Source organism: Xiphias gladius, chromosome 10, assembly GCF_016859285.1.
Source record: "Xiphias gladius isolate SHS-SW01 ecotype Sanya breed wild chromosome 10, ASM1685928v1, whole genome shotgun sequence".
NCBI lineage: Eukaryota > Metazoa > Chordata > Actinopteri > Istiophoriformes > Xiphiidae > Xiphias > Xiphias gladius.
This window is the reverse complement of record NC_053409.1, coordinates 5,561,890-5,633,978: the sequence shown is the minus strand read 5'-3', so window position 1 is coordinate 5,633,978 and position 72,089 is coordinate 5,561,890. Positions and strand designations below refer to the sequence as shown.

Sequence of the window (72,089 nt, the reverse complement as noted above, 5' to 3'; positions counted from 1 at the left end):
TGCTCTGTGGTAGACAGTATCCAGCACGAGTAAGCATAGAGAAGATGTGTGCATGTATATAACATTGCCATAATCCAGAAAAGACATAAAGTTGGCAGCAACGAGTCTCCTTTTTTACTAATTGCCAAATGTGAGGTGTAAAAGAGAGAGATTCATCTGTTACGAAATCTAGATATCTGTAAGGAACCAGAGGCAATGACATGCTTGTTAAAACATCAAGCATTTCGCCTAATCAGAGATTTTATGTGAGTCCTTAATAATGCATATAATAATTCACATTTTATTTCTAGCTAAGGATTTAATAGTCTTCCAAAATTTTCAAGGGATTGTTGAGACAGCTTTTGCTTTTCTAATTGTAACTGTTCATGCATTGCGTAGTTGCCTGAAAAGCAGCCAGTCTGAATTAAGTCTTGTTCTCCTGGCTTTTGCCTATGCCACATTGCACTCATGAAGTAAGACGGATAAATCTGGAGTGAACCATGTGTTGTTTCAGCTTTTAACTCTGTACTTTCTGAGGGGAGCATGCTTGTCAACAATTTCAGTAAAACGATTATAGAACACATTCCAGGCATTTTCAACGTCAGCAATAAGATTAATTTTTTTCCCAATTAAAGTAAAACAGGTCATGAACAAAACCTTGCTCCCTAAAATGTTTCATGTCTCGCTTAATAATGATGAGTGGCTTGGTTTTGGGAATTTTTTGTATTTCCAACTGTGGCAGCTTTCACTTGTGTTATTTGCAAATACAGAAGCAGTTTTCTATTTATGAGGAACATTCGTTAGGATTAGACAAATAAGAGATGATTTTTCAGGGTATTTCAGATTAGGTCTAGGGGGGCTAACAAAAATCTGAAATAGATTCAGCGAGTCACAATAAGATTTAAAATCATCTGATACTGGTTGTAGCCAGTTGCAGTTTAGATCGCCAATAATGACTATTTCTTTAAAATTCAATCCCGATGGGGGGAGCATTAAAGAGGGTAGAGCACCATTGACAGCTGAAGGTGTCCTATAGCTACCAGTGACATTGATATGGAGAGATCAAGATCAAGAGCTAAAAATTGCTTACTTACTGATCTATAGAGAAGCACATTCACATGAAACTTATTTTTGATAAAGATTGCAACACCCAAGTCCCTTTAGGCCGGTTGGTCCTATATACAATATAACCATCCATGCTAATTTCCTTGTTCAGAACAGATTTGCTTAGCCGAGTTTCAGATAAATAAGTTACATCAGCATCACTTGAGTTTGCCCAAATACGACTCATTCAAATGAATGAAACCAAGACCATTCCTTGATTTGAAATCGGAAGGAACGTTAAAACAAGTAGCAGAATAAGGGCTGCACATTCCCAGAAATCAGCAGCAGTCTTAGTATTTACTTATATTACAAAATCGCAAAGTCCGCTTTTAGAAATGGTAAAACTGTATGTAGAGCCATGACACTGATCAGAAGGACTAAGGACTCACAGAGTCAGAGGAGAAGAGCAGGGGCAGGGGTAATGAATTGACACCCGGTGCACAGCCAGATGTGCACATTCCCCAGCATGTAGCACTGCACGGGAGTTGTTGGTTCCGTGAAGGCTTCCACCAGTGCTTCACAAAACTAACAATCTCTCTCTAAAGTAGAGAGCAATGACATTGTACATTTAATTCCCTTGAATCGGGGTGCTGAAGGAAACATACTGATTGGCATGTGGAGGGGAGCAAGTATAATAATGGAATCCAGGTCACCACCGTAGTAATCCAATCTGAGTTTTTTGTCCACTTCAGTTGGATGATGATGTTGCATGACGTCTCATGTAAACAGCAAATCAAACCCAGTGAAGCAATGCTGTGGATAAATGAATTGAAATCAGGATCAGCCAGGGTCTAGAATAATAGGAATACAATTGAAAGCAACAGTATCAGAGCCAAATAAGAGGCACTTTCCTTTGTCATTAGAAGTTTGGGCCCATCAAGATCAACCAGCATGTCGGCAGTCCAGCTCTAAGAGGTGAACATGCTCCATGGGCAAAGCTGACGGAGCAATCCATGTCCTCCAGAATTGGCAAGAATGTAAGCCAGACTTCACATATGCTCCAAGTACACAGTGTGATGGACAGGTTCACTCATTTAAACTGGGATTGTATGATAATGTGTTATTTCTGGAGACGCAGCTAGGCCCAGCATGTTTCCTGCACACAGGACGAGCCAGTCTCAGCCTGTACCAGAATGACTATCATTTTATTTACAGGTCAGCAAGGTAGTTTAAACCGAAACTGGTTTGAAATGGTGATATTATCCAAACAACTCACAGAACTGACCAGTATTTTTCAGAAACAAGGGATATCAATCAGTCCACACTACAGCAGTCACACTGACATACAGTCACACCGAGATGTGCTGCCATCTCTGCTCAAGACAAAAAGAGTTTGTAATCTCTTTCCACATAAACAACAGGTGACCATCTTGCATCAAATTTAGATGAGTAGCTAGCTCGTAGGTCGTTAGATACCTACAGAGTTTACATAATTAAATGTGAATATCTTTTAGTTTTGTCAAGTGTACCACTAATGAAATGTTTGAAAAAATAATCTGCGAGGGCATCGCATCAATTTTTGTCAAGTAGCTGGCTGGTGGCTCAGTGGTTGTCGAGTGTAAACAACAGAGAACATAGATGTCGGAATCTTCCAATAAACTTTAAAGCATTTAAATGATTTTTAAGGAAAATTTCTGAAGTGGGACCTCCAGGATCTGGGGCTTGAAATAGCTTGCCCTGTCATTCTGCGACCTTAACTTTACATTAGCTCAAACAGCTACAGTGCTGTCAGCAGTGCTGATAGAGCTGTCAGCAGTATCAGTCGTCATTCAGATATCAAAACATATCTGACATTACTTAGTGCTTATTATCATAAGTAGTCAACTATGTAGGTGTTACCATTCAATATATTGCCAGTATTATATTTGAATATTATCGAGTAATGTCATATACTACTAGCATAATATCTGTCGTATAGGTAACAAGTATTCTGTCGAGTGAACTTGCTAGACTTTTCTCTGACTGACTGGAACCAAAACTATAGAACCCTGAGTAGGACCTGAAGACGCTCAAATCTAATTGTTACATTCTGAGTTTGAATCCGTTGTGTGTCTTCTTCCTTCACTGCCTATTAGATTTCTCCTCACACTGAACTGACTAATGCAACATACTGTAAATGCACACAATCTTTAAATGGCCAACCCCCCCCCCATTGATATTAATATGTAATCCAATATAAAAATTATAAGTATAAACTGACATGCAATAGGATATTAGACAGATTTGAAGAGTGACAAAACCATGCTAAAGGAGCTCCTTTGTTTAGCTTTCTCTGTCCATTACATGAGATAAAGCACTCAATCAGAGCTGCCATTTCTGGAATTAAGCTTTGATATGTGACATACTGTACTAGCTTTCACATAATGGAAATGCTCTTGGATAAATGTCTTTCAGACTGATGATAAGCCTTTTCTTGCTTTCTCAGTGGCTCTATTCCTTTAATTTTATTTAGGACAATTAAGACACAGAACAAATGTGAGCAGATGGTTAAATTACTCAGTTTCTGCTATTGTTTTAGAAAATGTCCACAGTGAAAGCCTAAAATAGCTCTCTTAATTTGTTTCAAAAACATTTTTCCCCAATTCTGTAGGTACCAGTGACAGTTATATATTCAATACAGAATCCAATATTCAGCGGATATTTAGCTGAGCTCTTCTTCATTAAGAAAATATAATTTTCATCACAGCTTTCTTTTTACATTTTCTGATATTTTGTGTTATGTAGTAGTGTATCGTATAATATATGTGGGGAGAGGAGCGTTAATGTTGCCCTATTGTGGCTGGAATGTTTGGACAGCATTTGAATGAACATTTCAATGAACAAAATAAAAAAGTTCAGATTAAAAAAGTTCATATCTTCAACCAAGAGCTGAACTTTAGAGGCACGGTAGACTTGAGAAAGTTGATAAAGTAGACACTGTGTGGCCCCAGGACAAAAATATGTTGTTAGGTCCCTAGTGATCCCCCATCCTTGGTACACTGTCTATCTAGCATGTCATCTCTAAATTCCCGAGTATTAAGACCAAGAAACCAGTAATCCTATGATGGGGTATTACTTCACCCCCAGTTTTCTTTGTCAATTGGTTTGAGGGAATTTGATCAGACAAAACTTTATAAACATACTGTGCACCGATCAACCACCACATTAAAACCACTCACCAGTTTTAATGTGGTGGCTGAATGGTGTATATATATATATATATATACTGTATATACCTATGTATACATACAGTATATATAGAGAGAGATATATAAACACTATATATATATATATATATACAGATAGATAGATAGAGAGATAGTTTTTAGTTAGTATTTAGTTATGCCCCCACTGTGGAACGAACTTCCTACTTAAGTCAGGACAGCAGAGTCATTGCCGATCTTTCACGACAGGCTGAAAACCCACCTTTTGGGATTGCATCTCACTACCCCAATATACAGTAGCACTCGCTTTGATCTGATATCGTTTTTCTTTTTTAAAACATTTGCACCATAGCTCTCCTGCTGTTTATTTGGGAGGGCTGCTTTTCCGATTCTCAAAGACATCTAGCTCTTGTTCCTTTTGAACTGAATGCCTTTAATATAAGATGCTTTGGACAACAGCTGCCAGATGAATGTAATTTAATGCAATGTAACTATGCATGACCTGCCTTAGTTAACATTGTATTTAAGAGGTGCAAATCCCAAAATATATGACAACAGATTTAAACACAGTGAACCTGTTTTCTGGGGGGGGCTGGGGGGCTGGGTCCCCAGGACAGTACCCCGCTTTGCCCATTTGATAATCCAGCCTTGATTTTGTTTAAAAGCCATGTTTATATTCCCTTGGCACAACAAAGTTACAAAGTGCTTTAAAACGAACACATAAAACATGACAATAAACAGGCAGGCAAGAGGAGTAAAATGTTAAAACAGTGAAAGATTTAAAACCATAAATAAAAAAACAAGGATAAAATGTAAAAACAAGGGGTTCCTAAGGCAGATCATTACATTGCCAAATAGCCTTAGCAGCAAACACTGGGTCCCCTTTAGTCTGAGTGTGAGGTGGAACCAGTCCGGAGGTTCCTGCTTTAGGATCTCAAGCTGTGCACGAAGGGGACAGTAGTTAAGTGTTTTCACATGAAGTTTTTTGAGCACATAATGCATGGTGCCTTTAAGTCTGCAATCTCTGTCTGACAGAATAAGCCACTATTGATATTATAAGTACAAATTGTATATTTTGATTATATATTTTGTACATATTGTATATTTTTATTTGATTTGATTTAACCTTAACTTATTTTGCATATGCGCGAGAGTAAATAACAAACATGTCAGATTATTACATTCCCAATGAATTCTAAGTTTCTCATTTAAAAATTTTTAGACGTTGAACCTTAAACCATTTGTGCCAAAAGCACAGATGATACTAATCTGTGAGTTTAGGCAAGGCTATACTCTCTTTCTTATTACAGTATTACAGTAGGACAACATTCACTGTAGAATCACCAGCACTGATTAGAAGGAGCAAATAGGAGAAATTATATTTTCGAGCTTTGGGATCTATTTATAGTGTCATAATAATGAACTTGAACAAAAAGCCCCACTGAATCGGAAAACTGTGGGACAGATTAAGAGAGATCAATGTATTTAAAATTGCATCCTGGAAGTACATTTCCAGAAAATAAACCTGTCTTGCTGAAATAAGCTTGTGTTTACTGATAACAATGCTTTATGGAACAGCCCTCTGGTCGCAGGTTTATCACTTTCACTTAAAAATGTTGACAGGCCAGTTATTTTCCCTTTAAATTATCCCCTCTAACAACAGCTCGGATTATTCACCTCTAGTCACTCATGAAAATAACTTGACTTTCTCAGTCTAGTTAATTGGGACCAGTCACAGCCTGCCATGGTAGTATAGCATCAGAAAACCCAAACTCCCTCTGTTCTTTTGAGAAAATGAAGAACTGGTGAAACTTAGTGATAAATTCTGGCATTAGCACAAACCACCTCTTCTTTTGACATTGCTGTAGACCTGGAAAGTTTGAGATGTGTAATTGTAGTTCTTCCTACATAATAGCTTCCTCGTTGTTATTTTTCATCCTTTTTCAGAATTGCTGATTTCTTCTTGCACTCAGGTATCTTTGTGGCAAGAAGGGCTGTGGAACAAAAACATGTATTTTAAACTCTAACAACAACAACTCTGCGACTATGAAGCTATGGCAAAATCACAGTGAGTGCTTTTCCCTTGCGTTCTGCCATGTTCCTCTATTAGTTAACATTGGCTATATACTCCTGATCTGTTTTTCTCCATCACTACCACTTTCCCACATTGTCAAATCTCTCCATTCGCAAACCTAGCTGACCAATAGCTGACCCAAGATATTTTTGCCTGAAATCCTCAAGCCAGTCACTGGATGCCGTTCTTTAAATTTAATTGCAATTCTGTCCGTCTGTCTTTCAGACCTACTAACCCACCTTTTCCCTATCACCACCACAACATACGTAATGTCCAGGGACACTTGTCCAAAGGTTTCCATCAACCACCCGCTTGCTCTACTCCACCACCGCCACCGTTTAGACTCCAGGGGATCCTATCCTATCTATCTTCATATGGGCCTACACTTAATGAATGAATCACATCGATGAAGTCTAATCGCCAAAACTATCTCTGTTGCTTACCTCAATAAATTTTGTTTTACACTTCCATTTGATGTCTCCTTATTGAATCATTGTAAACTGGTTACACTCTGTTTGCATGTTCGATGGCTTGGTTGTCATTTTTCTACATTACTTTCCAACCAGCAAGCAACAAATAGACAAAGGTGCAATCCATTTTCATAATGTGCTATGGAACAGGGAAAATGACACTAAACTAAAAAATGGGACAGATTTTGACTTGATAGCACCAGAATAATGAATTACACAAATTTAAAAAAAAATAAATGCATTTTGCTGCGGAGCTGCTATGCAAAATAAGAATTTTAGATAAGTGCACAAAGATGTAATTTATTTTTGAATATGCTACAGCATGAGGCCATTTATCTTCAAGGATTGTGAGAAGTTGAAGTAATTGGGTGACCCTCAAATCCGAGTAATCGATTAAGTATCAAAAGATAGGGGTGTTACAACCCAGCTCTCTAGGGGAGAGGGAAGGAACAGAAAAGCAGATGGCTTATGGTATTGTTGATCATTTAGGTTTATAAATTAAAACAAAAGAGGCAAACTACAAAGGGAAAATGGCCCATGGGCGTTGCTCAGTTAAAAAAGAAATAAAACCAGAACTCCTTATAAAGTTTCATAAAGTTTCTTTTAAATGGTCATACCTATCTGGCTCTAAACAAAAGGAAAGGAAAACAAAATTTCAGCTAACCGGCCTTTCATCACTTATTATCCAAATAAAAACCCATTTAGAGCAATACCCCTGCTCTTCGTGACTCTATACAAACAGATTTTTCCGAGTTTGTGTGTCTGTAAAGTATATACCAAAACTAGACCTGGCCCAGTCCCCAGATAGTTTAACCCGTGCCTCAAAAACTGCAGAAAGTGTAGTATATATAGGAGGTTAGTAATTATCAAATAGAAATAACAATTGAGTTTAACGAGAGACACAGAGGCAAGCTGCTCACTCTTAAACACAGCTTGGCCGCGTATATGTAGTAGCCTAAGCTGTGGATGAAATTGACTTCATTTGGTTGGAGAGCTGGACTGGGCGCCCTTCCAGTCATAGTCTTCATGATGGCAGCCAGGAAACAGGCTGTGCGACATTTCATCATTAGGGCCAATCACTATAGGCCGTGCATTCTACACTGCATACATAAGCACTAGAGAAGGTTTGTCACATGGGGCAGGGAGACAGGCGGTGGCCAAGGCTGTAACAGGGCTGTTAAGCTCAATACCTAAAATGTTTATATCACCTGGAAGCCTTGTTCTGAGTGTTAATACTGGCAACAATAGGATTAATTTTAAAAAAAACAGCACTGTCTCACATAACATTCTTCATCCTTCCAAATGCAGTGTTTCTCTGCTGTTCTTGTTTGAATATGCACAGTGCTCTTCTTGTTAGTTCAGAGAATTTACATAGTAAACGTTTTTGTTTGTTGTTTGAACGTGCATATGATTAGTAATTAACAAAATACTGAATGCTACATGATTGTGTAGTTGCAGTATGTAATAAAATAAAATTAAATAAATAAATAAATAAAAAGTAATAATAAAAAGAATTATTACAGTGTTAGTCATTCTGGCCCTGGTATGACTTGGTATCAGATCAAAACCAAATTTAGTAATATCACCCACCAATATTGATAGAACCAGCAGGCTACTTGATCAATAATCAAGCTTTTAGACAGAGTGTGTATTGGTCCCAGTTCAGACTGATTTTTTTTTTTTTTTCATTCCATTTCTTTGCAAATGCTTATATTGGTAAATGTCTGAATCACGAAATGGGAATACTTAAACCATGAACTGTCAGTTAATTTATAGAACACCTGAAGGTGACTGGCCACCATGTGTAGAGGAGGATTTCCTACTATACATATTAGGCTGATGCAGTGAAAGAAAAAAAAACATCACACACCAGAAGGGACGAACTAATGTCATTCTGGCTGGTGGTCATCTCCCTCGCACCTGTCTCCCTGTCTCCCTCTCCTAGCCAGTTATATTACCTACCTGCTCCCACAACTCCACCTGCCTATATATATATATACCTCTCTGGAAGTAGTACTAGTAGTACTGCTGCAGACTCACTTATAGAAGCATCCAAATGCTTTACAAGAACTAGTCAGTGCATTCAGCACTGCGGTTGGCACCAGCACCGCTGCAGACAGCCAGAGAGGAGGATCAGAGCAGCAGAGAGGATTTAGGACCACAGCTCTCAGTGGGCCCAGTGAAAACATCCGTCGAGCTTTGAGGCTGAAGCAGTAGGCAGAAGACAACAGGAAGAAGCTAGTTTAGGTTTACTGTAGTGGGATGATGTTATTTAGCTCTTTTTTCTGCTCCAGTTTCATCAGAAATTATAATGTGCTTACTGACCAAAGTACTCCTAAGTCTTTTGTCTGTGTGAGAAGCTCAGACCTTACAGTCCGTCATTCCTGAGGAATTCTGTAAAATGATATTGCAGCAATATGTATTGCTGTATTTTTCAATTTGATTTATAGTCTTACACTAATACTTGTTGTTAATATAGAGAAAGTAGAATGTAAAAGTTAAAAACACATTCACAACACAATAAAGTGCAAATGGAAATGCAATAAAAACTAGTTACTTTACTTACTGATATTCAGTTTTCAATGTTGCTCCTGCTTTTTGTGTGTTGATTCAGTTTTATGGTATTTTTTGTGAATGTACTTTGTTGTGGTAGTGTTGTAGTGGACTGTATATGAACAGGTGTTTTTGATATTTCTTCCAAGTCACAGCTTAACAAGTTACAATTAAAAAATAACCTAAGAATCTGATTTGGCATATTATATATATAGTCATTATAATAATGACTATATATACTATTATATATGTATAATAGTTATTATCATTATATAAAATTGCTATTTTCATCAATGTATTAAAAATTCATGTATTAAAATAATGTATTTATTTCATGTATCGTTCTCTAAGATATAAAATAATCTGCTGGTTTATTTGAGAAACCAAGTCCTTTTTTTGGCTGGACCGCAACAGCAGGGCCAGCCCTAAAAACGCAAATGTCCTTCACTGATTGAGTTAGTGAGTGATGAAGTTACACCACTGGTCGGCCGGCACAGTGTTGGAGTTTCACCATTGGCCATTGCACTTTCAAAATAAATTGGTGCAAACTGTTTCTATTGCACCATCAGGGGGGTGTTTAAAGGCACTGTTGCCAATTTACCACCTTTGTATCTAGATTTACTTACTTTTCACACCCCTTCAACGACTTTTATTCACCAAAGCACCTAGTGACAAATCTAGCAACTTTTTGAACAAACATTAGCTACTTTTGCAGAAGAGAGTAGCCAGTATTTCCCTCCGCAGGCACACTTCTCTATGCATCTCATTCAATTGACTGCACGGCAGCTGAATAGACTTGAATGTGCTTCGAATTTCTACGACTAACTAATTGGAAGTGACTGCTGGTTAACATGTAATCTAATGTAGTCTAATGGCCATGTTCAGTTACTGTATAATACTTGTTTTGTTGTCTGACAAAAGAAACAGAAAAACGTGTTCATGAGAACAGCTTTATTGGGAATTCAGATGTATCAAATTAATGTATATGTGAGCACACAGAGTGGGAGTGAGGCAAACAGATAAAGGGCGGTCCAGCCACATACTAGGTTTTTCACCTAGGCCTATGCCTGTTAAGTTTGGCCGGAGGGGTGATACCTGTTTCTGTTTATTAAATTTTTGTAAAGATGTTACTCATTCTAAGTTATGTTTGGATTGTTGGTGAGTTATTGGTTACTGATATGTCCTAGGCCTGGGCTAAAAAGTTTAAAGGGCCTGTTTATATAAATTCTTTTTATCATAATTTCAGCCTTTCCTCATTACATGGAGGGTAGCGTTTCTTCTGCTAAATGAGCCAACATGTGGAAACAATAACCTTTCAGCAGCCTGCAAAAAGAGGTACTGCCAACCATCAACACTAGCAGGTCAGGTGATTTGAATTCCTTCAGAGAGTCATTGAAGCCATCCAATTACATCAGTAAGAAATCAATTTAGAGATTAAGATAGAAGGAGCAGGTGGCTGCCACCACACCCAGTTGAAAACCATAAAACAACTTCCTTGATCTTAATGAGCCACAGGAGTTTTCTATATTTATTAAGCTGTCATATGATGTCTGTGAATTGCTCCATGACATAATATCACATAGTATATTCATCTTTCTGCAAGTATTGGATCTGAGAGTCAAAATTTTAAGCACATGAATCCCATAGTTACTGGTATTGGTCAACAGCTTTTAGACAACCCTCAGATGTATTATTTAGTACAATCAATATGTGAAAACTGCATATGTTGACCCTCAAATGCTCCATAATACACGGCAAAAGTACGGTGCCCCTGAGAGCTCAACCCACTGTAATGTAATGAAACACATGCAGATAGACAAACATTGTTGCTGTCCCATCCCTTTTTAGTGTCATCCAGAAACATTTTTGTTGTAAACTGTAAACTGTGTAAACTATTTGCAGTGTTTCTGTAGCCTGATAGGTTGTGCTCTATTTACAGTTCATTTCTGTATTTGGTTGTGTGTTCTTTTTTTGGCTGTTTTATGTTTTTGGTTGTGTTGTCTGTATTTGGTTGTGTTTTCTCCCTTTGCAGAATTTTTTTTTATACTTAATGCGCATGTGTTGTCAAATTGGTGAAGATGTTTTCTGAGTTTGTTTGCGTTTCGTCTATTTGCATGTTATCTCAAGATACAGTGTGTTGATCTCTCAGGGCCACCATACAAAACACATTAAAATATTCATTTACAGTCTGCATGATGTGATCATGCAGAGTATACCTATTTTCTATTTAAAGCCAAAGTGCAGCTCCCAAGTACCTTTCACCTTGTCAGCACCTCCACCACAGAATGCTTATCAACACTGCAGAGCCCTGAATCACCCAGGTGTGACCAGCTGTGACGGACTGCTGGGCCAGGGGAGAGATGTGGAGCACAATGACCCCTGAGTGGATAATCATTGTTGTGTGAACGCTGGTGGAGCCACACCAGCTGTGACTGTGGTCCCTGAAGAGAGCGAGGGGCCGTCTCTTTCAGGGCTGTGACCTTAGTATGGTCAGTGCCAGTGCCTGGTTCTTCAAGCTCTGTGGAACACACACTGACAACTGTTTAAAGATACAGTACACACGCGCACACACAGACACACACACACACACACACACACGCACGCACACACACACACACACAAACACACACACACACACACACAGACTACACACAGGTTTGCATTGCTGTATTGCAGAGAACACTCACTGACATCATTACCTTCGACAATACATAACTGTATGTGTGACCAAGACCCTCTGTACCTCTAGCTCTGTACATAGGTCCTTTCTGTTAGCAACTTACACTAGCTTTAAAATGTTGACCTCAAACAGTTTCAATGCTTGATAGAGAATGTGAATTAAGCTACAAGATTTCCATTTTATTGTGTGACGATTCCTTTTTAATATATAATTTAATATAATATATGGAATATAATATTTTTGGCATATTATATTCTGAAAACTCATGCTTTTTTCCTTAGTAAATATCTATTTGTACTGCATTTATGGTGGCAAACTATTGTTGCTTTTCACATTCTCTTCCTACCTATTTATATACAGATGGGTGATAAATTAAGAATTATTAATTAACTTAAGTTTTTGGTCCGTTCAGGGACTGTGGAAGCCATGTCGGTATAAAAATATTGATAAGTGTAGCTTCAAATGAAAACCCTAAATAAATGAGTGCACAAACACACAAAAGACAGAGGATAACTTACAGATTTTCTGCATTATGAGGAAGGAAGGAATTAACATCATATCATACACTGTAATGTGTATAAAATATACAGTATCATCTATACAATATCATCTAACCAGTACTTGCCCTTCTGTTGTATATATATATATATATATATATATATATATATATATATATAGATATAGATATATAGATATAGATATAGATAACAAGAATACATATATCTATATATATATATATATATATATATAGATATATTTTTATAACAACCCCCCACTGTCACCACTCGCCCAACCTAATGGTGACTGCTCGGTCTAACTTGTTTAATATTTACTGGACATTTAATCAGAGTCGGCTCCAAGTTATTTGACACCATGTTAAAGAGGTCTATGGTTTGGCTGCATTTTATTAAAATGGATGAGTAGTAGTACTAGTAGTAGTAGTAGGCTAACTTGTCTGCGTTAAGATGCTCTGTCAGCTTTCGTGTTTAATGCTTGAGGCTTTGAGTGTATATTCCTAAATAGTTGCTGGTGCAGGTCAAAACCTAGTAAATGGCTGGACCGCCCTTTATCTGTTTGCCTCTCTCTTACTCTATGTGCTCAAATATACAGTATTTTAATACAGCCGAATTCCCAATAAAGCTGTTCTCATATACATGTTTGTAAATGAGGAGGACATTTTACTGCATAGGTTGGGTCCACTTGTGTTAGAGGGAAGGGTCACTAGAAGTCAAAACAAAGTTATTCTCATTGATCAACTTTTTCGTACGATGAAACATGTCTATCCTAATAAGACCAGTCTCTTCTAGTATAACAAAGCCCCTATCCACAGAGCATGAGATTTCAACCAAGCTACCAACCTGTAGAAAATTTTGCTCTGCTCCATTAATACCAGAACACCAAGTGTTGGGATATCTTTTGGAAAATGGTATTTATCCCTTCAGTAGAGTTCTACAGACTTGAGGAATCTATGACAACCAGCACTGAGGCTTTTCTGAAGGCCCATCGTGGCCCTACACCTTACTAAGACACCTTGATTTTTCATTACATTTCTCAAATATTTGTATTTAATGATATTACTTGTCTTGTTTTATCTGACATGTCTAATTACCAGGCTTACATTATAGTGGTTAGCCATATATTTGTGCTTTTACAACATTTTGTAGTAACATTGATTAGATTTTCTTTTCATTTTGGCCTGTAGCTTTAAATTTGGTGATTCCTAACTGCGAGCTATATGCTGAGAACCACCCCACCTCTGGATTAGTGAAAGGCTAATCCCCTCAAGTTACTTGCCTTATGCTAAAGTGCTAATATGCATATGAATTGACCTAGCGGAGAGCTAGAGCTTTTGTTGCCAATCCTCTTCTCACATATTTATTTGTAGTTATAAATCTGCAGATAACCTATAGATTTGGGATTACTGAAAGGTTTATTTTCATACTTTCGATATTGCTGATCCCCTATGATGATTTTTACATGCTGTACATTAAAGTGTCAGCATGTGCTCCAACAGAGCAAGCAGAGAGAGACATGGATGAACTTCTTGTCATTATTACATTATGTGTTTGGAAAATAATTTTGCATTTCTAACCCAATCCTTTCAACCTTACTGACACCAACCCAAGTGTCCCAACCTTAGAAGTTGGGAAGTAATACTTTTACTGCATTTCATCAGCTTTCTGTCCTCTTGAGAATATACAGTCCTCTGTCTTCCTTAAAAAATGCACACATATACATAAAGTTCAATGGCCTAACAGTATGCTTTCTCCAAGGCGCTTTCAATTTCAGCTGCTTCTAATAAGTATTTTCTGTATTGACAGGCTATAAGAAAAGCCATAAAAAGTTAATTCTGCCTCCAAAAAAGAAAAAAGGACTGAAAACTTTACCCTAGATCAAAATTTCACTGTGAAATTCAGGGAATAAATCCAAGAAGTTATAAGGTGTGGGTTGTTTTCTTCCGTTCAAATAATTCCTTGAAACACCAAACACGGATTCTGAGTCAGTGTGTGCTTCACCTTTGTTATTGGTAGATGCCAGTGAAGAGAGCTGAATTTACAGCTCGTCTCCCTGTAAGACAGACAGTCTTTCATGCCAATTTTGGCTGCTCCTGCAATGCCGTCGATCACAGCTCCCTCTCGCAGCAAAAAGGAACAGGATTGAAGCAGGAGCTCCTGAGAGAGACTCTTGAGAACAGTGTGGACTAAGTGAAAATTCTGTAGCACTTGGACTGAAGCTTTATATTCATGTCACACTTCTTTAAAAAAAAAAAAGACCTGGAGAGGGTTCAGGCCAGGTCACTGCCTTTAGCTGCAGAGATCACACTTCTCTTAGCAGTTTAGAAAATTTGTGCCACATGAGATTGTATTTCAGATGTACACATTTTTATTCAAGATTTAATTCAAACACACTGGAGAGTCAACTGGCACTATTGCTAGTTTTTATTTCCTAGTTGTGGGTACATCCTCATCATTTATGCCAGCTGAATATTGAGAATAAAGCAGCAATATTCAAAATATTTATATTCACAAAAGGATAAAATCAATATTTATTATATGAAAAACGTCATTTGTAGTGACCAGCCCACAGAGAATTATCACCAACTCTGGAGTTCCCAGCTTTACAAATCTTTTTAGCCTTTTAGTTCATTGGACCTCATTCACCAATATCTTCCAAAGTTTTTTGGATTATGGTTATGGTTAGGTTATGCTCAATTTCTTTATTGATGATAAAACATTCCTCAAAGCCGTAGGTTGAGCTAAGGGACCCTTCAATAATGTTGCCACTACTGTAAATAATGTGTGTAATCATTCTGCTTACATGATGCATAAAGTGAGAACTGCTCGTAGCAATCTTGCTGACATCACAGAATTGATTTGGAGTCTTGATGTATTTGATAGAGCTCAGGAAAAGGATGGCCCTTACACTCCAAATGATCTGACTGGATCCCCCTGAATTGTGTATGGAACAGCTCATACTGTGTAGAAAATGCACAGAGGGTCAAGTTAAGTCCCGTTAAATCCAGCATGGAGCCATTTTGAATATGTAATCAGTCAAGGATAAGGCAAAATTAGAAATCAACTCTGGCTACAATCTCTGAGACACTGAGACATACTGTCAAAGTCAAATTAATTTTAAAGCCTTTTTTTTATAAAGAAGCAATTAATTGCTGTCAAACTTGGACTGCAAGTCTGTTATCCGGTCCCAGGAGTGGGTCAAGAAACACATGCTCTTGCTGTTGTGGTGGCTAAGGGGGAAGTGGTACACCACATTTCATGGCAATTTTGTGCAAGACACAGCAGGCCATGATTATCCTACAAACCTAAAATGATGAAAAGATGCCCAAAGATTATAATTCAATTTGGCTGGGGTAGTCTATAGGCTCTCTAATGTTTTTGCAAGAGCAAAACATTTCTCAGCTGTTCTCTTTATACACACCTTTTCCAGTTTGCAAAGCAGCTTGCCACCTGCAGTGTGCAAACACATCCAGTGTCCTTTTAAGATGCCAATGGTGCGCTCGATGGTGGAGCGAGTAAATGTGTGCTGCTGATTGAAGGACACCTCCTGGTGAGTCTGAGGGTTGGTGAGTGGTTACATTAAACATGGGGCCAAGGCATATCTTCGATCTCCTAACAAAACAAGGAATAGAAGCCCATTGTTACTCAAAGACAAGTACCAAGGAGCCATGCATCTCCAGCAGCTCCTTGTTTGAAAACTGTTAAAATGTAGGAGTGGTGTGCACCTCCTGGGAAATGGGAGACCAAATTAAGAAGGCGGTTCTGGGAGTTGCAGATGAGTCGTACATTTATGGAGTGGTATTGCTTGAGGTTGAGATATGGGAACGGATCTAAAGAGGGTGCCTTAATGTGCATGTGCGTACAGTGGATGGTGTTGGGTAGACCAGCAATAGAATGGAATCCTCTCTTGACTGGGACCTGACCTGGGACCTGATCTTCTGCTGTATAGGGGTACAGGGTTAGACTGTCTGGTATGGCTCCAAACTATTGCAAAGCTCCACGAGGACGGCTCTTGGTAGCTGAAAGCGTCCCAAGAGGTACTCCTCACTCTCTGCAATTCAATGTACATGGTCCTGGGAGATGCATTCCCTCTGCAGGGCACAATTTGCAACATCTTGAAACAATAGTCAATCCATTGTGCAAGTAGACCTAGGGTTCAGAAATTGGCCCTCTAAATAGCATGATCAATCACTGATTATTGGATGGCATGGTTCCCAATTAACATAACTGATGTGAATTGAAGTGTTAGTGCTGTGTTTATTCATTTTAAAAGACCATAATTATCTGTAACATAATGAAAAATAATTATTAAAAAATATTATGAATAATAAAAATATTATTGTAATTTAAATCTATAATATTATATAACTGTAGAATTGAAGAAAACACAATAACCGATCATGTATACATGTCAGCACTCGAATTTGTGTAATTGTGCTCTTGAGCGTGCATAGTTTCTGTTCTTACACATTAACAAATCTCAAATAAGAAAACATTGGTGAATGTCAGAATCTCTTTGAAAACAGCGTAAGTGGGGTTTTTTGGTGAATGAGGCCCATTGTTTTTGGTTTTCCAGCCTGCAATTCCTCATCAACCTGGATGCCAGATGCAGGAAGCAGCTGTTTCTGCTCTGATATAAAAGCCTGGCTGTAATGAGGCAAAACATCATTTCTGAGGTCCTAGTTATGGTTAGGGGTAAGGTGTGAATTGAGGTTAGATTAAAGTTAGGGTTAAGCATGAATTGGTTATGGTTAGGGTTTGGGTTCGGTTGTCCACGATGAATGGAAGTCAATGCAATGTCTTAACAAGGATAGCTGCCCAACCTTTTTGTGTGTGTGTGTGTGTGTGTGTGTGTGTGTGTGTGTGTGTGTGTGTGTGTGTGTGTGTGTGTGTGTGTGTGTGTGTGTGTGTGTGTGTGTGTGTGTGTGTGTCTACACTTTTTTGTTACCTCTTTGAGACCTTTTCCAGTATTAACACTGACCTTGTTGGGACCAGTAGTCCTGGTCATAATGAGGCAAAATGTCATTTCTGAGGTCCCGGTTAACGTCAGGGGTAAAGATAAAATAGCCTTTAATATTGCGGCAAGACATATTGATTTTAATTTAAAGTTTACAACTCAGTATTCTAGTTTCTAGTCTTCTCAAACAGTGGAAATGAATGTTGTTTCCAGAAGCCTCACCACTGAACTTGGTGTGCATGCTGTGTTGGCTGCTTTAGTTTAGTCGCTCACACGTTCAATGTCAGGCTGTCTGAGCCAAAAGAGGATAGAAAAGAATTTGCTGGGCGATTCTCCCACAGTAGATCCAAGAGGGGAGTTAAGATTCACATTTCCAAATGCCAAGATGTGATTATTTTTATTGCAAATGTCAGAAGGAAAAAAGTAGGCTGCAATTTTGTACAGTTTGATGCATTAGGGTTTCAAAATAGTTTTCCCTCCTTGAAACTGATAAATATTTAATGTCAGTATAAATATGAATGTGTATACTAAGGAGTGATCTTTTCAAGCATGAATCATAGCACATACATTAGCAGGCCTGTTTTAGAACATAGAATGGGTACTTGATTTTAGTTAAATCCATAATGGTCATTTTTATAAACGTCTAACATTAAGTTTAGTACAAAAACAATGTAACAAAGGAAATCCACAGATCTTTAATTACTTGTTATTTTCTCTATGTTAAGATACAGTATGTGACATCTGCCTCAGAAAGCCTGATTAGAAACTAAAGTAGTTGATTAAGAATTAAGCCAACTTCTGAAATAAGACTTGTTTACTTTCTTTTCACTCTTGACTGCATTATCATAAAACTTGATTTTCTCTGAGTTGTCACTGTTTCTAGACAATCCCTACATTTATTCTGGGTTTTAATACCCAACGTGGACTGAATATTGATGAGCAGAAAGATTATTCTTCTCTTTGTAGTGAGAATTTTGGATCACTGGTATATTTCCTCATTATTATTGCTTGTCACTATAGATCCGCCAGAAAATAATAACCAGAAACACCCTCTTTTGGGAGTGTGGTGATTTATATATTCTGCCTAAGCAAAAACTCACACATTTAAAAGAGCATTCCACCAATTTTATACATAAATATCATTTTACCTGTCATGTAGAGCACTTGTTAGCATGTGAAAGCAGTTAAATATTGTCTTCTGTTGCTCTGGAGGAGATTTATCAATTCTGAGAAAAATAACTTTTAATACCCTCTCCCAAATCAAAAGTAGAAGAGCAAAAGTGTGAAGAATGGATTAAACATTGTGTATGTTGTAAAAGTAAAATTAGTATGAATCATTTGTTTCACTCATGTTCTACTCTACCCTATTGTCTCCTCAAAGCTTATAAATTAAGAGATGTTGTTTTTCTCTACAAGATTCTCTTCTATCTGACTCTCTGACTTTGGTGAGGAGGTTTGTTTGTCTCCTTTTGTACAATATATTTCTATACATTACTCCTCAACCCATCGACTTTCCACAATGTCTGCTTTAATGTATGCATCTAATGTTAGTATGTCTGGCTAACAAGCTACCTACAGTATTATCTTATTGTTACCTCCAAAATAGAGGGAATTTAATAGTTAATTATTTTGTGGAGTTAAAAGTGAAAAAATAAGCCCTGTTCACAACTAGCACCCCCAGTGTGTAGTAGTATTATAACACCAGGGCTATCTAGCTCTATATTGCAACGCAAAAACAATGCAGTTTCTTTATTTCCATGTCTTCTGCATGGATCATGGTCATCACACTGACTTTTTGCCTGGGAAACACAGGGCTTTAGACTCAGCCATAATTTTTGCACTGTAGAATGCATGAAGATTGAAAGCCTGAGCAGTTTTTGGAGCAATATTATATTTTTATATTTATTAGTAATACTATAGTAATATAACATTCTTAAGGCCTTTATCAAAAATGCTTTGTATCACTTGCTTGCGTTTACAACAGGCATTCTCACATTTTAAGTTCTCCTGCCTCTTGTTTAAAGCACATATCTTGTGAGCAGCAGTTTGCTGCGGTAACTATCCCCTGGGTATTTAATGTGATACAGTCTTCTCTTCTACTTTATGTGTGTGTTCTTCTGTCTCCTCCATTCACCATCCAGCATTTGAGACGATTTGGCACCTAGATCAACATTTACTTTAGCTCTCAGTTCTTTTCTTTCCCATTTATGCATTCCAAACATATCCCTTCTACTTAAAGAGAACACACAGAGGAGAAAGTGAAGGAGAGCAATGGTGCCCTGAAAGGAGGGAGGAGGGTTGACTGATGATCCATCCCTGCTACACAGTTGGTTGTCAGTGTAAAAATGGCCTCAGCCTCACATCCATTCAATCTAAACTATAGCGAACAGGCAGGAGCTGGCTCCAACTCTTAATGCCGTGCAGTTGCACATGCCTGATTTCAGTGGAATCCAAGTGACAGATGTCGACAGAAGGCATGATGCATTTTTCCCATCACATCGTCTGGGTGATATTGCACCTATATTATATTCCCCATTCTCTGCTTGAGGAAAATATGTCTTTGATTATCCAGTATTACCCATAACGCAGCAGGTACCTACCTACAGCTTTGTGAAATGTTCTCTTATATTCTTTTGAAGGCCATGACAAATAAAACCTTTGTTTTACATTCAACTATCACTTGACTCACGTGACCATCAATAAATCAAGACGTATGCAACTGAAAGTAAAGTAACAACAACTAAAAGCATTCATTTGTGAACATAGGGAAGTTATAAGCACCTGAAAACACCAGTAATTCCGTTTGTCATTACACACGACACATATACCATTGTCTCTATGGGCATCCAAATCTTCCACTGCTGCTGAATTACTGACATTCAGGTGTATTGGCAGCCAGTGCTAGTGACATCGGCACGGTGCATGCCTCATTTATTGATGTTGAATCCTCCCAGGCTCAATGCTTGTCTACAGATAAGCAGGTTTGAAAGACAGTTTTGTGACAGGAGAGACACTGGGGGGAGGCTTTTGGAGTGAAACTGAATGAGAGGGGAAAAAAGAGGGGACAATAATGAAGTGCAGGGGGCATAATGCTCATTATAAGTATAGAAATTATCTCCATGGGCATAAAAAATAGATGTATATGACAGCTAACATCCAAGGAAAGCATGTGAGTGTCTCAGAGTGTCTCACTTACTGCAGCTTAAAGTAGACAGACAGAAAACGGAGGAAATGTAATGCATGGGTATGCATGTGGAGACAGAGAGTGTACATCTGCATGTATATCTGTGATGTCTGTCCTTGTTTTGCTGTGCATTCAAGGATGTGCAGCTGTGCAAGCGTCTATTCCTGTGTACTCATCATTTGCTTGTAAATGCATAAAATGTGCTTTTGGGTCAGCCTCTGTTGATATTTTCCTCCACTTCTTCTCACCATTTGATGAAATTATTTTATAGCCATCGTAGTTCTCAAAGGGAGGACTATACGGAATAGATACCATCAGGTTGTGACACCCACCTTGGATTACCCATTGTGACTAGTGTCCTGTCTGACTGTCACTTACTAAGTCTTGACGGATCAGACTCTCCTGCATCGCTGGCATCTAGAATGAGGGATCTTGATTCCGGGTAGAAATGGTGTAGGGGGGTTGCCATAGCAACAGCTCATTCCCCGTCTCTCTGTGCAATCTGATCTTGTTTATCGAGTTCTTCTCGTCGGAGCAGCTGCATGGAAACAACTCCTCATAGCCAAAGGAACAGCATCATATCTGAATAGAAATTGGTAACAAAAGGAATAAAAATGTGGCTTCCTAAGGATCCCTGAGAAACTCTAGCCAGTGTTAATCAGCTATTCATTTGTAGAGTCTGTGTGGCCAGTGCCTATTGTGGGACCACACAGTTTCTCATGCAGTTCTTCATGGTCAAAGTAAATAACTGCTTTATTCCGTCTTTCAGTGCAGACAGAGTAATTATGTTGCCAAGCACCATTAACCCACCTCCTCTGCCTTTACTCCTTCTGTCCAATAACATAATTTGTCGATAATGAGTTTGTCATATATATATGTATATACAGCTCTGGAAAAAATTGAGAGACCACTGCAAATTTTTCTGAAATCAGCATCTCTACATGTATGACAGCCATTCCATTCCAGTGTCTGTTGAATACCAACACAAGCACACCTCATTCTACTTAATGAGGTACTGAGTAGGTGATCACCTGAAATATAATCTTATTTAACGAGGGAAAGTATAAAAAACACTGCTGTGGTCATCACTATCCTCTTGCAATAGGACCAGCTGGATGGCAAAAACAGTGCTAGTAGCACCTCAAAAGTAATTGGAATCAAAAAATAACTATTGACCATGCCAAAAGAAAAGTTTTGAGTGAGGAAAAGAAGGGTTCAATTCTGGCTTCACTGGCAGTGAGCGTCAGGTTGCTTTGTAAGATGGTGCTTCATAAGAACAAGGTCAAGCAGCAGACATTGGGGACAACAAAGCTATAGACCGGCAGAGGGTGAAAACAACTCTCCACTGACCGGGATGACCGTCAAAACTCATTCGAATGTCACTCAGCAATGTGGGATGACATCAAGTGACCTACAAAAAGAAAGACAAATGGTAGCTGGGGTGAAGTGCACGGGGAGAACGGTTCGAAACAGGCTCCTAGGGGCAGGGCTCAAGTCATGTAAGCTAGAAAAGCTGAGGTTTGCAAAAGACCATAAGGATTGGACCATAGAGGACTGGAGTACAATCATCTTCTCTGATGAGTCCAATTTTCAGCTTTGCCCAACACCTAGTCGTCTAATGGTTAGATGGAAACCTGGAGAGGCCTACAAGCCACAGTGTCTCGCACCCACTGTGAAATTTGGTGGAGGATCAGTGATGATCTGGGGGTGCTTCAGCAAGGCTGGATTCGGGCAGATGCATCTTTGCGAAGGACGCATGAATCAAGCCACGTACGAGGTTATCCTGGAAGAAAACTTGCTTCCTTCTGCTCTGACAATGTTCCCCAAATCTGAGGATTGGTTTTTCCAGCAGGACAATGCTCTATGCCACACAGCTAGGTCAATCAAGGTGTGGATGAAGGACCACCAGATCGAGACCCTGTCATGCCCAGCCCAATCTCCAGACCTCTGAACTCCATTGATAACCTCTGGAATGTGATCAAGAGGAAGATGGATGGTTGCAAGCCATCAAACAAAGCTGAGCTGTTTAGATTTTTGCACCAGGAGTGGCATAAAGTCACCCAACAACAATGTGAAAGACTGGTGGAGAGCATGCCAAGACGCATGAAAGCTGTGATTGAAAATCAGGCTTATTCCACCAGATATTGATTTCTGAACTCTTCCTTAGTTAAAACATTAGTATTGTGTGGTTTAAAAATGAATATGAAATTGTTTTCTTTGCATTATTTGAGGTCTGAAAACACTCTTCTTTTTTGTTATTTTGTCATTTTCTGCAAATAAATGGTCTAAAGGACAATATTTTTATTTGGAATTTGGGAGAAATGTTTATAGTTTATAGAATAAAACAAAAATGTTCATTTTACTCAAACAAATAACTATAAATAAAAAAATCAGAGAAACTGATAATTTTGCAGTGGTCTCTTAATTTTTTCCAGATCTGCATATAACGGTCAAAAGTTTTATGACGGTTATAATGTTCAGTGTGTTAAAGGAGTGCTGATTCAGGATTCAGCTGTATGATCATTTTGGAGGCTGCAATTTCCTTTGCATGTTGTGCTGTTGTGGAACAGTATTGAATTATACAAACCCTCATCAGTTTGAATGGGGAGGACAAAATATTAGAAACACCTATTGGTATAACACAAAGTAGTTCAACGGTACCACAGACTACATCCTCCCAAATCAGCATACAACCGAATCAACACCTCTTTAACACAAACACTGAACATTATAACCTTGAAAGTTAATGCCAACAATTCCTACAGGTGCCCCAGCTTTTGTTGATTTATTACACACCCTCTGGCTGTACAAAGGCAGTGTTGGAACAAACTGTGCTATAATAGTGAAATAATACAACCACAAAATGCAAAATTGCTGGTCAGTTTAAAATAGTCCATCTTTTCCTTTTCAACCATTCTTTTGTGCTGCTGGATTTGTGCTTTGGGTCACAGTCCTGCTGAAAGAGCTCTACTTTGGTTTCATGTCTCCATAGAACATTATTCCATAGAGACTGTCTCTTATCTATGAATCTTTCTTACAATACATTAGACATTAGTCTCGCCTTTTTCTGCCTTTTTTTCACTTGTGGCATCCTCCTTGGCTTTCGCCCATGGAGCCATACTTGGATTAGCTTGCAGTATATGGTATGGGCTGAAACCACCACTCCAGATTGCTCCAGCAGAAACCTGAAGCTCTTTATATGTCTTGCGTGGTGTTTTTTTCCACAATCAGCAGCAACCATTGCAGACTTCTCTCATTGAGTTTCTTCTTATCACCACATCCTGGAGGTGTCTTAACAGTTTTATGAATGTCAAACTTCTTGATACCATTTTGAACTGTTTAAACAGGGATTTCAAGATCTTTGGCGATTGCCTTGTAGTCTTCGGAACTGTTAAGTTTTTTGATAATGGCATTTCTGATGCTGTCAGACAGCTCTCTTGTGTTTGCCATTGTGAAAAAGAAAGTAGAAAACACCGGCCCCTTTTTAAATTCATCATAAGGGTGCCAATAATTGTGTCAAGTGTCTGTATTTTTTATTTAACTATATAAAAGTATTTTTTTTTTGGTTTTGTTCAGTAACTTTGGATATTTTATCATGTATTCTGATTATAAAAAATTGTTTAATTTTAATTTATTTCTTAAAATATTCTAAATTCTGTACTTAAAATTCAGGGGTTTCAGTAACTTCAAATGGGACTGTATGTCATCCACTTCACAATACACTATATGACCAAATGTATGAGGACAGTTGAACATTACAGCCATACTATATGCGACTGTTGAACATGTCATTCAAAAGCCTGCTGCTTTTAAAGCGATCACTCTTCGTGGAAGGGTTTTCACCAGATTTTGGGCCCCAGCTGCAGGGCTTTGGTCCCAGTCAGGCACAAGTGGTGTTCGGCACTGATGTTGGGTGATAAGGCCTGGCTTGCTGTTGGTGTTTCATTTGAATCCAGAGGTGTTCGATGGGTTTTATGTCGGGGATCTGTGCAGGCCAGACAACTTCTTTCACACCAAACTAGGAAAACCACAGGTTGTGCACTGAAGCATTCTCATGCTGAAACAGGAAAAGGCCTTCCTCAAACATTTGCCACAAAGTTGGATGCACACAAGCCTTAGAGTGGCTATAATGGATATTTTTACAGTAACAATTCCACTCTGTTCTGAGGAACTGAGACATGACCTGGGACTCAAGTTGGACCAGGTCAATTATTTATATGAATTTGTCTTTGAAGCATATAAGCAAATAATTTGACTTCCTATTACTTTACATTCATTCTTAGGACATTATTATTATTATTATTATTATTATTATTATTATTATTATTATTATTATTATTATTATTATATTTCTGAATTAAGTGACAGCACATCATGCTGCCAGTGTTGGTGTTTTCTCTCTGTTAGGTATCATCCCTCACAAGTGCATGCTGGTAGGCTCCACTAAATGGAGAGACTGATGGATTTATTGTATCATTTGATCCATACTGAGACTGAATTTTTAAATCATTCACCCCTTCATCTTTGGCAAATTCACTGAAACAGTTTGTGGAGATTTAAAACCAAAGAAGGGGAGACTTGAGAGAAAGCTTGAGGGTTTCAATTATTGACCAGCTGGGGGGAAATATTTACTCAGATGTATCAAGGAATTCCATTCCAAACCACAAACATGCATGATTCCACGTGTTCAACTTATTTCTGCCAATTTTTATTTGAAAAAATACAAAGAAACAAAAATTGACTTTACTATACACTCAATGCGATCTTTATTAGGAACACCATACTAATAATGGATAGGGCCTCCCCTTGCCCTCAAAACGTCCTAAATTCCTCTGGATTCCACAAGTTGGTAGATACATTCCTTTGAGATTCTTGTCCATGTTGACATGAGTTAATTATATCATTTCTGCAGATTTGTCAGCTGCAAATTCATGCTGCCAGTCTCATGTTCTACCACACCCCAAAGGTGTTTTATGGAATTCTAATCTGTTGACTGGGGAGGCCACTGCAGTACATACATTTTCATTTTCATCGAACCAGTTTAAGATGACTTTTGCGTTGTCACATGGTGCTTTATCATGCTGGATGTAGCCATTAGAAAATCGTAAATTGTGGCCATAAAGTGACTCACATGGTCACCAACAATACTCATATAGGCTGTGGCATTCAAATGACGAATGATTGGTATTAATGAGCCCAGAGAGTGCCAAGAAAACATTCCAGGCACCATTAAACCATCACCACCGGCCTGCACTGTTGACACAAGGTAGGTTGGGTTCATGGATTCATGCTTTCGATGCCAAATTCTGACCCTACCATCTGTGTGCCTCAGCAGAAAGATTCATCAGACCAACCTACGTTTCTCAAGTCTTCAACTGTCCAGATTTGGCGAGTCTGTGCCCACTGCAGCCTCAGATTTCTGTTCTTGGTTGACATGTGTTGTGCATTCTGAGATGCTTTTCTGATCAACACAGCTTTAAAGAGTGGTTATCTAAGTTACTGTTTCTTTATGTTTTTTTTGTTTTTTTGTTTTTGTTTTGGTTTGTTTTGCTTTTTACACACCATTCTGAGTAGACTCTAGAGACTATTGTGCATGAAAGGAGATCAGCACTTTCAGAAATACTCAAACCTGTCTGTCTGGCACCAACGATCATGTAACAGTCAAAGTCACTGAGATCACATTTCTTTCCCCATTCTAAAGATAGGGTTTTAGTAGAAAATAATAATACAAGTGTCGGGAGCATAGGGAGTAAGCTGAGGTTAATTTCATTCTCTCCTTCTCTGGCAGCAAAACGCTATCTCCACTTGCACATTTAAGGAGGAGTAATTGAATCATTTGTGTAGCAAAGGCATTTGAAGGCCATATGTTTTAAAACCAAAAAGCTTACAGTAGGAACTTCTCAGCAACACATGGTTTCAACAAGCTGCATTTTTAAGTGGATGACAGGAGTTAATTGAGCTCAAACAGCTAGATTAGATTTTTTTGAAGGTAAGAATGTTTGCATGCAACCCACGAGCAAAATTTGTGACCTTAGTCATGATAAAAGCAGTTATAGGTCACAGAATCCTAATGTCATGTCTCTTATTATTCTCAACTGTTCCTGACTGAGTTACTATAATACACAAAGATTATTCTGCGGTTAAATAGGTACTCGGACAATGAAGCAGCATATCTAAGATCATATCAGAGGATAAAAGAAAGTCTCGCTGGGCCATTTTGCAGTCAATACCAAATGGCACTGCAGTAAAGGTCAAAGGTAGTGATGCTGGTCTTCCTGCTGATCATCATTTTTGAGAGCCCCTCACAACTGAACAGAGATGATAAAAGTCAACTTCACTCTCCCTATACATTTCTAGGCTTATCTCCCCCAACTTCATATACTTATTTGACACTTTAAACATGCTGTTTCACATTAAAATTGGCCCAATAAAAAAAAGAATAGAAACTCTTGTTCTTAAAATTGTTTCAGTTTTGTAACAGACTTACAGTGTGTCGTTTTTGGAAATGACTAATTTGCTAATTCGATAATTCACTTTCATGCTGACAGATGAGAAGATCACTTCCACTCTTATGTCCGTGTGGTAAATAAGAAGGGACCGCCAACTACGAGTTACCTTAGATTACTGAAAACAGTGGGAAACAGCTACCCTGACTCTGTGAGAAGGTAACAAAAAACAGCCTCCCAGCACCTCTAAATCAAGTAATCAATTCATTCTTTACGACCTGTTTGTTTAAAAACAATGACTATATATATATATATATATACACAGATATATATTCATTGTTTTTAAAAAAACAAGTTGTAAAGATGTATATATGTATAAATGGTTGTATATGTTGGTGGTAGCTGCATACTCATTGTTGAGCAGCAACGCATTACTTAGTGGCATTAATTTGATAACTTTTTCGGTAAAGATTAGTGTTAGGGACATTTCGTGGGTCAGTTTCTTGGCTGTCTTAACAAGAGTTTGATCGCTGGTTGAGTTTGGTCTGCCCAAGTTCACTGGAGAGAAATGTGTCGGCATACAGGCTGGAGGTGGGGCAAGGTGGTTAGCTTCTACCAAAAGCGGACATGTGGAAATTCCAGATTTACATGTTGTGTCTTTTTAGCTGGCTTGCTAATATTAGCCACTAGTAAGCCTGCATTGAGAAGAACCCTGCACCTTTATTATGAGGACAGGACTCCTGACGTGTTGCTGCATTCAGTCACTGGGGCTAATGTTAAGCTAGCTGTTGGCCACTAAGTACCTCTGTGGGTGTTGAGGCTTTAAAGGTACCTTTTAAAGAGTTGGGCTGAGTAATGAAAGTAATGTAAGGAGTGCTACTTGTGTACTTACTTGTGCTCCTGAGTAAAGTAACATAATTACTTTTTCAATGAGTAAAATGTAATGGTAACTGATTAGGGAGGGAGTTCAGGGAGTTTTTAATTTCAGAAAAGATTCATGCCATTGCAAAATATGTTCTTTCACCTGAGTTTCTCAGAGTATCAAGGTGCACCTACAGTATGTTTCCCAAGAGCTCTCATTATAGAAAATGAACATACTTCAACAATATGAGAAAACAGTGAAACAAGTGATACTGCAGAAGTGGGATTTGGCTGTGAAAGGAGACAAAAGACAGCAAGGTTACCTACACAAATTATGGACCATTTGTTGCAGATTATTACTGTCAAGAAAAAGTCCACCAAAAATCAATGAGATCTGAGGAAAAGCTCAAGTTCCCAAAGTGATAACTGAGATGGTACTGCATGAGATAATGTGAAAAAAAGAGAACTCAGCTTCAACTTGACTACAAAATACAAGAGATGCCTATAAAATCCTAATTTATTAACACCTGATAAAGTGAACTGAAATAGAACCAGGCTCTCAGCATGAGCTTGCTGGATTCCTCCATCTGCATGTGTAACAGTAATTAGCAGTGAAATAAAACATCTCAGAAAGAGGAAAATAACACTCGTTCCAAAGAATCTGTGAGGTTGGACTGGAATTTATAGCTTCAAATATGAAAAGTAATTTGATGACTAAGTTTGAGTGGGAGACAAATAATAAGTAGCAGGAGCATGAGAAGGAAGGGTGTTGCTTTGCAGGTACACTGTTAGGCTGGCATATTAAACATACTACATTTTCAAAACTAGGTATTTGCCTTTTTGATTACAAATGAACCTTATTGTTATCCTTTAATGGTTCTCTAAGGGGAATTTACCAAAAGGTTAGGTTACCATTTCTTCCCCATTTCAACACCACCTCAAGCAAGTAAATAAATCTCCTCTCTGCCAGGCATTCCTCTGCACATCGAAATTCAGCAGTTTTGGAGGGAACACCTACAAATAAACTTCATGACTGCACGGTGTCACATACATCAAGAAACCGAGTGCCTCCATTCCAAGCCGCAGCATCTTTCTGTCAGCCATCGCTGCTCGCACTCAGTTTTGCACGATCTCGAAAGTGTTTTGACAGCTTTGCAGAAAAGTGCCAACAGATAGCACACGGGGATAGGATGGTGTCATATACTCGGTATCAACAAGCTGACACTGAGGACTCATCAAAGTCTCACAGCTTCACAACCACGGTGTGACAAACTGATGCGGGCTCATGACAGTGTGTCAGACTTAACACGGCAGCTTTCCAAGAATGGGCCTCGAGGAGAAAGGTTAAACGACCCAGTGACCCTTTTTTTCTGGGACTGTTCTTGGACAACTGTGGTTTGAAGATACAGTAGAAGGCCATTAAAAGTACCTGACTGCAGCTTTCCAGCATGTCAGACTGACACTTTATTAGCACTGATGAATGCTGCTTTGTCGCATGTGTTGTGCTAACAGCTAATGTCATGTTTAGAGCTGTGGTTTTTCAGGTGCATGCTGGTTTTCTGTTTTGGCCCTGTTTCAGCCCATGGATGGATTCTAGGTACTTTAAACCATTAGTACCTGATAGCTGCAGTTTGTGTCAAAAATCACACTCCTGTGAGTCATAACTCAGTCAAATCTAAACATGCTGACATGATGCACATATTTTTACATTCAGTGTGACTTACACTTTACAAGAATATCATTATCTCTAATGTCCATAGTGAATAAACTTCTATAAATCTGCTTACAAATCATAGAAAAAAAGACGGTCCTTATAACTCCAGAACCTTTTAATTTTTTGTTTTTAAGTTTTCTTCAGTATCAAAGTAATCTACTGATATTTGACTGTACAATCATGTGTACTATACAAAAAAGAACTGCTAATAGGTAATTCAGGATATTTTCAATTGTTCCAAATAGCCAAAAAGTAAACAAATACAGGCTTTAAAAAAGGTCTGTTTTAGCCAACAGGGTAACTCAGTTCCAAGACTTAGAGTATGATTATCCCCCAAATAGGAATAATACTGAGTGTCAAAATTCATTAATATTACCTTTTATCATGTTGCACTAATTTTTACTTATTGTTTTATTTACTTTTCCCAGTGTCAGAATTTGAAAGCCCCTTGTCTGAAGCAAAAAGAACAAAAACAATCTTTCTCTTTTTGTATAAGAATGAATGCAAAAGCACACAGCAGGATTTTAGCCCTGTTTCCCATGAAAAAGCAATTTCAGGCACGTTTAAATTTGATCCAGTTTAATGATTATGAACATTAAAATGCAAGTACTGTACAGTAGATGGTGCGGGAAGGATTGAGGGCTTCTTTATGATATCAGTACCATCATTTAAAGTACTTTGAGTGCCTGATGTGAATACATTACCCACAGTCATATCAATTGTGGTGGAGGGAATGAGAAAACGATGGTTCTATTTTTGTACATTCCTTGCCAGGTGTATACAGACACAATACCCTAATTGGTTTCCCTAGCCCTTGTGCTGGAAACGCAGACTTGAGAAAACCCCAAACTCAACATCTGGCTGCTAAGACTGACAAGCAATTAGAGATTGAAAAGTGATTTTAAGGTAGAATGAAATGCATATTAAGATCAAAAACTAGCACCACAGTGGGGACTGCTCTGAACATTTTTCATGTTGATGAGGAACAGATCCATTTGACTGTGCATTGTGCTCAGTCATTTTGTACGACATAACAGATTTGTTTTTTTTTTCAGATACATCCCAATAAAGATATTCAGGGAAATGGAATGCAATAGCAACAGCAAGCTAATTATCGCCATGTGTTGAGGAAATATATTTGTTTGTTAACATCTCAACTGAACTACTCTGCAGCATTCGGATGCCATAAATCTACTGCTCGCTCAGAAAGCCTGGGAGTGTCCAGATCTCTGTGGTAACTGGGAGAATGCTAAACTCTGCATTTGAAGAGGAGGCCACAGTCCAGATACAGTTTGAATCTGGAGCAAGACTGCCCTCCAATGGAGGAATGATGAATTGATGCAAAAGAAATCAAAATACTGTACAACTGATATTGTTCCCAGTAAAATGGATATGCCGTAGAGTGGCTCCATTTTCAGAGTTGACTTTATTTTATAAAGATGAAAGCTATCATATGAAAGCACATTACAGAGGGCTACTTGCATCCCACACTGAGTACTGCCGCCCCAGTGAACTCTACCAATCAAATGCTTAGGGGCATATATAGTTGAGGTTATGGTTTGTGTTCTGCCAGTTCTTGTGAAGGAGGTGGGACATGTGTTCAATGCCTGCCGCGTAAGCTTAATTTGGGGCAAAAAGGCTTGTGGCTAAACTGGTCTGCATATCAAAATACTATGATTTTGCTTTGGGTGTGTCTGTAAATGCTACAATGAGAAGCTCAATTACAGCAGGTAGCAGTTTGGGCTTTTGTTCATGTGCATTTCAGAGGGGTACTGCTTTTGACTTTTTGCCTGTGTAAACCCAAGAGCAGCTGCTCTCAAATCTTATGGCTTGTGACCCTTAGAACAAAGTTTTGTCTACTTGCGAACCCTCATCACATGTTGGATGTCTATGAAACAAAGTGTGATTTTTCCTTCTCGGGCTGTGTAATGTGAATACTTTTTAGGGTGCTGAAAATGTAAAATTATCGAGGAATTCAAATAAAGTCAGAAAAAATAAACATAATTTTGTGTAGAGGAAATATGTTTCTTCTGCTTTGCTTTCAGTGTACCATCTAACAACTCCTCAGATTTATCTTGTAAGCCCCCAGGTTCAGGCTTTGGGAATTTATTGTTGTGTCACACAGAGATGGAAGAAATACTGTGATCCTTTATTGAAGTGAAAGTACCAATACAAGGATGTAAAATACTCCATTACGAGTAAAGACTCTTGCAGTCAAACTCCTTACAGTATCATCAGAAAAATGTACTTAAAGTATATATAGTTTAAATACTGACTATGCAGAAAAAATGGCCCCGAAAATGGATATGTAATTATGCATCACATAATTAGATTGTTAATAATGAATCAAGTAGCATTTTACTGTTGTAGCTGGTCAAGCTGAAGCTAGATTTAAGTTGTGCTTATAACTCTTCTAAACAGCCCAACTCAATGGAGGGGTGAAAAGCTGGCAATCCTACCGAGGGTGGAAACATGGTAATTGCTTAAATTTGGAGATAATTGCACACGTTTGCTGCAATTCTCTCCTGTAAGGCTTTCATAGTGTTGCACTTGGTTGTTCACATGGAAAGTGACTGAAATAAATACATAAAGAGTTAAAAAAAAAAAAAAAAAAAAAGGTGTCTGAGGCTGTTTGACTATCTGACAAGGACTTCTGATGGAGTGTACTGTCACAACACATATTTATATTAAACTTAAATTTCTCTAATCTTGGGGAAATATTTGAGAGTTTTACTTCATTGGAGCCTTGCAAAATTATTTAAATGAAACCATCTGAAAAGTTAAGAGTAGAATGCACTCTTTGGTGGAACTGCTAATAACTCAGACATTTGAAAAGTCACAAGGGGGCCCATCTGAAAAGTAACTAGTAACTACTACATAGTGGTGAAATAAAGGTGTGTGGGGAAAAGTAGGATGTTTCCATCTGAATTATAGTGCAGCAGTATAAAGTTAGCACTAAATGGAAACACTTAAGTAAGGTACAAGTACCTCAAAATTCTACTTAAGTAAAGTACTTGAGAAACTATACTTAATTATTTTCCTCCACTGGTGTAACACTTTTCATGCAGCAACAATGTGACAAAGTTGACTTTCACAGAGCCTAATTTTTTAGTGAGCAGCAGCATGTTTTACAGGTCATTCACACTTTTTGACAAACTCTTGTCTGTTTCATTTGTAACACATAATTATATTTTTGGCCATTTTCCAAACAAAAAATAAACCAGAGGATGAATGAATTCCAAGTCTAACAAGACTGCATCATTTCTTGTTTCATTTTACATTTTCAGTCAGATCACCCCAGAGAAAATATTCATTTATTGATTCAGACTGAGACTCTGACGTTTGCAATCAATCCTCTCATCTCTGGGGTGCAGTGAAATGGCCGTAACAGTGACATGTGATGCATGGGACCCTTTGTTCTTGTCACATCCAATATGTCTGGTAATTCATCTTTCTGTTGATACCATCATCTCATCTCATAATTCATTATTTGTATCCACCACAGATGTACAATATCTCTTATGTGATCACAATAAATAGAATTATAAGAGATCCATTGATGACATTACTTAAGGATGAGTTTCTCATTTCCACTTTTTGTGTGATTTGTTCAAAAACAGACAAATGAGTGCCCTGAAGGATCATCCGAGCTTATTGTGTAAAAGTTAGACATACTCGTCATTCTGCTCACAAACTCACAAAACGGCTAGAGAGATTAAATTTCATTCTAAATTAATGACTTTGCACAAAGGATGGTAATTAATCACTGTTTGGGTCTTTTCTTTGGCTCTCAGCACACTTTGGCCCCACTCAGAAACTCTTACTCAAAAAGTACGTTGACACTTTTGTAATCACACCTTTTCTCCCCAGCGCAAAGAAACTCAGCAGCTGTTGGCAAACTGAGGGAGTCACATTGCCACCACAATATAATGAGGCTGTGTGTTAGCCCATTTTATCCCAGTGGTTGCAGTCGTGACCACTAAAAACGTTTGTATTTTTCAGGCTATAGATTTATTTTTTAATAGTTTATAAGTACAGCGTTTATGTGTAATAAATTATCAAATTGTGTTGAAGAGATTTGACCAGTGTCACCTGTTTAGAGTAAATAGTCATATGACCAGAGTTGTTATTTTCATCGTGCACTTTGACATGAGGATGGAGTCATAAAAACTCCACAATATTAGTAACTTATGTTATTTGTTAGATATAATTTAAAAAAAATATTAATGTTTTTGATGCACTTTGGGAACTCTAGTTGCATTTCCTAAATTAAGCCAGGAAGGAAGCACATTGTCTGAGGTGGGTTCTTCAGGTTCCTCCATGACAACACTGCCTTCCAAGATGATCCCTGCTTTTGATGGGTTCGGGTGAGGAGAAGCCAGATTTGGGGCCGCGTCTTCCTGAAGGCACAGGAATAAGAACATGTTCGAAGGTGTTTCATGACCAATATCCCAACAGACTGGCGAACCATGATTTCTTCTCTGACTCGAATCACTAAACATTAATAGCTTAAAATGTAATGTAAATTTAAAAGTTACTCACAGAACTACTCTTGGAAGAAGTCAGAAGAACCTTCCACCAAAAATGACTGGAAGCCTCTCATGTAATCTACAGGGCAATCCACACCAATACTGATGTATTTAAGTTTGTTCAACCCAAAGATGCTAGTGATAACAATGATCCCCTCATAACAATACAATATACTAGGATTGGTTGAGTAATATAATCAGACTCTATTTTCTAAAGTAATAATCATTTAAATTGTTAATTCAGAAACAAATTCTTGGCTAACAGTGTAATGTGGTCCAGGTTCCATCCTTGTTACCTAACGGGGTGTGTGTGTCTATATATGTATATATATGTGTGTGTATATATAATATATAATATATATGTGTGTGTGTGCATTTATGTTACAGATCTTCTGCTGATCCCTCTCTTTTCATTTAGACTGACTGTTCTTATGGGAAAAACAACCATTAGTTAAAATGCTGAATGAATGTTCTCTCAGTAAAGGCAGAAGTAACATGTCCTACCAACAGTCAAAGTTGGTTTCTCTTTGACAATAATTCTAATCAAACCTTAACACTTAACCCTAGGTGACAGATCTGAAAACAGTCGTATGATTAATTTTTGGGGGGGGGTTAATGTATTTTTTTGTTACATAATAAATAATAATAAATCTGTATAGATCTATAAATGTTCTTCTGTTAATTTTGGAATATTTTAGTTTAGGACATCCACTGCCACACCATCCACCTCCAATTCTTCCTCTCCATAACCCTTTACCACTCTCTGAGTGGCTCTCTTCCCCTCTCCCTCACTGAGTGTGTTGCCCGCAAGTGCGAGTCAGAGCAGAGCTTCACCAGCTGCATCCCATCTCTGTAATCAAGCCTCTTCAAATACTCAGCTCTGCCACTGCCACCCTGCCAGATTGTAGTCTTTGCCACAGTCAGTAAGTAAGTACCTTTATCAGGTTTTTGATATTGAGTGTTTGTGTCCTTGCTGTTGTTCCCTGAGCTAATCCTGCTATCCGTTTATCCTGCAGTTCTGCCTGCTTTCTGACTGTGGCCCCAGTCTTCCCATCTCGCCTGCCCATGTCTGTTGCTCTGCCTCTTCCTGGCTGTTCCCCACTGGACTCCTCTGCTAATATTTCCCCAGACTTCCCTCTGGATCAGCTCCCTCTGCCCATAACTGCCCAGCCCTTACCTCAGCCCCCGACTCGAAGTTACCAGCTCTAACTGCCTGTGACCTTGCAATAAGCATCTTTAACTGCTTCCAAATCTCTCTGTCTGTGTCTGCATTTGGGTTCACCTGCTCAGCTGCCTTTAAGATCAGTGGTTCATGTAAGAAAAGTATTTGAAACAGACTTCATGTTTTGTTGTGCTAAGACTCTAAATGTTCCCATGAGTGAAAACTGTGACTGAACATAAACCTTTTTCACAAACTTTTTCATTGAATTTTAAAAGAAATAATTCCTATTTCCTTCTTGAGATGCCCAAGGAGTAAAATTTATGTAGGTACATATTGTAAGAACAAGACTAAGAGTCTACGTCCATGCTAGCGGCTACATGAGGTTATACTTGTTCTAAGTGCGAATGTCAGCATGCTTACATGCTGAGGTTCAGCAGGTGTAATGTTTACCATCTTAGTTTAGTGTGCAAGCATGCTAATGTTTGCTAATTAGCAGTAACACAAAGTACAGCTGAGACCGATGGTACTCATTGGTTTTGTAGGTATTTGGTCATAAACAAAAGTAATGGACAAATTCAAATTTTGATCTGATGATTACTAAGGTGAAGGGATGACCAGAACTGCTACAACTCATAAATATCCATATAATTGATCACCTATCTGGAAGTCTGGACCAAAGTGGTGTACTGACAGACTGAAGAATCTGGCTGGACACTTGGCTCAATCATTGTGAAACACCTGAAAAGCAAAGTGAAGGTCAAAATTGGCTTTTTGTACAGAAACAAATTTTGCTTCTCTTTTGCTAGTCAGAAGACCATTTTTAAATCTACTATTCTGTCTGCTGTTGATTATGATGATATTGTGCATATGCAAGCTTCTCCCTCCACCTTAAAGCCTCTTGACTCTGTGTATCACATTACACTGCACTTTATCACAGAGGATACATTCTTCACTCACATTGCATCTTATGTGAAAAGGTGGGATGATTCTCCTTAACTTGCAGAATGGAGTTGCATTGGATGTATATTATTTATCTATATGGCTCTACTGCAAAAACTGCCTCATTCCTTCTGCCCCAGGTCTCTCATAAAGACAGTATTTTCAGTGTCAGGTCACAGAATATTTTAACAATAGCTGTACCACATGTTCAAACTGAGCTTGGGAGAACTGAGTTCAGGTACTGTGCTCCCAACAAATGGAATGAGTTGCAGAAAACTGAAACTGAAATCTCTGATTTCACTTGAGGATTTTAAAAGACTATTCTCAAGTAAGTGAAGTATCATTTGCAATAGTTTTTCTTCATATAAAACAGATTTAACTTGTGTGTGAGAATTTTTTTTTCTGTCCATATTTAAACTGCATATGTTTATTTTTGTACACAGGTCTCTCTTGAAAAAGAGATCACAAACTCAATGAGGCTACCTAGTCAAATAAAAGATAAAATAAAATAAAAATATAGAATGTAACTTTTTTTCTGTGTATACAAGTCCAAAGTCCTTCCCTTTATTTTTGTTGAAAGTTTGAAGTCTTCTTAGTAAAACACGAAAACCATAAGGAGAGCCGTTACCTGTCATCTACAAAGTTTTTCCCCTGCAATGATTGCAGTCCGGCCATGGTAGCTAGCCCGTTTCCTCTCCTTTTTAGTTTTATCTTCAAGTGGCCATAACTTGCTTTGGGACCTTGCAGTACAATGGCTGCACATTGTTGTTCTAAGGGCCAACTCTGTGCGCAATATCCACAGAGTTTAAGAGAGCGTCTGCTATTCCTGGTGAGACCCTTACCAGAACTTTGATAACCTCCATCTTAACATTTTCTCCCTTTCATTCCGGAATACCAGCAATCCCTAAGTTCCATTGTCTTTTATAGGAATTGAGTTTATCCGCATGCTGCTTTAGCTTTTTCTTTTCAGCCTTCAACTTCTCCATCTCTGTGTCCAGGGCATTTATTTTGGTAAATGCCCCTTTTGCTTGTTTACCTGAGGACATTACAAAAGCAGGGAGCTTCTGAATGTATTTAGTGTTGATTTCCATGGCTATTTCAACTGATACAAGCTTCTTTATACATCTATTTTGCTGCTCTCGAAGTTTTTCAATGGCTGCAAGAAGCAAAGAATTGGTCATAGAATTGTCATGGATTTTTTTTTCTCACTTTGGGAAGAAGACTTTTAATGGGAGTTTCAGGAAGAGGTGGCATATTCCGATTCAGATTCAGATTGTAAAAAGTACACACTAATACACTCAATACACACACCAAAATATACACATTTACACCATAGTGTAAATGAGGTGAGGGGTGTGGTATGTCCTTCCAGCCTTAATGTCCTTTGGAGCAGTGATGCTGTCAGTTCTGTGGGGCCTCAGGTTGTATCCTGAGTTCTTCCACCTGAACAGAGAGTGAGCTGTATGATGTGGTCACTGAGGATGCTCTCTATTTTTCTCGTACAGAAGCCGGTAATTCTCTCTTAAGTCTTGTATACTCATTGAAGAGATTTTCTCTCAGCCTGGGTGGTGTTGCCAAACCACACAGTGATGCTGCTGGTGAGAATGTGCTCAATGAATTCTCTGTAAGTCTGGGGTGAGGGGCTGACAGCTGAGTCCAACCTTCTTCAGCAGCCTGATGGAGTAAAGCTGTTGCTGTGCTTTCTTCATTGTGGCCCAGCTCAGGTTTTCTGTCACGTGAATACCTAGAAACTTGCGACCGTCAGCCCACTCCACTTCAGTCATCTTGATGGTGAGAGGCTACAGAGGCTGGGCACTCCTGCTGAATTCCATAATTATTTATTTGGTATTTAGTCTATGTTAAGAACAAGGTAATTGTCCTCTCCATAGATCATGATTTTGCTTACCAGCTCTCTGTAGGATGTCCCCAACTTTGATGAGGCCAAGGATGGTTGTATCCTCTGCATATTTAATTATGTGATTGTTGTCCTGGGTGGAAACACAGTCATAAGTGTACAGTGCGTAGTTCCCTTTCACACTGTCAGGATAAAGATTTTGTTGTTCTTTATTTAAATATGTGGCTACTGGTTAGCCACGCACATTTTAGAGACTGTTAGTCTCTCTCTTCCTCCTTGCAGCTGCCATCATATTTACATAGAAAACAGCTGATTATTAGCTTTGTGGTTACTCTCCGGTGTTACTGTTAGAAGGTGAACTGCAGCATCTGGTTCTTCATTTTGCTTTTTCTCTCACTCTGCTGCCTTAGCTGGCTTCAACCACATTCAGCCTGTGTCATGCCTTCCTATTTCGCTTCCCTAGGAGAAGAAACAGTAGTGCTGGCTCTTCACAAACCCCACACACTCTCCACAGCAGCATTGGTGTGAGTGACAGGGGCTCCAGCCAGACAACACCATGTCACAGCTGGAAGGAGAGGGATTTGGGGGAGCAGCTGGCCCATAGTGTTCTGTCTGAATGACGAGGCCCGTTGCTTTCCCTGAACACCGTGTGGGTATGTTTGCACACCGCCTGCCAGAGGTTCAGCATAGGGCCAGGCTGAGAGTCTTGAAAGGTTTGAACAAAAAGCCAGGCCCTTTTTCCTCTGCACCTCTTGCAGGTATGTGTGCACACAGCATTGCAGATGCCAGTGCAGGCCAAGACCCAGGCCCAGGCCCTGGCCATTTCCTCACCTTGTGCACCATGTGGGTGTGTTTGCACATGACATTGCAGATGCCAGCACAGGTCCAGGCTCTTTGCTTGCACTGCAATCCATGTGGGTATGTGTGCACACAGCATTGCTGATGCCAACTAAGGACCAGGCCCATTGCTTAACCTGAACACCATGTGGGTAAGTGGGCAAATGGCATTACAGTTGTTAGCGTAAGGGAAGACCCATTGCTCGCCGTGCAAACCGTTTGAGTATGTCTGCACTCGGCGCTGCAAATGCCAGCACAGGACCAGGCCCTCTGCACGTTCTGCATGCTGTGTGGGTATGTTTGCACATGGCATTATATGCCAGTGCAGGGCCAGGCCCTTTGATCATCCTCAATGCCATGTGGATATGTGTTCACATGGCATTGCAGATACCCGGCACAGGCCCAGACCGGTACCTCGCACACCTTGTGGGTACTTGTGCACACGGCATTGCAGATGCCAGCGCCAGAGGCCAGCACAGGACCATGCCCTCTGCTCTCCCTGCGTGGCATGTGGGTGATGGTTCAAACAACCTTAGAGGTTTAAACAAAAACCCAGGCCCTCTGCTCTCCCTACACACCGTAGGGTCATGTATCACCACACCCTTTGCTCACCCTGCACAAGTTGTGGGTACTTGTGCACACAGCATTGTAGAATCTACCACAAGGCCACACTCTTTGCTCACCCTGCATGCCGTGTGGGTGATGGTTCAAACATCCTGAGAGTTTTGCTCTCCCTCCATGCCTTGTCGCAATGTGTACACACACCATTTCATATGCCAGCGAAGGACCATGCCCTTTGCTCACCCTGAACGCCGCTTCTCAGCACTTCGCCAGGGCCTCTACTGACCCCAGCAGGGCCAATCCAAAGACCTCAGTAAACCGTCCAAACGGTAGTAGCAACAGGGGGTGTATACAAAAGACAGGGACCTAATAAACAAGAGCTAATGGCTGTGCTTAGTGGGAATTTTCTGATCTTGTGGTCCTGGTACACCACACAGACATACAGGCTCAGACTTCGTAACCCTGGTACACCTCCAGGACTCCTGGGGCACCCGATGACTATCACAACCTAGCCGTAGGAAATACGAGAGCAGAATCCCATCATTGGGCAGAAACCCAATGGAAGACTGAGGTAAACCCTCTTTGTACAGGAGAAGGAAGAAGAAATACCGCTTTTCTGAATGAAAACACCACAACCACAACCAGGTCTTGAGAACCCCGAGAGTGTGTCATGATCATAAGGCAGACACCCCTTGGAAGACCCCGGTGAAACCTCTTTAAACTGGAGAAGAGGGGGAGTAATACCCGCTCTACAGTCGAAAAGCTTGTGATTCTGGTACACCTCCATGACCCCAAAGGTGACAGTGTTACCCCCACAACCTGGCCTTGGGTGCCCGAGAGCAGGTTTCCATCATGGCATGGACACTACTTGGAAGACCTGAGTGAAACCTCTTTAAAATGGAGAAGGGGAGAAAAAAAGCCTTGCCAAATTTCCCCTCATGCCTCTGGTACACCTCCAGGACGTTGAGGGGTACCACAGCCCAGCCTTGAAAACCCCCAAAGACCCGTCATAGTGCAAAAACCCCCTGGAAGACACACGTGAAACCTCTTTGCACCGGAGAAGGGGGGAGAAATACCGCTTCAAATTTCACAGATACTTTTCTCACAAGATCAGAAACCCAGTTTTTCAAAAGACAGGCCTCCAGAGCTTAGCCCTGACCAGCCACTAGACTCAGTGCGTGATTTCAGGAGGATCTAAAGGGGTCTTTTTCAGCAGGTTTCCACTGTCCTTAACCCTTAACCCAACAGCAAGAGTGAGCTCCCATCATCACGGACACCCCCTGGGAGTCCCGGGTGAAACATCTTTGCACCAAACATGGCAGGTAAAATACCCCTTCTCTGGTCAAAAAACCTTGGTGGCAATTGGTTGGTGCCTGTGTGTTAAGAACCAGGTTTAAGGCCAAAGGGGAAAGCTGCCTAAAAAGTGCCATCCAGAGCCTCCTGAGGTCAGGCAAAACCGAGAAATAGTACAAAACACCTAAAACTAATCTGACTGATTCCTCACCCCTTCCTCTGTCAAAAAAATACCACAACAATCCAGCCTTGGCAACCACAAGTGTGTGTTACCATCATGGGGCAGTCACTCCATGGAAGTCCCTGAGAGTCCTGGGTGAAACCTCTTTGCACTGGAGAAGAGGGGAGAAATAACCCATGAAATTTCATAGATAGTTTTCGCACGATTTCAGAAACCCAGGTTTTGAAATCAGACCTTTGTTCTTAACGCACACACATCAAACAAATGCCACGAGGGTTTTTTGACCGCAGTTGGGTATATTGTCTCACTCTTCTGGTGCATCGATGTTTCCCCGAGTTGGTGTCTACTCAATGATGGGAGCCCATTCCCATGGTACCCAAGGTACAAAAGGGTTGTGGGGTCATGTGGTGCCCCTGGAAGTCCTGGAGGTGTACCAGTAGCACCAGGGAATTTGTTTTTTGACCGGAGAGGGGGTATTTCTCCCCCCTTTTCTGAAATAGCCCTCAGAAATTTGAAGGGGGTATTTTCCCCACTTCTCCAGTGCAAATACCCCCTTTTTGAAATACCCCTTCAAATTTCTTATCTCGTGCCCCTAGTGCCACTCCAGGCTCACTCCAGGATCCCACAAAACCCGGCCTTAGCAACCCAGACAACGTGCTCTCATCATTGTGCAGACACCCACTGGGTGCTCCGAGAAATAGTACAAAACACCTAAAACTAATCTGACTGGTTTGTCAGCCCCTTTCTCTGTTGAAAAACTTTGGCAAATTTCCCTCATGCCTCTGGTACACCTCCAGGACCTCCAGGGGCACTGGGTTACCCCTACATCCCGGCCTTGGCGACTCCAAGTGTGCATTACCATCATAGGGCAGACACGCCCTGGAAGTGCCGGGAAGCCCTGGGTGAAACCTCTTTGCACTGGAGAAAAGGGGAGAAACACCCCTTCAAATTACGCAGATACTTTTCACACAATTTCAGAAACCCAAAATTTGAAAACAGAGGCCTCAAGAGCTCAACCCTGACCATTCTTCCAGACTTGTTGCCTGACCCAAAGAAACTCTAAATGGCTCTTTTTCGGCACGTTTCCTCCTTACCTTAACCCTCGTTCTTAACACAAATGCATGACCGGAGAAGGTGTATTTTGTTCCCCTTCCCTGCATGCTGTATGGGTTTTTTACATGGCCTGCCACTGACTCTGCACACCATGCACACCACATGGGTTTCTGTGTACTCTGCCTGCCGTTGTTCCATTATTTATTCATTGGTCAAGGACAATATGTACTAAGATATGAGAATTTTGCTAATACATAAGTCAGCTCTTCGTCCACAGTATATAATGGTGTTTTAACAGCAGTTGTCATTGAACTACTTGATTAAAGGTAACTGGAGCAGTAATTCTCAAATTGTTAAATACGACCATTGAACATTTGAGGAATACTTTTTTTTAACAAAAAATGTAATACCAGTGTATTTACTAATTATTTCATAAATGTAGTGTACATTGACCCAATAAGAAGAAATCTAAATTTGAACTTCACACAGACAGAGACCAGTGACATTTGTACCAAATACTTATTTATTACCATAATGCCTAAATGTTAAGAAATACACCTTAACATCCTAAATGTAATATAGCCATCCAGAGGATATATTATAGTTAGATTTAACTTAAATGTAAATAACTGCAATTTTTGTAAATTTGACACTGAAACATCTGAACACTTATTTTACATCTGTCAGTTTATCAAGACAGTGTTGGCAGATGTTCATCAGTGGCTCAATTCTAAAGAAACATACAGTGTATAAAATAGTTTACATTTAAGAATAATCAATATAGCATAATTGTGGATGATAAACAAATTGAATTTGTTATGTAGTGTGGCCTTCTGGTCTAATATGGCCTAATTCTACTTAGCTTTTTTTGTAACTATGGTACCTGTAAACAGAGATGGCGAAAGCTGTAGGCTCAAAATGCATTGAAGACATAAAAATTAAAAATGTATGACAAAAATGATACTAACATGTCACTGACTAAAATGTCTATAGTTTTTGTTGACTAAAACTAGATTAAAACTAACAAAAATCAAATGGCTGAAATTTGACTAAAACTAATACACATTTTCGTGAAAAGACTAAGACTAAAACTAAAATCAAAACCAGTTGCCAAAATTAACACTGTAGCATATGAAACACAGGATAAACACAAGTCTGACCTCTTTCTGAGTGAATTCTGACATTTTTCTCAGTGCATCCTTTATTCAGGTCTGCTGTCATGTTAACTAGACCAATCTTTGACAGTCCAAAATCAGTCAACCTTCATGTTGCCCATGGAGTTGATCAACGGACTACAATGGAAGGAGGCAGAAACATTTCTAAAATTAAATTAAACACCAACCTGAAAAAAAGTGAAAAATGTTCTGTTAATCAAACTGGTAAAACACTCACTTGCTGGGTTTGAGGTCTCTGTGTAAATTGCCATAGCTGTGGATGTACTCCAAAGCCAAAACAGTCTCAGCAACATACATGCAGGCCATGTCCAGAGGAAGACATTTATAGTGTTGAGGCAGGGTGGCACAATCCCCTTCTATATGGTTACAACAAGACATATTGTCAGTAGGTGAGCAGTCCAAAGACTACAAGGGAAAGTCAGTTTAAAGCTGTTCGTCATACAATAAGCATTTGTGTGCACTATCCCTGGTTAATTAAACAAACATAACACTTGTATACACAGTAGGACCAATTCAAAATAACAACTTTACCTCCTACTATTACCTCAAAACCCACAGATCCCTCTTTGTCCTAAATGAGCAAAACATCATGACAACAAAGGGGTTGTCAGTGAAGGTGAGGATGTCAAACTCCACCAACACCTGCTGGACATGTGATGTGTTGGGCAAGCTTTGCTATTTGATCAGTTTCATGGCTAAAGCCTGACCAGTCTCCCTATGGTGCACAAGGTTTACAGTCCTCGACAAGGTGGAGAAGAAAATGTGAGCAACTTCTATTTCAAAATATAAGCTTTGATTTGAAAAGAAACAGTTCAGACAAATTCTTAATCTAAGCACCAAAAAAACTCACCCAAGTTTTTCTGAGCTCTCTGTACAGTCCAAGAGTCAAGAGTCAAGTTGAACACAAGCAAAGAAATACATCTTACTCATCTAATGGGTCCACTGCCAACGAGCTTGACTGTGTCAAAGACACTCTTCACTGGTTTTCTCAGAGGAGGACTGCAGGCTATTTGGGTCTAATTCAAACACAGGAGAGACAGAAAAGTTAGTTAATAAATAAATAAACTAATTGCAATAAGTATATAAGCTAAGACAATGGTTCTTAACCTTTTTAGGAGTGCGGGCCCTTTTGAGGATGAAAATCCTTTGCAAGGTTCGTGTTCCACTTGTTCAACATGTGTTTGACATATGGTTCATAATGTCTCTGTCTGTCAACTCAGATAAAATACAACCTCGTCTCTGCTCTGTGATCTTCTCTGCTCTCTGTGTCGGTCACACAGTTATATATTAACTTATTTTAGCAGCTTTTACCGGGACCCCTGGGACACCATCAGGTTAAGGTCAATGAAGTAGTCCTATGAGGGTCAATTCTTAGGTCCTCTTTTACTCTCCATATACATAAACAGCCTTACCTCTCCACTGCTGGCCTGTTTTATACGCTGAATATGCAATTGCTTCTGGGCCCCACAAATTCTTTTTTTTTTCATGTTGGATGTACCATGGTCACATAGTATATCCAACACTGAAGGTTCAAACTCGAGACTCTGCACCTATCAGTGCCCTCTGAAGAAAATTTTTCACGAATGCACAATGCATGTTCAAATAAATTTGAACAAGAATGCTGGTGTCATCTGAGGTTTGAGGAGAATGGTCAGCATCCAGGCTTGAAGCCAGCCTTTCACTGTGGCCCCCTCTCCAATGGATAAATCATGTCAGGCCAGTCAATATCTCTCTAACCCAGGGGGCCTCCATGTAAATCATGTCAGTGAATGGTTTTGATTGGCACAGGTTCTGCAGCAACTGACAAATCAATCATTATGCTGCTAAGGTACGATATGTTGTACGACATGATGGCGCCTTCAAAATGCAAATATGCCTCCAGTGCTGCCAAAAAAATTAAGAAAACAAAGACAGAGACCAGAAGTTGGGATTCAGGTATGTGTCATGGAGTCATTCATTGCAAATTAAGGAACTGATAGCTATTCAAAGGTGAATATTGGCCGTTTCTGTTCAAAATCAATTAAGCTACTGTTGCGGCACACTTTAGGCTAACTTAACTTTTGTGGCTACTAGCTTGCATGGGGTCAGTCAGGGTAGCAAGCTTATTTAGCGTTTGTTTAATAGCCAGACATCCCAATCCCCGTACTATCCCCTAGAACAATAAAGGGGAAAAGTGGATTCAGGTGTGTGTGATGACAAGCTAAAGAGGGGTAAGAGCCTCTAATCATTTGTAGTTTTTCCATTAAAAGAAGCTACAAAACTACATGCTGATGTGATGTTGCACCTTAGCATGTAGTTTGAAACAATCCTCTCACTATTAATATTTTATTATATATATAATATTAAACCAAACATATTTGGTACATATATACAGTATACTGTATACCAAAAAAATTTATATTGTCCAAACAGATGAGTTGAAAATCAGATTTAAAACAGCGTCCCTCCACCTGACACTTAAAGCATAAAAACTCTTCATAGCAACCAGTCACTGAATTAAAATGTCTTGATTTATTTTGAATAATAAGTTATGTAAATATGTACAAATATATGAAACTGCAGTGGTATATGAGGGAGAGAGGAGAGGTGAAAAAGAGTTATGTTGCGCTCTGGTGTTGATTTGCATTCAAAGCCTAGCGAGAGAATGCTTGCAGTTGTCCATAGTGAATTTTTATTTCATTTTTATTTTTCTATTTTGCAAATATCTATAAAAACTGTCAAAAAAAAATTTTTAAAGTTTGAACAATGTGCAGGATATGTTGGTAGCCAAAAATGGCTTATAAAGATACCTCCCCTGTATAAATATCTATAGTCATACTTAAACAGGAATTACACAACAAAAGATTGTGTAATTCGTCAAAGTCTCAAGAACCAATGAAAATCCTTAAGATGTTACAAATCTTTGCTAATTAGATTCCTTTTCATTTGTTTTTTGAATAAGGATAATGTAAATATTGATTGTAGTGATAGAATACTTTGTTCCAAAGAGATTATCCTCTGTATTTCAGTTAATATTGATTAAAAGAAATCCAACAATATGGCAGATGATTTTGATGTAGTAAGCTGTTTCAGTCGACATAATGCAACTTTATGTGTAACTTTTATCATTATTTATCATATATTGTGTTTGGTGAGTTACAGGATATTGTCATGGGTAGTTGAGAGCCCATTAAGCATACTTAAATCCATCCAGTCATTCTGACAGTTCCAATTTTTATATATATATATATATATATATATAAAATAATATATATATATATATATATATATAAAATAATATTTTATTTACTCATATATAGTTTACAGTTTTCTTAGTTCTCAGCTCTAGTCAAAGTTAGGGGGGCCCCCAAAGAAAATCTTGCCCAGGGCCCCCTGTTGTCTCCAGCTGGCCCTGTATCTCTGCCACTCCCAATTGTAATCTTAATTTTTATGCTAATGATAATATTTTATATGCCACAAGCTCTTCTATCTCTTGGTGTTACCATCAGTCATAATTGTGACCAACGACGAATCATCCTTTTGCACTTTCTTATCTTCTTTTTTAAAAAAAGATACATATTCCTTCCTCACATTGCCCAAGGAATACAACGTATGTAGAGACATATCTGTGAAAATTTGGCATTTAAATGGGTTATGTGTGAGTCTTTGTTTCCTGAAAGATAGTATTGGGTGCCACATCTGGCACAGATTTAGTTTTGTGCAATGACCACAGACTAGTAGTGACATGGTCATTGTTGATGCGGTTTTTCTGCTTCAACTGTGGAGTTTTACCTGCAGAATGTCAGAGCAGAAAATAATTCAGGTTTCCCATTAGAACCAGGTGATGCTGCTTACAGTAATTAGCATCGACAAGGGGAGCCTTTTCAATCCTAAGTCTGGAATACTGATTTTTTTTCCAGCTGCTTCAACTCACACCTGGGCCACACAGCACTGCAGATCAGACACATTTCTTAAGGAGTGACACAAAAAACATAAATCAACTATCAATGCACCTAATTGAATATCAATACATATGACCCCATCAGCAATCCCCATAGGCAAAGACAATTACCTGCCTAATTGTAAAACTGAAAGGCCCACAAAAAAGAAATGCACATGTATTCAAACAGACCTGCTCATTCAGCATGCAAAATTATGCACGCCGTAATTAATTTGCCACTCGGGCTGGAATGATTTCGTCTTCATGATTCAGACAACCAAACCACAATTGATGTTGCATTCACAGTTTTGCTTCATTACTGAAACAGATGCTAATTTGGTGGAGCAGCTTCAGGTTGACAGGTGTGTGAAGTGTGTGTGCATCTCCCTGTGGATCACTCTGCTGTGTTGGGCTACATGTAAAGTGTACTGTGGAAGGGAAACAAGGGGTTGAAAAAGTACATCATAAGATTAGACAGCGTGTTCATGAGGAAAAATATATATATTTTCCTTTTTGGTGGAGCGTCTTTTAATCGTAATGAATGGCACAGACAGTAATGGGTATGCGAGGAGAAAGTAAGTTAATAGCTTGAGAAGACAAACCATTCTGCTGAATTATTAAGCTGTTTAACTAAATGATTTCTTTTTGGACCTCTTATGTTTTCCTGTTGTAAAATTCATTAGGTCAACTGAAAGACTTTTGTATGTACTTTTTTGGAACAACACTTCATAATTCAAATGAAGATAAAATAATTCAAAACATTCTGAAGATATTCTTTTGACAATAAATCCCATTAATATATTCAGTGGAAACATCTTCTATTTGAAAGAAACTATACTCAAAAAAACAAACAGGAAAAACTACATTGACAAATATTGCCCCCAGTTCTTTTGTTCAGAACAATTCCGTTCAGTTCTGTCCTTTCCTGACATTAATGTCTCTGTCAGTTTATGCAGTGGGCATGATCTTGACAGCTGGAGAGGAGTCCAACTTAATGAGCTTAAATCTCTACAGCTGGAGTATTTCAACACCATTCCATGATTAGTAACATGGAAAACTGGCTGATTAGTCTAGAGTCCACCTTCTCTCCTCCAACACTAAGAACCTCTTCTTCACATCTTCTTCGCCCGTTTCTTGGGTCTCTGGTTGAAGACCGGTGATGTGCCCATCAGGGAGTCAGGTGAATGCGAGGCGTAGCTTCCGTCTGACGCACCACCTCCAGGTGAGGGTGCCATGGCACCTCCTGATTCGCTCATGGTGGACATGGGTCCCCCATCCTCGAACACATCTCCACCCAGGACACCATGGTGATGGTGGTGGTGGCCTGAGCCCTGGCCCTCCTCGCCATCCTGCGGCTCCATTTTTACCTGTGGCCACAGAGGGGAGTTGTTGGCCCCGCCCCCTCCTTATAGGAGAGAAGAGCAAATTTAGCAGAGGTGATTTTCCGCCACAAAATTGGTGATATTCCCTGCATTAAAAAGGTAACCTAAACTTAAAGCCAGCGGCTGCACTCAGTGTGAAAGATGCTACCTGGATTATTGTGTGGATTTTAAAATTCCAGCTATATTTCACATAAAACCTGTTGCTTCATTCTGCAAACAAAAAAATGTAATTGTTTAGAAGAGGTAGAATATAACAGAAAGAAAACTTTGACAACAACCCTTGTGCAATCTTATCATGTGAATTAGGTAAAGTTATGCACTTGAAAAAAAAAAAAAATCAAAATAGAATTAAGGTTTACTGGTAAATTTTAAAAAAATCCATCTTAGTGTTTATGTAATATTTCTACTTAGAAAGTCAAATTTCCAGGTTTCCAGACTTGTTCAAATATGACATGTAAGGGGGCTCCTATGAAGGGGCTTGGTTTTCACCACTTTTGATGGAGGCATACAACCGTTCCTGAGGTTGCAAGACCTTGCAAGATCTACTAAGAGAAAAAAACAAGACTTCTCAACATATGCCATATAAATGGAAAGCAGATGTTTCTTCTTTAACACTTTTTTCCAAAAACAAATGTACAACTATGATAATAACATTCATCTAAAATGTTTGAATTATCATTAAATCCTTTTTATATGGTTAGTGTCTTGAAAGCCAAAGAAAATATTTTTATGGATTTTTAAAAGTATCATCATATTCTGTATGTATCTTAGCTAGCTAGCTAGCTAGTAAGCTAGCCATGACTCCTGCAGCAGTAGAGCTTAGCTAAAAGTTACTGTATGATCAATAAAACACCTGAATTCAACATATGTAGAAGGATGGAATGGTTTCTGTTTCATAGCAGTAAGAAAAGCAGTAACCAACACATTTGTTTTTTTACTTAATGTGTTTTAAAGTCGTTTTGATCATACTGGCTGTTATCAGATACAGTATGCTGGTGAAGTGATAATGTCACTGTGGCAGGAAGTACTTAGTCAAGCCAAGTGTAATGGTCAGCAGATGACTGACTGCATCTATTGACACGATATACATACTGTCTTAATAGAAAACAAGTACGGACTAATTGAATTACCATGATTTCTACGATATCATTTACTCTCTAGAAAAGTGAGCTAATGAAAACTAGGTCATGTTAACAACCTTTTTGGAAACACCTTCTGAGGAGGAATCTTATTAGGAAGTGTACTTGTTAGGCATCAAGGAGGTATGAAGCTACTTACTGATTAAAATACACCCAATGATTTACTAAAGCTACAATGCTACAAGAAGCAGCTTTAACTGCTCCATGTTGGATGAACCATGGTCGCACAGTACATCCAACGCTGACGGTTTAAACTTGAGACAGTCACCTCTGTAGGAAATTCTTCACGAATGAACAAAATAAATTTAAACAAGAAAGCTGGTCTCACCTGAGGTGTGAGGAGAATGGTCACCATCCAGGCCTGAAGCCAGCCTTTCACTGTGGGCCCCGAGGACTCCCATGGGTAGAGCCTGGTCCCCAGAGGCCAGATCAGCTTCAGGCTCCTCGCTAACAGGGAAGGAGATGTCACTCATGGGCTCCTCCTTAATCCTCGGGGGCTTGGAATCCTCCAGAGCCTTCTCTGGGTTCACCAGCCGCTCATATTCCTCTGACAGATCCTTACTGACCTGAAAGAGAAAAAACTATTAGTCCTATTTTTCTTGTGTAAGATAATGAGTCAACTGAGTCTGGATGATGTAGTCTTCAATAATGATCATATTACTCTCTTCTGACCTAAAAAACATAGGTCGGTAGCTTCAGCAAATATACATGTCCGAATTTAAACATTTTTCTGTAGAGTATATACAATTAGGTATAAAGCAAGTATCAGTTTCATCCCTTTTTGCTCTCCAGAGTGCTAATCCCTTATGTATCTTTAGCAGTCATGTTGGCAGTGAGGACAGTGAATCTCTCACTTTGATTTCTCTCTCACTTGCAAGCAGCTTGCACACAAGCTACCATACAGTTCATTGTTCTCACTCCTACAAAGTGCTTTATGCTTTCTGAGATGATTTAGTATATTGTGTTGAAGCCATGGTACTTTTTCAGCACTGTGCCAAACATGATTAATTTCAATATTGATTAAGATTGCAGACTATTTTAGGGGCTTATTGTTTAATCTATAAAAATTCCAAATATAGTGAAAAACTACAATTACAACCTCGCAGTGTATGCCTCTGCCAAGCAATCAAGTGACAGTTTACATCCAAGCCTGTCTAGACTCATATATGTAGTGAACTCTGAAGGAATTTAATAAAAAGGTATTAAATGTATTTTGTCATAATGAAAGTATGAATTCTTGAGTTATGGCCAAAAACATGTTTTGTGAGGTCACAGTGACCTTGACCTTTGACCACCAAATGCCAATCATCCTTGAGTCCAAGTGGCTATTTGTACCAAATTTATATTCCCTCATGGCATTCCTGAGATATCATGTTCACAAAAATGGGACGGATGTGAGGTCACAGTGACATTCACCTTTGACCACCAAAATCTAATCAGTTTCTCCTTGAGTCCAAGTGAATTTTGTAGCAAATTTTAACAATTCCCTCAAGGTGTTCTTGCGACAGTGCGTTCCTGAGAATGGGACGGACAGATGGACAACAGAAAAATCGAATGCAACAGCTGTTGCTGGCACAGAGGCATAATAATGAGTGTTCAGTGACCCCAAAAGAGGTTAAATCCCTGGGACTCCCCACCAGTCATTTAGCACAGAGGAAACAAGTCCAGTTGCCTTCGTATAGCACTTACAATTGTGGATTTGGATGAGTGAGAATCCTCACAGACAGTTGTTTCAGCACTTAACCAGTGAGAGAAGTACCATGAAGAAACATCCTGCTGGTCTTCTGTATGCTGTGGCTCCTACTCTGCCATTTGTACACTGCATATAAAACTGCCTCATAATGCATATCAAAAAATATTAACCAAATTGCAAAAAATTATGGAACACCACAAACAAACAGGAGTGAGTGATATGGATAAAATACTTTATCATGGTAAATACCACATCATCATGTTAAACATGGTGGAGGCAGTGTTATGGCATGGGCATGTAGGGCTGCCAATGGAACTTGGTCATTGGTGTTTATGGATGATGTGATTGCTGATAGAAATAGCAGAATCAATTCTGAAGTGTATAGGGCTATATTATCTACTATCTAGATTCAGCTAAATGTTTGCAAAATTGATAAGACGGTGCTTCACAGTACAGATGGATAATGACCCAAAACATACTGCGAAAGCAACCCAAGAGATTCTCAATGAAAAGAAATGGAAAATTCTTCAATGGCCAAGTCAGTCACCTGATCGCAACCCAAATGAGCATGCTTTTCATTTATAGAAGACAAAACTGAGGGCAGAATGACCCACAAACAAGCAGCAACTGAAGGCAGCTGCAGTAAAGGCCTGGGAAAAAAAATCTCAGAGAAAACTCAGCATTTGGTGATGTCTAGAAAGCAGAAAGTCTACACTTCCATCACATCTTGATGGCTTAATTTCAAATCCATTGTGGTGGTATACAGAGACAAAATTGCAAAAATTGTGTGACCGTCGAAATACTTATGTACCTTACTGTATATCTTCTCAAAGTATATATTGTCAAATACAACAATCCTTTTAACAATTATGAACCATTTCCAACATCACCTGTAGCATGTAGCTGTGATAGTCTTTGATCCTCACTTGCCAGAAGCGCTGCAGGGCCAGCACACTGCCGATGCCCACTTCATGGAACACTTGCTCCACCACGTCTGGGAAGGGACTCGCCCCTAGCCGCGCCTCCCGGTCCACTGCCACCCGCAGCAGGCGGGTGAGACGCAGATAATGCTCATGGACCAGGTCGGTCAGAGTCTCCAGCACACTCTCCTGAGCAGACTCAAAGCCAGCATGGGCCAGGATGGTGGCCACTGACTGATAGAGGAGCTGCCTGCATGAGGGCCAACTCAGCTCTGTGACAGGCTCGCCTTTACCCCTTATGATGAAAGAACCAGAGGAGATGGAAGAAGATAAATGATAACTTGTTGCTAATTTAAGTGAGATAATGTCTTTGAAATGTTGGTAAATTTTTAAATAAATTATAATATCTAAACTGAAACTTAGATATGTCAATAGATATAGAAGGTATTTAATCACAAAAGAGGACTCCAAGCCAGTTTAACTTACTTATAAAAGTCACTTTCAGGGTCACTGTGGCGGAGCTGGAAAGGTTGCCGTGGGGCTTTACTGTCCACAGGTAACAAATCATCTGGCATGACAGGTGGGGTGGGAGGACGTAGAGGGAGGTTGGCATCAGCCTCCTCCATCCTACTGCCTCCCTCAGAGGATGCTGAGCTCTGACCCTGAGCCTGGGCCTGGGCTGCTGCCAAGAGGCCACGTAGGCGGCGGGCATGCTGACACAGCTGCACTGTGTGGATGGTGAGGCTACAGGGCTCTGAGGGGATATCCAACATTGTGGTTGGCCGCGGACGCTGGGCTGAGGGCTGGTGCAGGGGAGGGTCCTGCATCTCCACAGAGCGAAACTCACGCTGAAGCAAGTCAAAGGAGCTGCGGCTGGGAGGTGCCCCTGCAGGTCCAGGAATCTCTCCCCAGTAACGCATCATGATGAGTGATCACAGATCCAAGGTGGATTCAAAGAGCATAAAGTCTGAAAACTGTAAAGGGGGGAGATTAAGGAAAAGTGAGCACAATCGAGCATGAACAGACAAAAGTGACTGAACTGTCAGTGATAGCTGCAAGACAATCAACATCAGATATTTAAAGACATGTAATATTTTCAGTATAGCATTGATCCAGATTTTCACACACCATCTTCAGTTAACCAAAAATTGTTTTATAGCTCTGTATTTTTCGAGGTATGGCTGATACAGGGTGTTAGCTAGGCCAAGAGCCAAAGTAATATGACGCACAATATCTTTTATATCTTTAGGTATACTTGATGTATGCGGAATTGAGGAGCACATTACATTGATTCGGTTAAGCTCTGAAGTCAAGGTTTAACAGGAATGTCTGTTTGCCGAAAAGCAAGACAACACAAAATAGCAGGTGTTTGACTGGAGTTTGGCGCTACATGAGCATACAAGACAAAACGTATCAGCAAATAACTTTCATGAGGGAGCTACGACGAGCCAGCTAGCTAACGATAATTACCTAGCATGCACGCTTAGCCAGTTGAACTGTATAACCTTTAAGTTAAAAACACTACTGTAACTCACATTACACTGATATTATTGAAACTTCTGTTGATAATTTCAGCCAATAACACTTCTATGTTTGAACGAAGTTGCACAGGAAATAAGCTTTCTCGTCCTTGTTGCAAAAAACTCGGGTAAATAGGTGAAGGGGATGTTTTGTTCCGCAACAAACCACTCATTTTGACTGAGATAAAATTATTAATTCTATTAGCAAGATATGTAGTTTTATTTTAAATTATTTTTCAACGACCTTTCTCTGGAACATATTACTTATTATTTGTTTTTTCTATGACTTGCTTAGGCTTAGTAGACCCGGGCAAATTTTACAGTCGCACCAAATAAACAGGGCAACCTCCCCGCCGTCAGACGTGAGCGTGAAAAATACAGATGAAGAAATGACCTCTGCAATGGAAATTGACGAGTGCTCAGCCACAGAGAATGGTGGCGAACCTGAAAAGAAAGACTTGTCTGAAACCGAACCAGAAACAGAAGACACGTTCAAGAAACCGGCTCTTTTCGCAGCACCTTCTCGCGCCAGCAAACACGGCAACGTCGCTGCTTCGTCCAAACCAACAGCAGCCGACACAAAATGTGTGAAAGAAAATAATAAAGCTGAAGTTGTAGAGACTACCAGCGACACTTCCACTGGTCCTGTGAATGAAAAGGAAATCTCGGAGAAACAACAAGAAAAGGACAAAAAAAGCGAAAAAGACAAGGACGTCTCTACTGTCAAGACCAAACCAGATGCTAAATCCAGGGTGCTCCCTGCGAAAGGGCCCCCCGCTGGTAAATTCCCCCCTCTACCATACACAGAGCCACCATGGGGTGGCAGGGCTCCAGACATTCCTTATGCTTTGGAAATCCTCAAGAACGGCACCATAGTGGACAAGGTACCCCTCACTCACAGGAGTTTCTTCGTGGTCGGACGTTTACCTGTGTGTGACGTCTTTCTGGAGCACCCCTCCATCTCCAGGTACCATGCAGTGATTCAGTTCCGCGGACAGGCCGGGGAGGGGGAGTGTGTCGGAGAGGAGAGAGGCTTTTACATCCACGACCTGGGCAGCACACACGGCACCGTGGTGAACAAGAACAATATTCCTCCGAAGACCTACATCAGACTCCGCGTGGGACATGTATTGAAGTTTGGTGGGAGCACGAGACTTTTTATCCTGCAGGTAAGTCATACTGTAGACACCCATCACATCTTCACTTAAAATACTGACTGTATTACATGATCATGGATGACAGCTCCAATTTAGGTACATGTAAACATAAGGAGGGCTTTAAAATTCTGCCTCTGAAATTGCTTAACCAGCCATTTCATAAAAAGACATTCAAAAAATATAATTGAAATTACTTTTGGCAATACCGATTTTTTTTCTGGGTTTTAACCAAGACCTTGACCTCCAGTCAGTGAATCACCCGCCTCCCAATAGTCATGCTAAATCTGCTACGGCTGAAACTAACAATTATTTACATTGTCAGTTAATCAGACCATTTTTTCCTGATTAATTAATTAGTTGTTTGTTTGGTCTATAAAATATCAGGAATTAATGACAATGCCCATCACAGTTTCCTATGTTGATACGTTGAATTTGGAGGTAAGGATGGACGATCTAACTTTTTCTTTGCCATGGCCAGTTACAATACCTAAACTGAGGGTATCTGCCGATACAAGGTACTAAAAGTAACTGGCATATAGGGATTAATTAAGGCAATATTATGCACCAGGGATTAGTGTGACACTTAAAAATTTAATTGACTGAATGAAAGTATCCAGTATTGGAACCACTGAATTTTATAATGACATTGAAGAACCTGTTTTTATCTGATTTGTCACGTCTGGGCCAATGTTCAACTGGTTGAGGTCAGTGTCCGTGACAGTACCATCCTGGCAGATCTGCAGCTCTAACAAAGAAGCTTACAACAAAGTCGGATAGGTTTGAACTGTATTGCTCTGTAGATTTTAGGGAGTCTGAAACCATGATAGACATGAGACATGAAAATGTTATTTAAATCAAATAGAACTCATAGACTAGAACTCGTTTTAATCAGTACACTGACCTGACTACATTTTATAAATCCTTATTTAGAAAATGCGATTCATCACAATGTATGAGGGCCTACATGATTGACCCAGCCCTGTGTACAAGCCAGATTAAAAGCTGCAGCAGAAAAGTCAAAACTAGTTATTTGTGAGGTTATGCCAAGCAGAAACATAATCAAGAAACAGCAATTTACACTGATAAAATAGTAGATTACTTGATGTATTAACAAATCAGTTGACAGAAAATCTTTTAAGTCATTTATCAAGCAAAAAAGGCCAAGCTTTCACTACTTCCAGCTTTATGGAAACACATTCTGGGTGGAATTGTAACATTTTGCCTGGCATTTTCCTACATGCTATAAAAAATAATATATCATACATATACGTTTTGTGTTGCCCTTTTTATAAATGTAACAAGAAATGGGTAATCCCTAAAACGCACAATTCAATGATGTCTATCTAATAAAAAAATAAAAAAACCTAAAAAATTCAGTCTTCATCGTCACTCTCCTTCCACAGGGTCCAGAGTTTGATGAGGAAGAGGAGTCTGAACTAACAGTGACAGAGCTGAAGGAGCGTTCCCGGAAACAGAAAGCCGAGCTTGAGAAGAGGATGATGGGAGACGGTTCTGATGATGAGGAGGACGAAAAGGAGAAAGGCGGAGAAGACGAAAGCAACAAGTGCAAGAGCAAACTGGCAAACGAAGATTCAGGCTGTTCATGGGGAATGGGTGAGCTTTTCTGTTGGTTGTAGGATTACGCTACAGTATGTTACATGTCAGCTGTGTCAACACACTGCTGTCATCTTGAGTGAGCTGGTGTAAAACTTTCTCTTTGGGCGAGTAACTGAAGAAGCAAGTTAATCCTTTAGTTCTCTCCTTTCCTTTCACTCAGTATGTCCCTTTAAATCCACCCTGCAGCTGAGGATGTTGTTCCAGAGGAAGACGAGAACGAGGAAAACCCTTTCTCAACAGAGTTCCATGAGGACCAGGAGGCTGCATACCTGAAAGACCCCAAGAAAGCTTTGCAGGGTTTCTATGACAGGGAAGGTGAGAATACATCGGGTTTTATGAGATGCAGAAGAAAATTGTATGCATTTCATGAATTTGTTGACTTCAGTTTTGACATCCTTTATTGTAGGGGAGGAGCTAGAATTTGAGTATGAAGACAAAAGCCATGGCACCTGGCTGTGCAGAATAAAGTAAGAAACATGTATTTTGGACATCAAAAAGGTTATAAAGTGTGTGGATGTGGTGAAGAGTTGCAGAGTTTGTGTTGATTTTTTTTTTTCTGTCAGGCTGCCAGTGGACGACGCCATGGGTCGGCAGCTGGTTGCTGAGGTGACCCACACAGGGAAGAAGAAGGAAGCAGCCATCCAGTGCTGCCTGGAGGCTTGTCGAATGCTGGAAGCCAGAGGGCTGCTGCGCCAGGAAGCAGGTGGGAACTCAGCACCACTGGGCATGTCTGAAAGTGGAATCATGAAGCACCATCTGGAGAGGTTATGGCTCGTTGTTGGGAGGATAAGAGTTTTTCCTTTTACATCCTATTTCCAGTGTCCCGTAAACGCAAGAAGAAGAACTGGGAAGATGAGGACTACTACGACAGTGACGATGACACCTTCCTGGATCGAACCGGCACAGTGGAGAGGAAAAGGGAAGAGCGAATGAAAAAGGCCGGAAAGATTGAGGAGCGGCCTGAGACTTATGAATCATTGGTAAACATCTGCTGACATTTTTAACCACATCCGGGGAATATTGCAATTTTCTGATTCAGGTCCATGACATGTATAGGAGAAGTAGGAGGGATTCACTCAGCAATGACTTTAGACCTATCTACCTGCAACACTACATTTTTAAATGTCACCTTAGAAAATTCACTACTGCCATATTTCCACTTTGTGTTCAGCATGAATATTGTTCTGAGAATTCAGTTTGTGTAATTTGCTAAACAGAGTCTAAGCACGTATCATCTGTGTAAAGCATGATGTCTAATGATAAAAAAAGACTAAGAGTCTACAGCCATGTTAGCTGCTCTCCGAGGCTGTACACAGGCACAGCGCTGCCTTGAGCCAAATACTAACATTAGCATGTTAACATGCTGACGTGTGGCAGGTCTAATGTTCGTTCACAATCTTAGCATGTTAGCATTAGCACCTTCGGCAGAGCAGAATATGTAGCATGTAACATCAACAGATGGAGTTTTGCTACTCTTACAACTGTAAGGTGGTGAATGAATACCATACACTCCTCCACCTTATAAAACCACAAACTGTATAAACCACGCACTAGGTGCCTTATACATGTATAAATGCAGGTGCTCACTGTAAGGTTAAGGGAGCTGCACTTTGTACTGAGAGTGATAGAAAAATCTATTTCACTTGGCTTTTGGTGTATTGATGTAAACTGCACTTGTACTATAATGTCAATCATACTACATGTTTCTGTGGTAACATTCATGTATTTGATTTTAATGTAGGTGGCAAAACTGTCAGAGGTGGAGAAGGAGCTGGAAGACACTCAGAAAAAGCTCAGTGCTGGTCGGGGAGGTGAGTCACGATCACCCGTGTTTTCACTCTTCCGTGTCACATGCCACGTTACCTATAGATGTATGTTCTCCTCGTGTTATCGTATGTTTCATCCCTCATACTCTTAGACTCTTGTGGTTCTTCCACGGAGGACCCGCTGGATGCCTTCATGACTGCAGTGAGAAGTGAGGCAGCAATGGACGCCGTGGAGCGCAGGAAGCTTCACGTTCACATAGCAGACTTACGTAAAGATGCCCAGCGACTACGCAAACTGGTCGAACTCACAAGGCCAGCACAGATGCCATCACTGCTGCCGAGGTTAGACACAGTGCTACAGTCATCTGTCTGCTGGATTTTCTAGAAAATCCGTGGTTCAGAAATCCGTGAATTGTATTTTTGTTTTGTAATTTTATTTTCTGAAAAATTTTAGCCGTAGGTTATGTGAATGAAAAAAGTATGAGAATGTGGTTTATAGCTTTTTTGACAAATTCACTGGAGGTAACTGTGCGAATTCATGTAAAAGTCTTTCATTCCAATATACTGTATATTTGGCCGCATTTAAGCACTTACAAGATATGCTGATGTGTGTTGGTGACTTAGTGGCAGCTCAGAGTCCGAGAAACCTAAGAAGACCTTACCACTTTTTGGAGCCATGAAGGGAGGAAGCAAATTCAAACTGAAGACTGGCACCATTGGGGTATGTGTTGTATCTTATGTTTTCAACTCAGGCTAATCATTTGACACTTAAATTCCCCTGGAAAAGTGCATTTTATTTTTTTATTTTATTTTTTATTTTTTGTTTTTTTTGTGTTTTTTTTTTTTTACTCAGCCTCTTTCTCTCTGCTATTGATGTTTTTGTTCTGTCTCTAGAAGTTGCCTCCTAAACGGCCCAACTTGCCTGCAGAACTCTTCAACATGAAAGAACTTCCACCTAGTGGAGAAGAGGAGGAAGAGGATGAAGAGGAGGAGGAGGCAGAGAAAAATGAGGATATGGATGATAAACACAGTACAAGTATTGCTGAGCCTAATGTTGAAGAGTCCATTGCATCCATGTCTCAAGAGAGCACTCGCTCAGGGCAGCGAGGAGAGCAACCAGTACAGTCCCATGAGCTGAAAGGTGAAAAAACCATAACAACTGTGTACTACTGGAGGAAGAAGGCAATAATGAGAAAACAAAAGAGGAAAATATTTTTTGTGCTCTTTGGTTTTCTGATTTCCTCATAGTACAGCATGTTCACGAGTTTAATGATCATGATGATGTCTTATAATGCCACTGGGTGGCAGCAGATCTGTTATACATACAAACAACATACTTTATACTTCCATATGCATACAGACAGAGTTAATAGTTTTTAAAACTATTCCCGTTTATAAAATATCTAGAAGTGGTATGCTTCGATCAACTTTCTTATATTTAATTTTTGCATTTTTGGTGCATATCCTCATGTCCACAGTACACGTTATATTTTTGTTTGTATGATTTCATATCAGAGCATAGCCGCAAAGAGAGGAGAGGTGCGGAGCGTGCTGAAGCTGTGGAGCAGGTACCTGAGCACAGGAGCAACAAGGCCCAGGCACCTAGTCCAAGTGGGTTACGTGTTTTAATGTGTCCATATTAGTCTGTGCTCTCTAAAGTACTGGTAATTGTACGTCAGTGGTGGAAGAAGTATTCAGATCATTTACTTAAGTAAAAGTGGCAATACTGCAATATAAAAATAACCCAGAAGTCCCATATTTAAAATTTGACTTAAGCAAAAGTACACCAGTATTAGCAACAAAATCGCTCAAAAGTATCAAAAGCAAAAGTAGTCGTTATGCAAAGTACTCATGCCAGTGTTTTATTGTTATATTACTGGATCATTATTATTGACAAATTAACATGTAAGCAGTGCTTTTAAGTTGTAGCTGGTCAAGGTTTATTAAATTCTAACTGCTTTATATCCTTGTGGGTAATTTAATCTATAATATTGCAGCATAAAGTATTTAGCAGCATATGTTTTGTATGTATAATCTTAATTTGACAAGTAACTAGTTACTAAAGCTGTCAAAAACGTATAGTGGAGCAAAATACAATATTTCCCTCTGAACTGAAGTGGAGTAGAAGTATAAAGCAGCATGAAATGGAAATACTCATATAAAGTACAAGTACCTCAAAATTGTACTTAAGTGCAGCACCTAAGTAAATGTAAACAAGGTTATTGTTGTGTCTTATTGGTGCGCATCTTTAATGTAGTGTACCTACATCTTCACAGAGTCCAGAGCAGAAGGTGACAGAGAGCCAGCAGCTGACCTCAGTCCCAGAAAGAAGAAGAAAGGGATGGGCCCCAGCAGGGTAGGTCCTCACACACAAGAATAAACATTCAAATCTGTCAGAGAGAAAAGTGTGACATAAATTGAATTTCCTCATGGTATGTCTCCACAGCCACCAGTGCAACTCTCAGGACAGTATCCAGAGGACGACCCTGATTATTCTGTGTGGGTGCCTCCTGCAGGTAAACAACCTGTCTGATGTGACTGTTTGACTTAGACTCTGTGACTGACTTATTGACCAGCTGATCATGTATTTAGGCCATCAAGCCTATCAGAACAAAGAGCAATGTAACCTTAACCCCATTGCTCTTTGTTCTGATAAGTTGGTTAGAAGTTCTATCTCCCGATCTTAAGACTTTTGCACAAATGAGCTTTCATACCTAGAAAATATCTAGAATCCAGCCGTGTATAGAGTCTATGCAGAATGAAAAGTAGCTATTTGGGACTGCTGGACAAAACAGCAGAGCTATTTTCATACTTTTACAACAAACAATTAGGCTTCTAATAAGCCTTGACAAACACTTGTTGACACAGATACACTTGTGTGTTTCTAGGTTACTGAGATCAGGATTGAAGGAGGGAAGTATTTTCTAAGGGTATTATGAGAGGAAGTAAACAGCTGCATTCCTCACTAAGGAATGCAGTGACCAATGTCACTGCATTGACTTTGATTTGCAGATCAAAGTCACTTAAAAATTATAAGATAAGCTTGAATAAAATAAACTTTGAAATGGCTGCCAGGCTGATTTTGGATTCAAGGTCAAGACCAATTGCGCTACGTCATTTTACTATCATGGTTGGTTTGATGATGAGCTATGCAAACAATTAGGGATCTGTACATTTGGTGACATTTCTAGAATCCTGGGATAATATCGTATTTCATTTTGGTCTTTTGCAGGATATTTTTTCATCATCTAATAAAACATGCATTAGTGTGTATATGTGTGTGTGTATGTGTGTGGGGATCCATTTGATGCTAAAACTTTCTTTTCTTCACTCATAGGTCAGACTGGAGATGGCCGCACACATCTAAACGACAAGTATGGCTACTGAGGGAAAACATTACAGAGCTCTTCAGTCTCCACTCTACCAGCTTTTATACTGCAGATGATACCTGCAAAACAAAGACTCTGGTCTCATTAGCTCTGACCAACAACCCCCTCCATCCATCCCAGTCCCTGTGTGTGGTTCAGCTTAAAAGAGCCTGAAAAGGCCTGGAACAGACCAGAGACTTGCAGAGGGACAAGCAGAGATAATACTGCTACACTTTTTAATAATCTCTTGAGGATATTTGCATTCGCAGACTGTGATAAACAAGAAGCACACCACCCCAGATCACATTAAACTGGCAAGCTTGGGGAAGTGCCCCCCCTCAGAGCAGATACTGGGCAGTCAGCCTGGTGGCACTTTTCACCATGACAATGATAGAGATGGGTGGCACCTGAATTTTCTTCCTTTTATTTTATTTCTATATAATCAAGCAGAAAATGGAAAGAGACAGAGCAGGAGCAGTAACTGATCTGACTTCAGCTTTCTGGTCTTTGGCTGCTCCTCTTGAAGTTAAATCCACCTGACATCCAATCTGTGTCCCTCCTCTATTTGGCTTGAGTCGATAACCTTTTTTTTTTTTTTACCCCCCAAAGGAGTGTGTAGCAGGGAGAGAGAAAGAGGGAGAGCATTGAAGCAGCTTTTCTGACCATCTGGACACTTGGATGGCTTACTGGATGAAAAGCAAGCTGATAATGACTCAAGCTAAGTGGAGTGTGTGCGTCTGTGTCTACATCGACACACACACAGACACATAGCCCAACCTTCTCAAAGTTCTCTTTGAAAATGATTGTCTTTATCAGTGAGTCAACTATTTGTGTGTTTGCCTAGAGCAGGATTCCTCACTCTCTGAAATCCCACTCAGTGCTGTTCTCTTGGTTTACTGCCATACTTTCTACCCTCTGTCATGTTGTCTCTTCTCAAAATACAAAGTAAAGAAACTGTATTTTGTTACATAAATGTATAATAAAATTGTCTGTACATCACCTGAGAGTTGCTGACACTTACTTAACATTGACCTGATTATATCCTCTTATATTCACTCTCCCCTAAATTTTCCAGCCGTCCTTCCTCTCATGTTCACTACTGGGCCTTCTTCACACCCAACCTAGTTTTGACGTCAGATGTTCTTTTTCCTCTCTTTCAAGCTCTCTCTCACACAAAGAGTATTTCTGTGGGTATGATCTGGCATAAAGAGACCCGTGGTCTTGGCTGTAGTTCTTTGATGTTCTGTGCTGTGACCTACTAATCAAGGACTGGAAAGCAGTCTTCTCTGCCTCAAACACAAGGAGGACTCTGCCTCCAATTGCAAATGTTATTGACATATTAGCAACATGTAAAGTTGTTGTGGTGAATAGGTTAGCAAACAGCTGCCTACTTACACATCCAACACACATGGGGCAACATAAGAATTTGTGTAGAACAACTGTGTATGTCTATGTATGTACAGTGGATTGATCAGAGCTTTTTTGATGAAAACGGCTGCCTGCTGTGGCTAGAAAAGATGAGCGGTGAGCGTGAACCTTAACAGTAAATTTCCGGGACTGGAAACCAAAACATTGAGCCAGAAGACACTCAAACATTTACATTACAAAAAGTCATTTGATGCAGTATAAAAATACTAATTATTGCATCTTTAAAAGTCTAGTGTTGGATGCGGGATTCACTTGTTTCACTAATAAATTCTGTGGGAGTTCCATGCCCCCTGTTGCTAAATACATGGTAGGTAAATACTAAGCTTCAAGGAGAGTAAAAAATCCAGTAAAATATCTTGTGACACATAAATTGTCTTAGTAAGGGTAACCTTGAGCCAAAAGAAAAGCTTCAGTGTTCCTTGGCAAATAAAAGTGTTTGGATGATGTGATGGAAAGTTGTGTCTTAACATGTCCGTTACATTATCTTTGTTCACTCAATTAATCAATTTTCCCTTTTTCAACTGTCTCTGTTTATATCACAAGTTACAATATATATTCATCCAAATAAAATCAGCACCTAAACAAGAGGCCACGGGGCATTTATTGATTCATTTTGTGCAACAGTGGACAAAAACATGTCTCAATGTTACATTCATTTCGGCAGAATTTTAGTTACAGTGGTGACATTATATTTAATCATTTAATAAGCTCATTTCAAGAGCTCAGAACTACCTCAAGTTTCATTCAATACAACAGGAATGTTATTTCAAGGCATAAAGAGATCTTTAGAAAACACTGGGATGTCTTAGATATACCAGTGGTCCTCTTCTACCTAGAAAGTTATGAGGTAAAATATTGGGGAAAAAATGGCACACTACAAGTAGGCTATGCATAACACAGCACCAGTTACAATTGCCAAATGTGCAGCAAACTATTCTCTTATGTCCTTATTTCCATATACCTCCTTCTGCAAAACAGTGGAATTCATGCAAGGAAAGAGGATACAAGTACTTAACTCTGACCTTGACTAAAAGTGACAAATTCATTAAGAAACGTACAATATCAAAGGTCGACTATACAACTACAGTCATACATGTTTGTAATAGCTCGTGTTGACCTGCATATTCAATAACACATCCAAAGAAGTAGTTTTTCAGACAGACAAACGTGACCACTGTCTATGTTCATATCAACAATAACAAGGTATCTGATGACTCGGCTTGCCTTGTTTAGTATATGAATTTACCAAGAGCCTTAAAAGATGCCCGGTAATCACATCAAAGGAAGAAACCTTGGAACCATTTGATTGTCATACATGCATTATTTCCCTTGAAACTGATCCAACCCAGAACTAAATTTCTTTTATAATAGTTGGCCTTGTCCCTTTGTACCACCTCTTGTCCACATTGGTTTCTTGATCATTCTTCCTCCAATCATAGGATCTTTTCAGAAACAACTATACATTTACCTGAAGAATCCTTAGAAATTTGTTTAGGCCATTTATTCTCCAAATGTTCCTGCTGATTTCACATGGAGAACAATGATCAAAGTGACAGCGTCACAGGGTGGGATTACCTGAGAGTGCAATAGTTCGAACAATCAAACAAATGTCTTTCTAACGGTCACTTTCATAACAGTCATTCCTTGGTCTTGCTGCAGAAGCCACACAAAAGCCGCCGTCTGGGAATGAAGAGAGGGGGGAGAGTATTATCTGGCGGTGGATGAATTTCCTTATGAGCAGGGAGGATCCTCGCACGGGGTCAGGGGACTGCAGGGGGGCACTGTGCTCAAGGAGCGGAAGGCAAAGATGGAGGGATCGTAACTGTACCTGGGCGAAGGACGACTGCCTGTCAGATTCTGAGAACACAGAAGGAGAAAGAATGGCGGTCACGGATCTGTCAGAAGTAGGTGTTTGGGTTAATCCAGCTTTTGTATTATTGCTCAGTTAGTATACAACAGTTCAATTCACTGGTGACACTGGGTTTTCTGGCGGCATTATAACGGTGTGGCTGTGTCATAACACATGTCACTATGAGAGAAGTGACTAAAAAGCAGACTCGCAGTGGTGGGAAAATGACTGCCCCTCGTTAGAACATTTTTACAGTGACTTTTTTCATTCATACTGCAGGTTCAGTGACATAACTGTTTTTCCACTCACAGAAACAACCCCTCTCAGCAGAACCTTGCTTTGTGTAGTTCTACAGGCCCTCTGTCTAAAATTAGCCCTGGTCATTTTCCTCCCTACAGGAAACGACAGGAAATGACTTTGTTGGATTTGGCAGTGAGGCAGCACTTTCTCCAGAGCCTGCTGAGGGGGAGTTAAATTTGTGAGAAGTTGGACTAAGAGAGATTAGGACCTTGAGACAGATTCACTGTAATTAGGAGCTGATCCCATGGAAAAACATGTTTAAATGGATAGCTGTATATTCTCAGTGTCAACCATTACCAAACACCTCTTTGAAAACTGAGATAGATGCATCCCTGTGACTGACTGATTCCATTCAGATGCCCACTGCTACTGGAAAAATACCAAGTGACATCAGTGCATATGAAAAAAAAGCCCATTCAACAGTGCATGTGGGGCTACAGGTGTTGCTATGACTTCAGCCAACATCTTCAGGGATTCAGCACCTACAACTAAGCCACAGTAACACAGCAACAATTCCCAATACCACTTGAAGCTGTTTTATCTACCAATGTTAATATAAACAAGCAAAAAGCGAGACGTCGAAAAACAAATCGTAGCACAAAAACAAATTACAGTAAAATTAATAGAAGTCAACTGTGTTAAGATGTTCTCCAAATGGAAGCTGTCTGTTCGACTGCAGGGGAGAGTCATACATCAGGATGGCTACCTATCCATGCTTGCAGTCCCTGCAGAGTTGTCCTGTGGTCACATCTGTAGTATGACAGACATTTAGGGCCCGAAAAGGTCAAGTAAAGTAAAAGTCCTCAAAGTACAAGGCCCTCAGTTTGTCCAGATCAAAAGCAGTGGTTGGATAGGTGAGTTAAAACACCAGGTTAAAAAATGTCTCTCTCTGGAGATTTAATGTAGTAGTAAGTTTGTCCTGTTTCTCATTAAGTTAACCCCCCTATCTGTAGATTTTAAAAGTTTCCACACTGTGTTAGCAGCCTTCTCTTAAAAGAATAGATCACCATTTTGGGAAATACAAAAACAGGCCTACCAGGCAGGGGTCCAAAGAGTTGTGGGGGCCCCTGAAGTAGAGCCTCTGTATAAGGCGATTGTTATCAACAGTTCTTGTTGCAAAGTCATAAGGCCTGGTCACAAAATAGGGATGTGCTGATCATGTTTTTTTTGTTTTCCTACATAATACAACAGTACAATGTACAGTATGCCTACATTAAATTAGCAAAGCAATTTAAACATGTTTGGAAGCAGATTAGCTCTGCTTTAATTGAAAAAAATAGAACCTTCAACTCAGGTTTCCACTGATGCCTCTTTCCTTTATTATACAAATTACCACAGCCCTATGGTACTTTGTTTAATATTTGTGGTTAGGCAGGTTGTGTGGATCTGCTGTTTTAGGAAGCTTTGGTAAGGATTTGGAAAGCTTGTCATCAGGTCACATGTCTGTGCCCAGGGGCCCATTGTCTCATAATCTATCGATGGCTTATTTGTTTTCTTGCAGAGTTAGATGAGAAGATTGCTAACACTCTAATGTCTGTACAGTCGATTTGAAGCTACCACCAGCAGCCAAGTAGCTTAGTTTAGCATAAAGAATGGAAACAAGGGGAAACAGCTAACCTGGCTCAGTCGAAGGTAACAAAAATCTACCAGCATTTCTAAAGCTCAGTAATTTATACATTAACTCAATTTTTGTTTAGAGTAAAAACACCAATTCTTGTATCCCCCTGTTTCAAGTCATTGTGCTAAGCTAAACTAAGCAGCTACTGGCTGTACCATCATCTTTTCATCTACCTCTCAACAAGAAAGCTGATGAGCGTATTTCCCAAAATGTCAAACTATTCCTTTATCATCTGTTTATTCTCATGCTGGAACCAAAAATGTCTTTCACTTATATCTAAACGATGCAGTTTACCTCAATCAAAAATCCATGGGGTATGCAGCACATTTTCTTCAGTTCAGTTTTGCCCTTCCACTCTCTCCATATCTGCACCATTTCCTTAATCTCAATCAATATTCGCTGTCCTCTCCGCCCATTCTTTATGATGGCTGAAACCAGACGCCATCACTCTTGCCTGCTACAGCCTGGGAAGCTCTCACCGCATTCCTACTCACCTCCAACCCCTAGAGGGGGAAGGCCTAAGTAGCGGCAGCAGCAGCCAAAGCTATGTTTTCCTACTGCTTCCACATGACCCCCCCCCTTCTTAAAAAACAAACACAACCACCGTCATCAACCTCCCCATCCTCCTTAACAACTCCCTTGCTTGAATGCTTGAATCCAGTCTCAAAGCCGGGGCCCCAACCAGATCCAGTGTCTCTTCTGGATACTGGCCAGGAAAGTGAGGGTTGACAGATAAAAGGGGAAAGAGAGATAGAAGAGGAGAGGTAACAGCAGAGAAAAGATGTAACAAGAGAGGGAGAGATGGGTATGGAAAGGCACAAAGGGTAGAAAAGAGTAAACACAAGCTTCCAAATGGCTCATCAATCCAAAAACTCACTGTGTACTCACTTCAGGAAAAATCTATGAACTGGAATGCACCCAATGCCCACAGACGTCACTGACAGGGACAACAACACTACCCACTACACCAGTGAGAAAAGAGGATAATGAGCAATATCTTAATCTATCAGTGGAGCTAAACAGATAGCAGCCGGCCAGGCTATAAATGGAAAATGACTTCATCCCTGGAAATACACCACAGGGGAACTGCACAACACTCTACCACCTCTTCCTCCTCCTCAGCTCAATCTCTTATTTCTACTCACATGTTCTTCATAAAATACCCTCAAAAATTACCCTCAGTTTATGTACATACTGTATTTGTACTGATCATACATACTTACATGGAGGACTGGTGCAACCTAGATGCTGCTACAATTGATGCACATTGATCAGCCACAACATAAAAACTAGAGGCCATCTTTCGATGGGATCACACCAGCCGCGACGCCCATCAACATGTTGACATTCTGACCCATCAGTACTGAGTAGTCATTACTACTTTATTGACAGTCATAACGGCTGGTGTGACCCCCATCACAATATGTTCTGTAGTTTTACCTAATGTCTTAGAGTGGACGGGAATGATTGAAACTGGGATACAGTGATCTGTGACTTAAAACTGTGGCCATGGGTGTAAAGGGGGGAGCCAATGAACAATTCCCTGCTTCCAACCCCCTATTTCTGGCGCCCTTGGTCGGACCACAGCCATCTTCAAACTCAGCCTTGATTCTGATCTCATCTACACAACTGTAAAGTTTCCTGACTGCATCTTGCATGGTTGTGACACTATCGCAGACTGACAGACAGACATATAAACACCTGCCAAGTACTCAAAACCACCTCTGGGGTAGTTACCTCTACAGCAGGTGTCTCCAGGACCACATTTTGCCATGCTGAGATACACACACACACACACACACACACACACACACACACACACACACACACACACACACACACACACACACACGCACGCACACAGATAAAAAGAAGAGACCCGCAAGATGCAAACAATTTCTTCTGCTGTGGCAGCTAATCAGTTTTAATGTTGTGGCTGAATGGTAGAAAGATGCAGTAAAAATAAATAAAAATAAAATAAAAAAATATATATATACACACTTACACACACACACACACACACACACACACACACACACACACACTGTATGTGTATGTGACCATAAGCAAGTGTGTGATAAGGTTCCATTTACACTAGCCCACACAATGTGATAATAACGTCACTTTTCTCACCACACTGTGCATCCTTCTGGAGTACCCTGCTCTGTGCCAAGATGCCCAGGCTTGTTACAGTCAACTCTCCAACATGCTTTCCTTACCAAATACCAAATACAAACAAGATCAACCCATACACAGTTGCAGTACTGAGTTGGTGGATGATTATTGGACATAGTGTCAGGGAAAACCACCTTACATTGAGATCAGAGGGACAATATCTTGGGAAAATACCTCGCTATTTACAAAGCTATTTAGGCTGATAAATATGCACTTCTAAGACCACTACTGGTACAAATGGAAAGTTGGGCTATTAAAGGTTGTTGAGTGATATCAAGAGCTAAAACAAACCTGAAAAACAAAAGAGCATATTTTTCCTTGTTTCTTTGTCTTAGGTATCATTGCAATAAACAGTGTTTAGCTTAGTTTGCTGTTTGCAAAAGGAATCAGACGGTGGTATCAGATTTTCAGACGTCTCAGGCTTGGCTCCAGGCATGGGAACAAACGCTGTTGCCAGATGCTGTCCCAGTATGCAGTTGGATGGACATCAAGGTGCTGGCAACAAGACGGGCTGGGCTGTTCACAGGAGCCGGGAAACCTTGCAACCTTATCATTGCTGTAATGGACAACCTGATCTGGACTGCCTATTATGGGTCTGCATAAGAGGAAAGGCTGTGTGTGTGTGTGTATAGTCAAATTAATACCACATGTATAAAACATTATTTTCATGAAAGCCATCACAACTGGGTATTAACATGCAATAAACTGTTTTCTTTCATCATGACAAAATACTAAAGAGGGTTTTTGTTTATTTCCTGTGGGAAACTAACTCACCCGAATCTTTATGGTCCGCGTTTTCCCTCCACAGTTCTTTTTCAGCAGCATTTTCTGTGGAGAACAAGAATGCAGAATGACAGCTATGGAAGAGTATTCACTTCTTTTCTCTGAACATTAAGTAAAACTTATGCAGCAACTTCTCTTTATGTATGTTAAAATTTCCAAACTGTGTAATTTGCACACTTTGTATTGTGAATGAAAATTGTCATTTCATTGTCAATGAAAATGCAAACCCAAAGAAGTAACTGCAGTACGACTGTCTGTATAAAGCTCATGCCAGGCTAATGTACATTTGAATGTTGATTCTAATTGAGAATATTACTAAAATTCAACCACATCAAAACCATTATTTGAACAGTAATCTTTAAATTAAAACAGCTACATTCTGAGTGACAAGAAATGAACACTGGCAGTCAATTAACACTGAATCAGGGTGATCAAGGAAGTGAGGAAAATCCAGCTGTCTCACTAAACTAAACAGTCGGTCGATGAGGCTTATGCAATATCCTGTCTCCCACTCCCCTCCATGGCCACGCAGCTCCACTATTCTCAAAAACACAGTGGGGGTGGAGGGACCACACAATCATCGAATTGTCTCGAGTTGGGGAGGTAGCTTCTAAGGGGGAAGGGAGTGCAGGGAAGAATGGAAACACAAGACTCCTGCTGATGTGACGTGGGAGAGAGCTGGTGTGCACTTGCCCTCATGCTCACCTCCTACCAGCCCTTATCTTTTTTTTAATCAATGGAACTTCAGTCCGTTTTGGTGTAAGCTACTTGACCAAGAATTCAAAATGGAAATTTGTATCTATATTTAATTCGGCCTCTCAAAAAAGCTATCAAAGATACATTTTTAATACTGCGTGTGATTAAGTGATTCAGGTTCGTTCAATTATGAAAAATGTTATTACTTTAAAAAAGGACCATCAACTTTGAACAACATGTTCTAGCTAGTTTAGAACAAACCTTCCATGAGCCTGATAGATACATTTGTCCTTCTCCCATTTCAACCTACACATACACCACTCTGACTGCAGCAGAATCATTCTGTTATTCACCATCACCACCCCACACAACTCTCCTCTTAAACTACACATTCTCTCTCTCTCTCTCACACACACACACACACACACACACACACACACACACACACACACACACACACACTATCCAACAGGTCGTGACTTGCCAACTAGCAAACTGTTTTGGCTGGCCCTTTGAGTGTTGTGGTTGTGGTTATTTATGAAGAATACAAAGAGTAAAATATTTTCTTTTTCCAATTTTGAATATTTTAAAAGATTCTGTTTTGGTTTATCTTTATGATTGTTTTAGGGAGTGTGACTGTTTTAGGGGTGTTGAATTTTAAGCATTTTGTCAGTGTGTGTGATGGTTGGACATGTATCATTTATTCTGTGTCAATGACTTATGTAACTAATTTTGTAACTAATTAATACCTGTGATACATATGTATAGCTCCTGCCATGCAAAAAAGATGCTTTGGCTTAATTTATCTTGGCTAATCCTTGGTGTAAGCCATAGTGTAACCACTGTTTATTTCTTAGTATTTACAGTCATCTCAGATGTTGAAGCCTTCCTCTGAAACATCAATACATCAACTGTAACCTTACTTTAAAAACATGAAGTGCCAAAAATAAACCAAGCATAATGTTCAATATGAGAGATTACTTATCGCAATTAAGTTTTACGTCTCAACCAGTTGATTTTCATACTATAATTAAATTCATAGAAATAGCAAGTAGGAAATAAAAATAATGGATAGGAAAATGTTTAAAATTAGTATTTTATGCTTAGGAAAGGATTGAAAGTAAAGTAAACTAGCAAAATGGCTAAAATATGTTATACTGTTATGGTCATTTGTGTGACAAGTGTGTATTTTTTATTATATTTTGAAAAGGTTGCACCATTTGCATGCAGATGTCCAACATATTTCTCAAATGAGCAGCATCTTCCACAAAAACAGTTTTTCTTTTGTGATAATCAGGCTAACAATGGCAGTACCACATCTTAGCAATTGGTCATGGACTAGCATGCATTAGGGATAATCAGAGACTAAAAGAAAACAGCCTGCTGACACTTTAACCCTGCCTTTAAGAAAATTCTAATAAATAAATATATGGCTAAGAGGTCGTGGTCGTGGCAGCCTTGCAAGCTTACCAATCACTAGTTTTAGATAGTCAT

At 39.6% G+C, this 72,089-nt stretch overlaps 2 protein-coding genes and 1 long non-coding RNA gene across 7 annotated transcripts; 2 read left to right on the top strand and 1 right to left on the bottom strand.

Moving 5' to 3' along the window:
• The first annotated feature begins 35,002 nt into the window (after positions 1–35,002).
• LOC120795696 lies at positions 35,003–35,628 on the top strand. The gene is made up of 2 exons (XR_005708271.1): positions 35,003–35,136; positions 35,226–35,628. It is a non-coding gene; the product is annotated as an uncharacterized LOC120795696 (long non-coding RNA).
• Positions 35,629–47,666: 12,038 nt separating this feature from the next.
• On the bottom strand, positions 47,667–54,854 carry supt7l (SPT7 like, STAGA complex subunit gamma). 5 transcript variants are annotated; one of them, XM_040137207.1, is made up of 5 exons: positions 54,766–54,854; positions 52,805–53,292; positions 52,289–52,613; positions 50,034–50,271; positions 47,667–48,589 (listed from the first exon to the last, which is right to left on the bottom strand). In XM_040137207.1, exons 2-5 carry the CDS (start codon positions 53,239–53,241, stop codon positions 48,297–48,299), a joined length of 1,293 nt encoding a protein of 430 aa, XP_039993141.1. In that variant the 5' UTR covers positions 53,242–53,292; positions 54,766–54,854; the 3' UTR covers positions 47,667–48,296. The 5 variants fall into 5 exon arrangements, with proteins under 5 accessions (XP_039993141.1, XP_039993140.1, XP_039993139.1 ...); XM_040137206.1 differs by lacking the exon at positions 54,766–54,854 and adding an exon at positions 54,358–54,456; XM_040137205.1 differs by lacking the exon at positions 54,766–54,854 and adding an exon at positions 53,854–54,160 and having other exon boundaries at positions 52,805–53,258.
• LOC120795435 (solute carrier family 4 member 1 adaptor protein) lies at positions 53,240–62,320 on the top strand. Its single transcript, XM_040137365.1, has 15 exons — positions 53,240–53,294; positions 54,022–55,007; positions 56,399–56,609; positions 56,799–56,927; positions 57,019–57,079; positions 57,176–57,315; positions 57,432–57,592; positions 58,354–58,423; positions 58,531–58,720; positions 59,003–59,099; positions 59,273–59,519; positions 59,894–59,989; positions 60,655–60,734; positions 60,825–60,894; positions 61,716–62,320. Exons 1-15 carry the CDS (start codon positions 53,240–53,242, stop codon positions 61,763–61,765), a joined length of 2,643 nt encoding a protein of 880 aa, XP_039993299.1. The 3' UTR covers positions 61,766–62,320.
• The last annotated feature ends 9,769 nt before the right edge of the window (positions 62,321–72,089 follow it).

What these genes read in the sequence shown, in the direction of transcription:
- LOC120795435 (XM_040137365.1), top strand. Translation starts at nt 53,240, where the DNA reads ATGATGAGTGATCACAGATCCAAGGTGGATTCAAAGAGCATAAAGTCT. An exon ending in GGGTTTCTATGACAGGGAAG is followed by an intron (nt 56,928 to 57,018) that starts GTGAGAATACAT and finishes CCTTTATTGTAG; the next exon opens with GGGAGGAGCTAGAATTTGAG. An exon ending in TGTGTGGGTGCCTCCTGCAG is followed by an intron (nt 60,895 to 61,715) that starts GTAAACAACCTG and finishes CTTCACTCATAG; the next exon opens with GTCAGACTGGAGATGGCCGC.
- supt7l (XM_040137207.1), bottom strand. Translation starts at nt 53,241, where the DNA reads ATGATGCGTTACTGGGGAGAGATTCCTGGACCTGCAGGGGCACCTCCC. An exon ending in CCTGAAAGTGACTTTTATAA is followed by an intron (nt 52,614 to 52,804) that starts GTAAGTTAAACT and finishes TTTCATCATAAG; the next exon opens with GGGTAAAGGCGAGCCTGTCA. An exon ending in CCATTCTCCTCACACCTCAG is followed by an intron (nt 48,590 to 50,033) that starts GTGAGACCAGCT and finishes CTCTCCTATAAG; the next exon opens with GAGGGGGCGGGGCCAACAAC.